Here is a 71749-nt window from a genome sequence, read left to right on the forward strand (position 1 = left end):
TACTCATCCGAGACACCCCCCGCCCCACCCCCCACCCAGCACAAGGCTGGCACACAGGAGGGGTGGACAAAGACCGGCTAGATCAAACTGAGCCACTGGCCACACCCAGCCCACAGTCCCTCCTGCTGCAGATGTCCCCATGCAGGTCCTCTCCCCTCACTGCCCTGCCTCTGTGCTCCTCCACAGCTCTGCTGGGACCCTGCCCCGGGCACAGTGACCTTCGGCTTTGGGCCTGGCTCTGCACTTACCCCAAGTGACACCTCCGTGCTTGGGCCTCGGGTTCCTCCCATGGCCTTCCATCAGAATGAGACCCAGAATGAGACAACAGAGTTGATTCGATGCTCATGAGGCCCAGTTCCTGGGCCTCCCAGCTCCCCACTCTCTACAAACACCTGTTTCTCCCCCACTGCCTGACTCTCCTCACTCTCCCCTGTCCCGCTCCCACAGCCCCCACCCAACTCCTTCCATCCTATCTGTGCATCACTGACACCTCTCCATGGGCCAGGTGAGCCATCTGGGGCCTGGAGGGGCTGACCCAGACTGGCAAAGTGTCCTTAACAGGGTGCTTTGGCATATTTGGTGAATAGGAGGCAATAGACCCGTGTATGTTGTGGCGGAAGGAAGAGGGTCTGCCCAGCTGCAGATGCTCCAACCCTGGAGAGACATGACAGATCTGTCCCGCTGAGGACAGGGGGAGTGTAACAGGTGGCCACACAGGTACTGGGTCATATCCTACTTAGGATACCTCCTCAGCTGTGTGACTTCCAGCAAGTCAGTCCACCTCTCTGAGCCTCATACTGGCCAGGCAGAAAATGAAGACTATGTGCGAACCTTCCTCAAAGAGGGTGGTGTGAAGATGAAATGGAATTAATGCTGACAGCGTGTTTAGCATGGCGCAGGGAACATGGGAAGCATGAAATGAATTACAGAAATTAGTAAATATGTGCATTTTCACAGCTGTGCCGAGCCCAAAGAACAGAATGCTCCTTAGGGTGTTTGGGGCCCCAGGAAAATATTTGATTAAAAATGTGTTATCAAATCCATGTGGAATCTAATGATTTATTGATGAGGGCTTAGAATAATGGGCAGAGACGAGGTACTTAATTGTTTGTTGGCCTATCAGCGCCCGAGAAGATTCTTCAGAGAGCCCCGGCACTGCCTCTCTCCGTTCAGGTCCAGGAAGCCTCGCTCTGTATTCTTTATTGACAAGAGCGCATTCCTGACTAATTTCATAGTTCCCACTGCAAGGAACAGGTGTTGATATGTGGAACTCACAATGCCGTGGCTTTCCAGACCCTGTGAGTCACTGAAGCTGTGTTCAGCTCTCTGGCTGTGCTGTTCCCCAGTGTCATTTCTATAACGCCGGTGGCACCCGTGGTCATGAAGCCGCATCAGCTGGGTGCGGTCCGTGAGCACACTGACTTCACCGACCCCCAGTCACTGTTGTGTGTCTACAAGTCCTGCTCTGGGACTGCGGGGAAACAGGACCAGTGACTCGTTTTCCCATCATGTTAAAATTGCCACTTGGTATGTTGTCGCACAAACCCACAGCATGACTTCCATCTGCATCTTCTCTTGAGCTCATTAGGCCGTAAGGACTGTACCCCTAGAATGTGAAGCCTCTCGCTCCACCACAGGCGAACCGGCAGCCCAGTGCGTCTGCCCAAAGAGCGTCCATCCCCTCTCTAGTCCGTCTTCAGAGGGCCACAGAGAGCATGGTGTGTCCACCTCCATCAGACATAAGAGGCTGTATCACAGGGGATACACCAAAGCCCCAGGGGATATATGCACCCCTCCCACCGCCCTCAGGTGTCATAGAGCTGGGGCCACACCATCATGGAAAAGAACCAGTCCATGGGCCCAAGATGGTGGCTCAAACCCAAAGCTCTGTGTTGGGCTGTGGGTAGCTCAGAGCCCCCGCATCTATCTTCTGTCTGGCATGAATGAGAGTTACCCCAAATCAGTACATTCTAGAGGCCCCAGCTCATGCATTCAGTGTAGAGAACAGCATGCCAGCCGGCAATAGCCATCTGCTCCTCAGACCACTCTCCTGGAACCATGGCCCGGCAGTGGGACCCTAGGATGATGATCCCCTGAGCACCTGAAACTTCTTCAGATGCTTTGCAGACCCCATGCAAAAAGTAGAGGATCTGAGAGCATCTGGAAGGGGAGAGACAGAGCCAGAGGCTCCTGCCAGTCTAGGTTAGAACACAGGTGCCCCGCATGAAGGCTCTGCCAGCCCTGAGGGTCTCAGATACTCAAGGAGACTTAAGAAAATGTCAAGGAGGGGTCTACGGGAAGCTGGAACTTATGCAGGCCCAAACCAGAGGTTTGGCAGGGGTGCTTGCCCAAGCAGAGCTCCAAGCCCCAGCTGGTCCCACGTACCCAAAAAAGGATTCAGAGAATTTCAAGGAAGACATCCCAAATGGGACCCCCTGAGGCATAGGGCCATGGAAGCTAGGCCTAGGCCTAAGGAAACTACTTCCCTCCAAAATTAATAATAACCAATGATTGAGATTTTAAATCTAAGGGTCATGAAATACCGAACCACATAAGAAGTTCTGGGCTTCATCCAGAGTTTGCCCTGGCTGCTGTGGGCCCGGCTGGGCTGAGGGGGGCAGATGGGTTTGGCTACGGAGGTGATGGCTCAGGTTCCCCAGGGATGCTGCTGTTTGCAGATTGGAACTCAACAGGCTGGGGCTTCTTCCCCAGCTTTGCCTTCCTGCCCCAAGGCAGGGGTGCCCAACCTGGTTGCACACTGGGGTGTCTTGGTGATGTTTCCAGACCCATGCCAGACTAGTTAAGTCTGAATCACTGGGGGCTTCTGCATTCAGGGGATGGATAAATGGAGGGAATGAGAACAGCAAGGTCTTTGGGCACATAAGGCTTGAATTCAAATCCTGATTCCTCTGCCTATATGCTGTGTGACTTTGAGCAAGTTCATTAACCTCTCTGAGATTCTGTTCCCTTCTGTGTAAACATGATACTAGGCCTCACAGGACTGTCATGAGTTCAGTGACCGAGACCATGGACTTCAGGCTGATATGTTCTGTACTTTACTGACTGTGTGAAAGTGGCTATTATGACCTCTCTTAAACCTTCATTTCTTGTTTTTAAATGGGCATAATAATATTCCCCACCACCACCACCCAAGGCTGTGGAGATAGAATAGGATCGTTTATTTTAAATACCTAACAAGTACCTGGCGCACTATACGGAATTAAAAAAAAAAAAAAAAAAGATTATTCTCCTGCCTATGGAAACTGCCTATAAGCAGCAGATGACCTCAGTCCTCCATCCAGCTTCTGGCTGTCTTCACTTCCCAGTTGCTTCCCTGCCTGCCTGCCCCGCCCCCCAGCCTGACAACACACACCTCATCAATCCTTCTCTCCCCTAACCGCTCCAGTCATATTAATCTTCCTTGTTCCTTCTTATCTCTGAGCGTTTGCTCCTGTCAGGTACAACGGAATGATCTCCCCTCTCCTCTCCACTGGACTGGGATGAGCTCCTCACTCACGCCTTTGTCAAATTAAAATGTTCTCCATGAGGAAAAAAAAAAAAAAAACAACGAAGGAAAAGGAGAAGCCAAAAGAATATATGTACATATTCATATCCAAGCAATAGGAAGAGCTCTTACAAATTAGCAAAATAGAACAATAACTCAATTAAAAAAAAAAAGAGGGGTGGAACCCATAGGCAGTTTTCAAAGAGGGAAGTACAAACCAGCAATAAATATGTGAAAAGAAGCTCGGACCCCCTCATCATTAAAAAATGCACACGAAACAAGGAGATGCCACTTTTCACCATTATCTTGGCAAAAGAACGATGATAATCCAGTCAGGCGAGGGGCTAGGGGGGAAGACACAGGCGGTACTGTCAGGCGAATGCAAGCTGGTGCAGCCCGTTTGCCCTGCAGTTTGACAACTTTACCGAGATTTCCAAGGCTTCTCCTCTCTGAGAGCGATACCGCTGCTCAGAGCTGCTTTACAGTTTAATTGCTCATGCCTCTCTATTCATTCAACAACTCTGTAGTCAGGTCTGTCTGTCCACAGGCATGGTCCTCAGCATTGGGATGCAGTGAGAGCAGAAGAGAACAGCTACACCTCAATTCCTCTCTTCCTGCTGCTGTAACTTCAACCAACATGGATTTAGCACCTTACAGTTCTGCTGGACAAAAGCCCCAGGGTCAAGGTGTCCGCAGGGATGCAATGGTCCTGGAGGCTCTTGGGGAGAACGCACTTCCTTGTCTTGCCCATCTTCTAGAGGCCCCTGCGTTCCTCTGCTCATGGCCCCTCACCCTTTCCCTGACTCTGACCTTCCTGCCTTGTTCTTACAAGGACACTGTGACTACAGTGTTAGGGCCCTCCTGGATAATGCAGATCGATCAGCGCATCTCCAGATCTTTCATGTAACTGCATCGGCAGGGTCCCTCTGGCCACCTAAGGTAGCCGACTCACAGATTCTGGGGATTGGGATGTGGACGTCTTTGGGGGTCCTTGGTCTGCCAACCACACAGCCTCATGGAGTTAATATTCTAGTGCTGAAACACAAAGATATCCATGGTAGCATTATTTGTAACAGCAGAGAACTTGAAAAGCCTAACTGATCATTAATAGCAGCCTCGTTAAATTGGTTATGATGCCTCCATTTAGTGGAATCCCAGGCTGCCGAAGATCTGAGCCAGCTGGAGCTGTTTGTAGTCACAGGGATCCATCTCGCAGACACTTTGCTGAGTGAAAAAGTGACTGCAGGGCAGGATGAAGAGTTAGCTGACAACTGTGTGGAAAGAAAAGTACATACACTTTGATATGCATAGAGTGTATTTGGAAAGATACACAAGAAACTGTTGAGCAGACCAGAATGGGATCGGGGGGTTTGAGTCTGGGTGAGACTCTTCATATATCTTGTGGTATTGCTTTCCTTTTTCGCCATTTGTAAAAATAAATTTTCAATTAAAAAAGGAAATCTAGCTAAGGAAGGGATAGAAATGAGACCATTCGTATCTCAGCGGGGATAGAAATGAGACCATCCATATCCAAGCGGGGGTGGGGGTGTGGCAACTCCCATCACTTTCCAAAAGATCTGTCCCCGGTTCTCTTCAGACATGCCTGCCCTCCAGGGCATCCTAGAGCTTCCGGGGATTGGTCGGCCAGATCTGAAGCCCCAGACCGATTTGAAGCACCTGTCCTGGGAGGGCTGGCTACAGGGCTCTGGCAGCTGGCAGAGCACAGAGGGGGGACCCAAAGGGATGTGAGGGTGGCCAGAGAATAGCCAGGTGTTTATTGTTCATTCATTCAACAAATATGAACAGGAAGCCACTGTGTGCAGGGCAGGCAGGGAGAGCTTGGAGTCATCCCTGGGGTATGAGGGGCACTTACAGGAGCCTCAGCTTTTAAAGTGGCCATCTCACTTCAGACCCATGAACTTTGGCCGGTACCCTGGTACTGGGAATTCTGAGTATCTGGGTACTCTGTCTTAGCTTGGCCTGCAGTTTTGCTCCAGGCAATGATGAAGTCGGATTTTATTATATTTTATTTATTTGTCAGAAAGAGAGAGCACAAACAGGAGGCTCATCAGGCAGAGGGAGAAACAGGCTCCCCACTGAGTAAGGAGCCCGATGCTGGACTCAATCCAAGGACCCCAGGATCATGACCTGAGCCAAAGGCAGACGCTTAACCAATTAAACCACCCAGGCATCCCCAGATGTGAATTTTAGAAAACCCTCTGGGCTGCAGGGAGACACAGAGACCATAAGGGGCAAGAGTTGAGGCAAGGGACAAGCTGGAGGCTGGTCAGGATTAAGGCAGTGGCTGCTTCCCAGACCCTCAGGGAAGGGTCTGAGGGAAGCGGGAAGGGTCTGACTTGGTGATAGACTGAAAAGACTGGGGGCGCTGAAGGGAGCCCCTCTGTTTCCTTCCTTAGAGACTGCAGAGAGAGCAGCATCTTCCTCGCCAGAAAGAGCAGGAAGGGGAAAACGGTTCCAATGCAAGTCTGCACCGAAGGCACTTGAGGGGCACACAGAGAATACTGACACTGCCAGGGTGGGCGAGTGGCTAGCAGCAGTGTTGACACTGGAGGGACAAAGAAGCAGCTGTGCACGGAGGGGAGGGACCCTGCTGGCTCAGGTGGCTGGTCACGTACAGACCCCTGATCCTGCTCACCTTATGTCCGTGGAAATAGCAAAGCCTTCTAAGATGTTTTCATTCAAGCTTTACAGAAGAATGAGAAAACACACACTTCTTTCTCTCTTCTTCTTCATCTGCTTTCAAGGTGGCTATGCGAGGAAGCAGATGGAGTTGGGGTAACCACCCCTGGCATCCCTTGGCATCGTTCCTACCAGGAAATATATGGACAGTGAAGCAAGAAGAAGATGAATGCCAGGTTTGAAGGAGCAGACAGGAAAGAAAGGATGCTGGGGAGGAAGGCTGAAGGGGGTCAGGGAGACAGTGGGGGGAGGCTCCAAAAAAGGTTAAGAAAATGAAGGGGAGACAATGTTTCAAAAACCAAATAATGCATTTTGAATTTAAAAAACATTTTGGGGGGGCAGGGAAGAAGAACGCAACGGTTAACACTCAGATACCACCTCTCTACGCAACGGTTAACACTCAGATACCTCCTCTCTCTCCCTCTCTCTCTCTCTCTCTCTCTGTCTCATCTATCTATCTAATCCATAGACACTTAAGGCAGTCCTACAAAGCTCAAGGCGTTGTGATAGATTCTTTAGGCAATGCTGTTAAAGTACCTATACTCTAGCTGGGTGAAAATTGAAACGAGCCATAAAATATTTAAGGAACAGCTTAACCCTGAAGCCACAAAGGCAATGATTGATAAATTTGACAACGCAAAAAAAAAATGAAAAGCTTTACTACCAAAACAAAAATTATTCAGTTCAAACTGTAAAGGTATTTGCAGTGCGAATGACAGACAGCCCGTTTCCCTAATGTGCATTGAAAGAACCATCGAAAGACCCCAGATGTCAACAGGAAGTTCTTAAAAATGAAAGTACAAAAGTATTTTCAACTCATAATTAAAAGAATGTAACTTAAAACAGCAAGGAGACTTCAATAATCACATCTCTGAGTGGCAAATATTAAAATGTTCATTACTATCAAGTGCCATCCAGGGCTTGGGGAAATCGGCACCCTCCTCCTTTCGGTGGTGGTCAGCTGGTAAACCTTTTCAGAAGCTTATTTAGGACCATGTCAGCATTTAAAACACATATCCCATTTGACTCAGCAATGGCCATCGCTAAATACTCAAGGTGTACCAGTAGCCATGCTCAGAACAATACAACCTTTGTTTAAAGATTACAAACTACCTGATAGCCATCAACTGGGGATGGAACAGATGAGTTAGGTCATATCTGTGGTGTAGAATAGCATGTAGTCATTAGGAAAGATGAGGTATAAGGGAAAGCAACTCAGTAGAAAACAGTGTGTCTAGAATTACGCCATTGTGCTGATAAAAATCATATATAGTATGCTGTATATGGATGATTCTAGATTTTTTTTGAAAGGTACATGTGAAACTAGTAACCATGTCTGTCTTAAAACAGAATTAAAGGAGCAAGTTTTTTTTTTTTAAAGATTTTATTTATTTATTTGACAGAGAGAGATCATAAGGAGGCAGAGAGGCAGGCAGGGAGAGAGGAAGGGAAGCAGGCTCCCTGCTGAGCAGAGAGCCTGATGCGGGACTCCATCTCAGGACCCCGAGATCATGACCTGAGCCGAAGGCAGCAGCTTAACCCACTGAGCCACCCAGGTGCCCCAAGGAGCAAGTTTTTGATGGAAATCATGAGTCTGGCTTTTGACCGAGGAAGACCGAGAGGGGCTCCGCGTAGACAGAAAGGCGCAGCTATTAACGATTTTATGTTTTCAAGTACTATTTGAACTTTTTATTATGTGCCTGCATTACTTTTGTGTTATAATAGATTCTAAATTAATTATAGTAAGGCAATAATTAAGTAGCTGGCCCAAAACCACACATGAGAAACATTGAATTGCTCAACCCACAAGGGCTAGACTCGGAGGTCTATCTGGTCACGTTGTTTCTCCGTTTTGTGAACTCCTTATGCCACTGCATATTGTTCGTGAATACCCATAGGGAAATCCCCTGCAAGGTGCCCATGTCCCTCCCCCACCCCTGCTAGCAGCCCCTGCCATCTTGCCGGAAGATAGAGCTGTGACTACAGTCTGTTCGGAGCAACCTGCATTTCAGGAGTTCCTCGAACATCAAAGTATTGTCTTGGCTAAGAACAAAATTAATCACGAATTTGCACAACTGGGGTGTGTGTGTGAGTGTGTGAGTGTATATGTCCCAGTGGCACAGCTTCGTGAGCAGAAGGAGCCCTGAACTGGGACAAGGACTCTTAGGCTCTAACCAGCACAGCAGTCATTCCAGCTGTGTCTCAGTGCTGACCTCACGGCCTCTCTGGATCTCCCTCACTTGCCTCTAACATGAAGGACTCCAGCTCAAATCATACCCTCCAAAGATCCTTGCAAGCTAGATATTTTGGTTTTTCTACAAGTCTTTCTAGACCCCAATGCCAGCCTTGGTGATATATTCTTCCATTTCCCTACTTTACCACAGAGTCTCTGTAGGGCTGAGCTAACAGGCGCCTGGAGTGGATGGACCCTGGGTTGGAGATTTTGGGTTCAGAGGCAGTCACATATCCTTGGATTTGAAACCCATTTCTTTGTCGCCTGTAATAAGCCAATGATCTTTTCTGAGCCTTGGTTTCTCCCTATACAGAATCCCTTCAAGGTTGTAATACAGCTGAAAGATGCTTCATCTCAGGGGCCTGGCACATAATAGGTGCCCAGGAAAAAGGGGAATGTTTATCATTGCACCAGAAAGCAGTGATAGGAATGCACAGAAGGCATAGACTTCCCTCAGCCTCCTTCAAGTCTTCTCAAACGTCCTTCCTGCAGGCACCTATGTTGCCACACTCTTGACTATATGAGTCCTTCTCTGTTGAAATTGTATGTTGATATCCCTAGCTCCCTCACTGGGCTGTGAACTTCTTGGGGTCTTGGATCATGACTTTGACCCCCTGATCCCCAGTACTTGGCATGGTGCCTGAGAATGGCTCTCTATACCTTTGTCAATGAGTGTCCCTACGTGTAAGCCTGTGAGCACTGCAGGCTTTGGACCGTAGTTTTGCCTCTGGCCCAAGCTTTTGTCTGGCTCACCTGTCCTAGCTCTGATTGATCTAACCCTGGGGTGGGGGTTGGGGGGTCCCATACAGATGGGGACAAGGAAGACTCTCTGGGCAAATGGATAGAAGCACCAGGAAAGAGGCTCATTTCTAATTCATTGCAGCTTCTTTTATCAGTGACAGCAGGGGCCACAGTCAGCATCACAGAATTGCTCTAATTGCCTCTGAGAACTCCCCACACTTCAAAGGTCCTGGGAGGGCCTCCTCAGCAGGCCCAGGCAGCCCTGATAACTCCCTTCTGTCCACGCCAATTAGATCCTCTGGGGAGTTCCCTAGGTCAGATTTAAGCTTTCCACAGCTGGCCCTGTTCCTGAATCCTCTATTTTGGTAAAAGCAGAGCTACCCTCCTGGGCACCCCAGCCTGGAATGAGTCTGGGGTCCACCCCCCAGTCTGGGCATCAATGTCCATCCTGTGCCCTGGCCCCTGCTCTAGACCTTGTCCTCTCTTAGCTAGGCTGCTCTGGCCTTGTCTGTTAAATGTGCAGCCCCTACAACCACATGTCCAGCTCTCACTTCCCAGGGCACCTGTTCCCAGGCCTTGGTCCTCTGGCCAATTTCAGTCACCCTCCCAGCTTAGTGGGACTTCTGCAGGAAGCCTTCCATGAATGTCATCATCCCCTTCAGGTTCACTGTCCCACTCTGGGTCCCTGGACCCCATATAAGATCATCTAGTTGTGTACTGATGGCTCTCTCTCTCCAGCTGGACTGAGCTTTTTGAGGGCCTAGCTGCTATGGGACATCTCCTTCTCCCTGCCCAGCACCTGCTACAGGGCCTGACACTTACAATGTGCCTAGGCACGGTTTGCTGGAATTGAGTTAAATCCAGCACACTCACAGAGAAAGAGCCTAAAGAGAGAGAGAGCTTCCTATAAAGGAAGGGGGTACTGCCAAATGTTGGGGGAATCTCCTGTTGCCGAAGAGCACGAGACAAAACCAGTGGCTACAGGCCCACTAAGACCATGGGTGAGCACCTACTTGCAATGACATTTGCTTCCATGCTCCCCTGCTTTCTTACACCAACTGGCCACCATCAAGCAGGTGGGGGCGCTTCTCAGGGGCTCTGGCTCTCTGGCTCTCTGGGACTCAGACCCCACTTCCCAGATAGCACAACCATGACATAGGTTGCATGAACCCCTCTTGGCTCTCTCTGTCCTTGCTGGCCGGTCCTCGGATGAAACCCCTAGTGGGGGAGTCCCGCAGGCACACACTTTCGGACATGGCGGGGGGGTTGGCAATGGCCCAGTATCACCCTTCCTTGTCCAGACAAGAAACGGAGCACTGGAGGAGAACATAGCTGGAGGTCACAATCAATCCAGAAGCTAACTGAGTAGAGACTAGACCTCAGGTCGCCTGACTGTTTGGTGCTTTTTCTGCTATAGAACCATCCGTTTTACTCCAAATTCTTCAGAAGTCCCCCATCACACCTGCTGGAATGCCCACTTCCTCCTGCTCACATTCTTTACCCTGGGGTGCAGTGTGGTAAGGGGGTGGCGAGTATAGGAGAAAGACATGGATTTCTGGATCTGCTTGTGTGCAGACCAAAAGCTCCACTGCAAACTAGCTTGCTGTGTGGCCCTGGGCAGATAACCCTAATCTCTCTGATCTTCAGTTGTCTTCTCAGTAAAATGCAAGTTAGAGACTCTGGTGGGATTGTTCCGAGGAATCAATGCGTGTAAAGAACTTCATACGATGCCAGCTCAAAGCCCGTGCTTGCTGAATGGAAATTTCCCCACATCCTAAGGGGCTGATGCTTAGGTTCTGACCTTAGGTTGACACCCTTTTGAAAGGATTCTGTCCAACGCCAGCTGTAGACTGTTTATTCCTGGGGATGAGGAAGAAGGAAGGAGGAAGGAGTTGAGTGGAGGACCCCGGCTGGGCACAGATAAAAGGCGTGTATTTCTCTGGAGGCAGGAGGGCCCAGACCAGGTGGCACAGCCAGCCAGGGAAACTTGGCGGGACCCGTGGCCTCTGGAGTTCAGGACACTGGCAGAGCGAGACAGAGACTGAGACAGGCGCCTGGCAGGCTGTGCACGGACTGCAGCGCCCCCGCGTGCCGGCAACGAGAAGGCAACCTCCCCAACCACAACCCGTCTGCAGACATGGGGCCCCAGGTCTCCTGCCCTGAAGGGAAAGCAGGGTGCAGCCAGCAGGCCCTGGGCCAGAGGCAGCCAGGTTCTATTTGAGGGAAGTGTGAGACCTGAAACCCACCCCTTTTCAGACTGTTCCTCAATACCAGTCCTGCCACCACCGGCACTGGTCAGTCACCGCCCAGCATCTACCAAATTCTCGCCTGAGACCAGAGCACATTCAGCCCCTGCAGAGCTCCTACTCTGTTCTTCCCAGTCCAAACAGAAAGGGCGCGAGGGCCAGAGAAGAACTTTCATCGGCTTATCAAAGCACTGGAGTATGAAGATCCAGATTTTTAAAAATGCCATTTTAATGTGTCTCTTAACAAACTTGCAAATTTCTTGTGTTCCCTTTTGTGTCATTTTGAGTGCAATTACTGGAGAGACACCATACATCTGTTTCACGAGTGTTCATTAAGGTTTTACTGTGTAGATTTGGGGAGTGGGACTGAAGGAAAGAATACCAGTTGGACCCCATGCCGGACTGGGGTTCAGAGCCAAGAACCACCCCCAGCCCCGCCCCCCACTCCTGGGCCAGCCCAGCCCATCACTCTCTACTGAGAATATATTCACTTGTGCCTTCCCCTGCCCCGCCTCCGTGGACCCTCACCCCAGCGGACAGGAACTAGGCCTTTAATCTTTGTGGGGGTGACTCCCTCATAGAAGGCACAGGTGAAGGTCTGGCAAATCACAGGGAAAATGCAAATGTGAGATGGTGAGGTTGGGACCAGGGTGGTGGGGAGTGGAAAGGCAAGCAGAGGTACAGCTCAATATTAAGTACAGAGGGGCCCTCATCAAAAACAGCCCCAAACTCTTCCAGTAGGACATGAAAGTTTTGGCAGTGATCAATATAGGAGAGCCCCCCGCCAGAATGTGCTGGTTTCTCAGGAAACAGCACTTGACTGGGAGGTTGAGCGGCAGCCTGAGGTCGGGCCCAGCGGGCAGAAGTGGAGGCACGGCGTAAGACTCCACAAAGGCATCCTCGGCAAGAGTAGGTGGAGGACCATTTATCTGTGTCATCAGTCATACCTGGGGTCAAATCTGCCTGCTGCCCTTCTACTGGCTGGGTGACCTTGAACACATTCCTCCACCAGTCGCTGGTTTCAGGAATCTTTACCTTGCAGGGGTTTTTTTGTTTTTGTTTTTTTTTTTAACTGAAGTATGGTGGATGCACAATGTCCCATTAATTTCAGATGTACTGTGTAATGATCGGACGGGTCTCTAATGCTGTGCTATGTTGCCAAGTGTAGCTACCATCTGTCACCAGGCAAGTCCAGCACAGTACTCTGGACTGTATTCCCTGTGTTGTTCCCTTCATCTCCATGACTTCATCATCCTGTGAGTGGAAGCCTGTGCCTCCTACCACCCTGCATCCATTTAGCCCATCCCTTCCCCACCCTGACAACCATCAGCTAGCTTCGTGGATTTACGGTCTGCCTCCTGCAGGTTGTTTTAGAAGACCAAATGAGAGAAAGGGTGCCTGGCACAGGGTAAGCCCTCCGTGGATGGTGGCTTGACTACCCTAAACATTTCTAAGTAGAGGCACCAAGGCCCTCCTTCCCTCCCCGGCCCAGAGTCAAATCCTTCTCCCTTGGATCCCCCAGCACCCTTTCCTTCCCCTGTCACTCAGGTACTGATGTTGGTTCCTGCCCTTGGAGAACACAGAAGTAATCAAATGAGAACTCCACCGATCCTTCATCTTCCTACCACCAAATGCACCGGCTTCCACATACTCCTATTTTCGCCTTTCTTCCTGCTGCCATCCAGGAGCTCTCCTCCTCCCACCAATTGCTCAGAACCCCTCTGACCTCTAGCCCTCATAAGGACTTAGCTGCTGATATTATGCCCTCTCTCCTGACTTACTAATTTCTCCCTCCCTACAGGGCCATTCCCATGAACATACAAACAGGGCTGACTGTTATAAAACATGAAGCCCTCCCCTGTTCCCCCCATCTCCCTCCGGCTACGGACCCATTTCTCTTCACAGTCCATGCAGCACAGACGTTTTCTGGGCCTCATGCCTCTTGTCCTCCTGGGGGTCTGTGCTCCAAGACACAAAGGGATACACGGTAGCACACAGGGGGACCAGAACTGAAAGTCTAAGCCCAGGATGGGGAAGATTCTGGATTCTTTGTTGATGCATATTGTGCTTTGGTGTTTCCTTTAAACAACAATTTCTTTTCTGCTTATAAATATATACTCATGATGGACAACTCCAACTCATGGAAAAATATTAAAAAAAAAAAAAGACCAATGATAAAATAAATTAAAAATATAAAATGTAATCAATCATAATCCTGCCAAAGAGAGACATTTTGGTGTGTTTCTTGCCAATTTTTCCCCTAAGCATATCAATTTAAAAAACCATATATTACATATATACATCTTACATACATACACACACGATATATATGTGCTATGCTGAAAAATGGGAGTCCACCAGGACAATCACAGTTCTGCTCACAGAACAGAGAGGCAACGAATAGTTCTAAACTCTGCTGGGTGCCATCTTGCCGGCTGGATCCAGGTGTGTGGGGCTCAGAGGAAAGGAAGTGGGAGGAAAGGCAGAGGGGAAGAAAGGGTGAATGGCCATAGCCATTCTGACCAACACTAAGGATTTCTTTTAATTGCCAATATGACATGCAAATAAAAGATCTCTCTCTTTTTTTTTTTTTTTTTTTTTAGCATTTCTTTTATTGAAGGTAAGAATGAACTTTAAAAAATGTTTATTGACCTATGGTCTCTCTTTGACCATCTCTTTGATGGTTTATATTCCTGGTTTATATTCCTGGACTCACTCCCCTCTGATACTCTACCAAAAGGGGAACTGAAGAACGTTTAAATGAACAAATTCCTTGAGTTCTGATCCTCTCCTCAACCCCAAGGACTTAGAACATCCCTATCAGAGGGGTGTCATTTGCATGATTTTAATACAGATTCCTGTGTTGCAACAATGCACATTTTCTGAATGCTTCTTGAGTCCAGCATGGTGCAAAGGAAAAAATATTCAGAGCCAGAAGACCTGGAGATGAGTTTTAATGACCAAAAAGATTCATTTTCTTCAGCTAGATTCAGTTTTTCCATCTATAAAATGGAGATGATAAGGAAACATTCCAACTCAGTGTTGTTGTGAAAAATAAATAAGATCAGGGTAACCACCGCAATAATAGACCTCACCTCAGAAGATATTGGATTTTGTGCTGATTTTGCCTCCCTTACATGGATGGGTTATCTATCTATCATCTATCTATCTATCAGGAGTGAGTGAAAGGAAGGCTTTCTCTGGAGTGGGTGCTGTCAGACAACGTTTCTTAAACAAAGTACAATGTGAACTGGGCCAGAAAGGGTGGAAAGGATCCTGATGTGGTGGGTGGAGGAAGGGAAGATGTTCTGGGTGTGGAGACATGGTTAGAGAGGAAGCTTAGAGTCAAGCTGTCCTAGTCAGTGCTGCTGTTATTCAGTTCCCAGTATGTGCCAAGAGCTCTGCAGTTACTCCACACAAAGCCATGTATTATTTCTATTTTTAAGCATCATCATCATCATCATTTCCCCCTTTACAGGTGGGGAAACAGAAACTCAGAGAAGTTATGTGACTTCCCCTAAGCCACACAATTGATCATTGGTGCTGGAATTTGAATCTGATCCCAAATCCCATAGTTTCCCTCCCCAAAATCATCTCCAGCAGGCACGGAGGGGCTCCCAGCCCTCCAGCTTCAAGGGAGTACCTCCCCTTGACCTGCGGGACCACGAAGGCTCCAGCCTTAAGGTGGTGGTTACTTATCCACCTCGCTTCCGGGTCAAGGCTGTGCACTTCCGGAGCAGCCCGGCCAGGGACCCAATGGAGCAGAGGGAGAGTCTAGGGGCCTGGCTATTCCCACCCAACATGAGACACAGCCTCTGGGGGCAGTCTTCGCTCCATATCTCCCTGTGGAATCCCATAGGCAGGTGGGGCTGGGCTCTCCTGCCCCATCCAGCTCCTCCTACCTTTTGTCTTTCACATGCCTGATCCCTGTGAGCCTCTCCCGCAGCCAGCTCCTGGACATCCCATCCTCATGTGTCCTGCCCCCCGAGCCAGGTGCGGCTGGCAGATCCTTCTGAAAGCCTGCTTGCTGGAACACAGGGCCCAGCAGGGCAGTGTCCAGGCAAGGGGTGGACTGTGGAGATCGTAGTAACCGACCCTGAGCATTCGCCAGGTAGCAGGCACCATGTTAAATGCTTTCTTTTTACTTATGATGTCTTTCTCCTCCTTCTTTTTTTTAAAAGATTTTATTTCTCTGACAGAGAGACACAGGGAGAGAGGGAACAGAGCAGGGGGAGTGCAAGAGGGAGAAGCAGCTGGGAGCCTGATGTGGGGCTGGATCCCAGGACTCTGGGATCATGACCTGAGCAGAAGGCAGACGCTGACGCTTAAGGACTGAGCCACCCAGGCGCCCCTTTACTTATGATTTCAGTTAAACCTCACAAGAACTCTGAGAGAGAGCAATTGTTACTATATTTTATAGACAAGGAACCCAGAGAGTTCGAACACCTCGACTGTCCAGGTAGAAGCCTGTTATGGGGCAATGTGGTTCCAGAAACCGTGCTTGTAGCTGTGTCTCTCCCCTTGGTTGCCAGGAAGCTCTCCGGGCTTGCCCTGCTGGGCAGGAAGTGACAGGGGGTGTCTTGGAGCACCCACCATCTCTGTCTTGCTCAGCACAGCTTGTCCCGTCTGGTGTCATCCTGTGGGCCTCAGCCAGGGGAACTGGAAGCAGAGGAAGGAGAATGACTTCCCTGAACAGCATGTCTGGCAGAGGTTAGGAGGTCAGGCCGAACATCCGAGGGCGCCCACCCCACCCCAGTCTGCTCTCTGGCCCTTGCAGATGCTGTCATGCTAATTTTACCCAGTTCCTCATTGGCGCCCACAATCAGCTATCCGTCAGCCACAGAACCAGTGTGTTCATAGAACTATGTGCTGTGCCCCACACCCCACTTCCACCCATGGTTCTGGAAGGCCAAGCTTAGCTTGGCCTGAGAGCTTATGAGAGGAGCTGCCTGGCAAAGGTGCAGGGGACAGCAACTCTCCATCGTCTCTTAATCTTACCAGTGTCAGACAGAGACCTGGCTTCGAACCCCTCTCTGCCCCTTCCGGGGCTGTGTATCTTTAGTCAAATTAATTCCATTAGGTGGTTATTGCTAATAACCGCCACACCCCAGACTTAGTGGCTTTAAGCTACAACAAACTGTGGTTGTTCAAGAGATCATAGGTTGGTTGAACAGTTAGTTCCTTGGATGTGGGCCAGGCTTGACCAGCCTCGGCTGAACTCCCTACTGGGACTGCAGCCAGCTAGAGGCTGGATGGATGGCGAATGACCTCACCTGGGGTAACTGGACCCTGCTTCACATGCCCACTTATCCCCCAGTGGGCTAGCATGGACCAGTGTTCCTAATGTGCTGGGGATGCCCAGAGAGTGAACCAGGGACAGACTTGGCTTCTGATGATGAGCGGCGAAGTCACGTTGCGAATACCCCAGAGAGAAGGGTGGTGGATTGGAGCCATAAACCGCATCACTTAACCTCGCTGCAACTCTGTTGACTCATTTCTAGGATGGGAATAATATCACATATCATGTGATGCTCTAGCGTTCCCAGTCTTTTTAGGGGGTGGTCGCGAAGGGGCAGCCACAAGAGGGCACTCAAGAGAGGTGCAGGAAAACAAAGCTTATTAAACTCAGGGGTCTTAGGGAGACGGAATCACTGCAGGCTGGGAGGGGGGACCATGTGGGAAAAGCCCCAAGGGACCAGGTCCAGCCATGCATGTGGGGAACTGAGAGACAATGAGGAACCTGTGGGTCAGGGCAGTTACTGTGGGGCGGGGTGGGTACACAGGCAAACAGCCTGAGGGGCTGTCCTTGGGGCTCTTTGGTGTTTGACCAGCACTGGGTCACAGTCACGGGAGGTAAGAAGGGGAGCTGGTGGCAGGGACCCATCTTATCATCCTGGTACACTTGGTTCTCCAGATTGGGTGCTCACGACGTGTTTGTGGGGATGTTGAGGCAGCAGGAAGAGATGAACTTTTGAAATTTATAATACACCTAGTACGCCAGGGGCTCCATGAGTTTATTTTGAAAGCTAACTTTATAAATTACAGAAGACCAAGTAGTAGATTCACCATTCCTTTGCACCTTAGAAACTGTTTGGTTGTGGTGGTGGTGGGGTGTCCTTAGCCACAATAATTAGAGTATGAGGCACCAGGATCTGCCCTCCAACTGCTGGAGACTATGAAGCCATCCTAGTGCAGCAAAGTGGAGTGCTCTGTCCAGCATTCCTTCCTCCCTTCCTTCGTTTATTCAGGGAATCAATCAGAAAACAGACAGCAAGAGCCTGTCATGTAATGTGTGGGAGATACTGGTCGTAACATAGGAAATGAAGCATCGAGGCTCCCAGAGGGATGTGTGGGGTTGATTGTCAAGGGCTCTCCCCTGCAAGCCAGGTGAAGAGTGTGGCGCCCTGCCTTGGGGAATGGGGAACCACTGAAGGCTTTAGGCAGGGATCCCTATGGTGGTTTCTTTGTCATTTCAAAAGATGTCTCAGGTGGCTGCCTGGAGAACAAAGAGGTGGTTGGTGAAGTGCAGTGCAGGGAAGACTAATTAGAAGATGTTGGGAGAGAGAGAGAGCGCGTGCACATGAGATTGCACTCAGAAAGTATAGAACCCTGGGGGAAGCCTGGAAAGGGATGGGGGAGCTGAGTTGCTCAGAACATGAGCTGCTCTACCTTCTTGGTTTAATTCGGTCATTGATTAAATACAAGTTTACCAAGCCCCTAGATGGGGGTGAATAAAATAGACAACAGTCCTTTCATTAATGGAGCTCACATTCCAAGAAAACTCATTTTCATGCTTAAAGGCATGCAGCATGGTGTCAGCTACATGCCCACCTCCCCATTTGCTAGTGAAGGGCTCCAGGCCTGGAGCTCAAGCGGAAGGGACAGGGATGGTCATGCCTCATTCTGACTACTGGTACTCTTCACTTTCCACATCAAATTTAGGACCCCTTGAGTCCCACCTCTCCCTGGCTATAAGTTGAGATTCCACTGTCCTCTTTTGAGAACTCAGTGTGTCCTTTGAGTGGGCCCATCAATAAGGAACAGAAGGTATGAACTCATGAGTTCAGCCACAGCCAAATACATTACCAGGTCATGGTTTGAATTTTATTAGTGACCCCACCTCAGAACAACCCCTCAGAGAATGCTGGCCCTCCTGCAGGGGAGCTGAGTGTCCCTGTCTGCAGACACTTCCGGCCACAGCATGGTGGAGGGACTGTGGGGGGTCATCTGCATTCCACACCAGCATCCTCGTTGTGGTTGCAGTTGTGGGCCCCCCAGTTGTTCTTACTGCAATTCCAGAGGGTCATCTCTGTCCCCCGACAGGCAACGTTATCCAGCCATATCTCCCCACTGCCTGGATATAGGGAAAGCAGGGAGAAAGAGGGAAGCAGGATTAGTGCCAAACTTACATTTGGGGTAGACTGCCAATTTCCCTCACAGCCACTTGGGCCCCAGGTGCTGATGGCCGGTCTCCTCTCCTGCTATGAGTCTGCCTCCCTTCTGCTTTCTGCTCTTTAACAAAAGTCTCATCCAAAGATTAGATGAGATTGATTAAGATAGATTGAGATATATATCATCTATTTATAATTACTGATACTTAGTCTATGCAGTGTTTGAAATTTCCTCCTGGGGACTTCCCAGTGTTTGTTTCTTTCCTGCTTAGTCCTGCTGCTGTACCCACCTTCCTCAAATGCCCTTTGAACCAGGCCGTTCTCTGGCTCGAAAGCATTCACATGTTCCTCCAAATCCCTTCCTCCTGATATAATCGATTTCAGATCACCAGCTCAGAGAAAAACAGCAGGATGGTGGATGGTTCCGACTTACCGTGGTTTGATTTATGACTTTCCTACTTTATGATGGTGCAATCATACTTGGAATTTTGAATTGTGATCTTTTCCCAGGCTAGGGGGATGTGGGGTGAGGCGCTCTTCAGATGCTGGGCGGCAGAAGCTCCCAGTCAGCCAGGTGCTCGTGAGAGCAAACGGCGGACCCATGATACCGGGGCAACCATTCCGTATGCAGACTGCCATGCTGTTTGTAACCTTCGGTACAGTGTCCAATCAATGGCATGGTCTAGTGACTTCATCATAAGTAGGCTTTGTGTTACATGATTTTGCCTAACTATGTTCTAGTGTAGGTGTTCTGAGCATCCTTACGGCAGATGAGGCTAAGCTGTGACTTGGTAGGTGACCTGTTTTGTATTAGATGCATCTTTGACACAATGTTTTCAAATTACTTTGTGTTTATTGAAATGTAACCCCATTGTAAACCCAGGGTGATCTGTATTTGGTTACAGTAATTTACTTTTACACACAGTTTACAGTGTAGTGATCTATGTAAGTGTAATCTATATGAGGAAAATATATACTTTAAAGGAGTTTTACAAGCCAACCGGTACCTAGATTAAAAACCAGGTAGGCACTGTAGGGTGGAGTAAAGGCAGAGAGCTTTTGGGGCGGGAGAAGACAACCTAATCTTCCTGCCAGGTCAGCTCTTATGGCCAAAGAAATAGTCTTAGTCTGGGGATTTGGCTACTTTATTGAAAGTTTGAAGTTTTTGCTGAAAGAGATAGCCTGAGTCTCTAGCACCCCAGGACATCTTTCCAAAAGTGATTTAAGGAAGTCCCTGCCCTGATTTGTTTATTTTTCCCTTTGCACCTTTTCCTTGAAGATGATCAAGGCGTGTCCTGGCTTCCAGTTTCCAGAAGTTGAGATGAGCACCTGTGTTTGCCCACCCTGAAACTTTTCTGTTCTTCTAGGACTGGCGCCTGGCTGTCCTTCAGAGAGCCATGACTCACAGACACCCTTGGCCATGGAGCACTCTGGCTTTCTATGCTGCACAGACAGTGATCCAGCCGGGTGAGCCAGAGCCCCACCCAAGCCTTTGCTGTCCAGGTCCTCTTTGTCCTGGGGCAGCCAGCCTAGAAGGCACTGACCAGCAGGACTTTTCAGTTGCTTAAACCAATCTTTTTCTTTTAACCTAAATTCATGGAGTTCTTTGCAACCAAAGGGAAAGCCTCCAGGAGAGAGGCTCCTGGCCAAGGACCCACTCACCAGGTGACACGTTGGTAAGGGCTGTTCCGCTGGAGTAGCCCAGCATGCGGCAGAAGACGGTGGCATCGGAATTGTCCCAGTCATCATCACAGATTGTCCCCCAGATGCCGTTATAGAAAATTTCAGCCCGGCCTCTGTTCCTACTGCCGATAATCCTGACGGTCTGTAATGGTTCACCTGGGTGAAAGACACACGTGGGAGAGGGGAAGAGAGCAGCCTAGAGCTTTGTGTGGCTGCAGGCTCAGCCTTTTTCTGGTTGGCAGTTCTGTTATTCCGGGGCAGGGGAAATCCCCCTGCTGGACTGTCACCAGAGCCGGGAACTTCCTGCATGTGGCTCAGCATTCTCTGTCCACTTGCAGCCAGTCCTGCATACCCAGCTGGCTGCATCGCACCTTGTCTTGTGGGGAGAAGAAAAGGAGCAGTTGATGGGAAAACAGAAGGAGGGAAAGAAGGGAGAATGGGAGAAAGGGAAGGAGCGGGACTTGGAGAAGGAGGGAAGAAGAAAGAGAAGGAAGGGGGGAGGCAGGAAGGGAGAGGAGATGGGAGCTAAAAAAGCAGTTGCGCTGTGGCTCTAAATCATCATGGATGGGCTTCGCCAAAGGCTGAGTCTGTTAGCTTTTCCCCAAATGAGGCATTTCTCTGAGAACCAGGGTCTGTTCCCTACCACACGTACAGTTTTCAAGCACTGAGTTCCCGCAAAGGCACACATTAAAGAGAATAGAAATAATAATTACCTTTTTGGCCTTTTTCTCCCTGAGTTCCCTGTGCTCCAGAAGCTCCTGTTGCAAGGGAAAAAAAGAAAAGAAAAAGAAAGAACCCACACAATTTAAAGGAAACCAAGCCAGGATCCCTTCACCCTTCTTCACCGGTGGTGGGGAGGAGAGCGGGGGCAGGGAGGTCAGATTCTCTCCTCCAGCTTTGCCAGTGACCGGGCACCATGGGGACTGAGCACCACTGGTTGAAGAAGCCGAAACAGGCCTGACCTATGGTGGGAGGATTTAAACTAGATTCCTGAGGAGTACTGAACAGGTAGGAGACAGGGAGGGGCGGCCTCTCCTTTGTGGAAAGCTCTGGTGGCTAGGGCTCGGCGGGGCGTCGTGCAAACACACGTTCACTTGTCTGGCCCCCAGGATGCCCTGGCTGTGCCTCATTCACTCCTGTATCCTCAGGGCTGAGGGCAATCCCAGCGCAGAAACTGTCCAGGGAGCCAATAAACCTCTACACCTTTGGTTCTTAAAACTCCCAGGCTCTTTACAACAGGGCCTCTCCTTAGAGCCCATAAATCACAGACCGAGGCCTTACCTTTCACTCCCGGCTCTCCCTTTTGGCCTTTCAGTCCAGGTGCACCTGTGACGCCTCCCTGGCCCGGGTTTCCCTTTTGTCCCTTCATGCCCTCAGGGCCTGGAGAGGAGAGAGACGCTTCCATCAGATGTTCTGCCCTGCTTTCCGAGGGGGACCGAGGGCCTTCGTCTTTAGAGACTGGGTTGTCCTTGACAAGCGCACACCCCACCCCCGTGAATGGACTGTTTGCATGTTGAGCCTGCACCTTCAGTCCACCTGGGAGAGGTGGTGAGGGCGGGCAGGGTCTGGCTACTGCAGTGATCTCCCCCCACTGACTCTCACATGAATGCTGGGAGACCACACACGGGTCACAAGAGCTGACAGGATTCCAGAGGTTTTTAGTTTTCCTCAGACCACACAATTGTGTGGAAGTTCTGGCCATTCTGGGAGAACTTGCTAGAATGTTTCTAGGCCTCGAGATCTGCTTTAGTAAGTTTCAATGCGAACCAGATATCCAGCTCAGAGGAAGAAAGCCAGTTCAAGAAATGTGTCTGAGAAGTTTCACATTGGCCCTCATCAGGGCAGAACTGTGGAGAAGACTAGAAGTGCTCTGTGTGAAGACGTGTGCTCAGTGACGGACCACGGGCAGGGGCTTGGAAAGCCATGGTGACCATAACAGGCCAGTGGTAAGCAGCCGGAGGAGGACAAGAGGAGTTTCAGGGGACAAACTGAAGATGGAGAGGGACCAGCACAGGCATGGGGAAGCAGAGGCCTTGCAGCCTGGGACCTGGAGAATAAGGCAGCCCAGCTCCACAGAGGCCGCATGCCTTGAAGCCACCAGCTGACTCCAAGCTCTCCAGCCCCTCCCTACCCCTTCTCCACCCTCAGCTCGGTCCCCTCTCTATTACCTCAGGTCCCTGAGTTCTGTCCCTCTCCAGGTTTTCCAGGGGAAGAACCTGAGGCTTGAGAGACAGAGCCCTGGAATCTTAGCCTCAAACAGGCTTGGGCCCTGGCCGCTCTAGGGGAAGGTTAAAGCAGAATGTTCAAAGTCAACAAGACCTGCCCTCCGAGCACGAGCCTTTCCAGACATCATTCTGAGAAATTAAAATGAAGCCGGCCCTTTACCTGGAACTCCTGATTCTCCTTTTGTTCCTTTCTGTCCTTGAAGTCCTAAGATCGAAATACAAAAAAGGGGGGAGGAAGATAATAAAACTTAGATATTAGACACTTTTAATCTTAGACAACCTCTACCTTTTGTCTGATTAATGCAGATGGAAAGACACATTGGTTCTCCACGATTGTTTAAAGCCTCCTTAGCCGAGCATAAAAGGAGACAGACCGCAGATAAATGGGGACACGTATTGGGGTGAAGTAGAAAGGTAGTGGATGAAAGTCAGAGTTAGACAGACAGACAGACTCGGGATTTACTGGCTGGCCTTCTTGGTCTGATGATAGCCTGACTCAGAGTATAAATTCAACCCCATTCCTTCCTGCCTGCATTTTATTGGAAAAGAAGTGAGACATATTTTGAAAATAAAAGCACCTTTATTTCCAGAAGACTGTGGAGGAGACTCCTGGGGCTCAAGGAGTGGGTGGGGGGAGCCCTCATCCACAGCAGATGCTCCATAGAAATTATTGGTTCTTTTCATCATGGCCCTAAGGTAGCTAAGGATTCGTGTGGCCAGGTCAGAAGCCACAGGAATTCAGAGCCGCTGCTGCAGAAAAGCAGGACATGCTGGAAGGATCTGAGAGGGCAACTAGTTCAGCCCCTCATGGGAAGGATGGGACAGAACTGAGGTTTAGTGAGTTTCCTGTAAGACCTGGAGGAACCTCAGAGGCCAGACCTTGGCAGGCAGGCCCGAGCCCACCGTGAGCCATTTGCACCTGCTCTGGTCCCTCTTTTTAGAATGCCTCACCCATTCTGTTCACTGGAGAACTCAGATCAAGCCTGTAAGACCTGTTAAGATGTCAGATGTCACTTGACTACGAAAACTTCTCTGGCCTCTCCTATGGATGGCGTGATCCTCCCGAGGCAGCAGAAGGGCTGGAGCCAGACGGCCTGGGCTGGCATCTGTCTCTGTGACCTTGAGCAATGTACTTGCCCTCTCAGAGACTCATTTTCCTGCTCTGAGTCTCCTGGCTGCCTCGGGGGGTGGTCCTGAGACTGAAATGTCATCTGTGTCATGGGCTGAGCTTCGTGTCTGGCCTGCACTCAGTAGGTGCTGCCCCAGAGACCCCACGGACCCTGTTTGCACGTATCTGTCTCCCCTCCGGAGGAAGCACCTCAGACCCTGGCCCACAGGAGCTCCTGGCTCCTGGCCCAACAAGCCCCCTAACTGTTCACTGGTGACCTGAGCCAGAAGAGGCAGCACAAATTTCCTCTGCTCATCGGCATCTGAATGGTGTGTGTCAAGATTAGAGAGGAGAAGCCACATTCAGACATCTGTCTTTGGCTTTAGTAAATAGAAAAATACCTTGACCCTTGGCCCTCTGTCTGCAGCCTAGAGGGCGCAATATTGCAGAAACCTCTACCTGAAGAGTCCGTCCCTGGAACCAAGGTTCAGGGACGCCAGGCCCCATGACCTCCCTTTATGGTCCCCTCCCAAAGAAATGCCCATCCCCAGCTGTCCCCAAAGCACCACATGACAAGCACACCCTGTACAGACAGGAATCACAGGGACTCCCTTATTTGCTGACCTGTGCATGCTGCTAAGGGCTTTATACATATCCTCATTCTGCCTTTCAGTTACCCTGCAAGGTCATGCCCTTTTCCTTTATACAGAAGAGGAGAAAAGACACAGTCACAGATGCTAGGTGATTTATCCAAGGCCACACAGTGACGAAGTGGTGAAACTGGGTTGTAACGCAGGTGGGTCCCCCACTGAGTGCTGTAGCTCCCTATGCCCCATTAGCATAGCAGCTCACACCTTCCTGGAGTTTCCATTTGGCCTGTCCACCTGGTTCCCAGGTTCCATCCCGTCCCCTAAATGAGTAGCTGAGCTAGGGGTGCTTCAGAGTCACCTGCATGGGGCTGGCGAACCAAACCGGCTTGTCAGGCTCCACCCTGGAGCTGCTGATTCAGTGGATCTGAGAAGCTGCCTTTCTAGCAGGTTCCCAGCTGATGGTGATGCTGCTGGTCCGGGGACCACATTTTGAGTAACACTGCCTTAAACAAATCTCACTGGCTCTTTAAAGACCAGCTCCCAGCTCACCACCTTCGAGCAGCCTTCCTGTCTATGGGGAAAACAAATGTTGGTTTCTCCTCTAAACCACATCTAACTGGGTTTTTCTGGGTGTCACACATGTATCAAGCTGAGATGACCCAAAATATTTATTTGCAAGGTATTTACTTAGAGAAATAATTTTCTCCCAAGAAAATCATTTTGTTAGAAAGCACATGTCTCTGGATTGTTCCGTGTTCAGCTGGTGTTTTGCCTGAAATCTTAGAATGTTCCTGCTCTGAGGGGGAAATTTCCAGTTTCAAACACAGAGTGCTGTCAAGCTAGCAGGGACCTGGCTATTATTCTAGAATATTCTTCACATTCCACACAGAAGGAAATGGGCCCGGGGCAGGTCTTCCAGCTCTGATTTAATGTAGAAATTTCCAGTACATTAGGAAACTCCTTAAGTAGCATCTTGACATACAGGCTAAGTGCAGCCTGACAAAGTGAGGATGACTTTGACAACTGACAGACGGCGCTATGTGGCAGAAGTAAGATGGCGGGTTGGGGACCGATACTGGGATGGATGTAGACTTTTGCAGATATCTCTGAGAGATTTAGAAGAAAATGAGGACAGGTTTTATGAGTGGCAACTTAGAAATGTGAGTTGGTAGAATTTAATAAATTCTGGGACCAACTCAGTACTTTGATATGGGGACTGGAATGAACTGAGAAATTATATTCACAATATAGGGCTTAATTGCTATTATGAATTACTTTTTGTTGCTTACCTTCAAAATAAAATGTCTTCAAATACAGATAAGAAAATGGATTTCAGGCTATTTGCATTTTGGCTTTGCCTCCAGAGGAAAATAAAAGGACATAGAAAATTCAGATTCTTGTTATATTTTAGACACGAAGGCTGCTGAGATGCAGACCTTCTGATCAGACGGGTGTTTCAGAGCTTAAATGTCTTGGCTGCTTCTAATGCCATTTCATGGGCCCCTGGGTGGCTCAGTGGGTTAAGCCGCTGCCTTCAGCTCAGGTCATGATCTCAGGGTCCTGGGATCGAGTCCCGCATCGGGCTCTCTGCTCAGCAGGGAGTCTGTTTCCTCCTCTCTCTCTCTCTCTCTGCCTGCCTCTCTGCCTACTTGTAATCTCTGTCTGTCAAAAAAAAAAAAAAAAATCTAATGCCATTTCATGAGGTGTGATGCTAGAAAGCAAAATGCCCACATCATTTCCCAACAAACTTGAAAATGGCCAAGGGATTTTGAGCTAAAATGAATTTTTGTGGGATTTTTGGTTTTTTATTTTGCGATCGTTTTCCCCCAAGTGAAATAACTCCGTAATCCTTTGAAAGATCAAAGGTTAGAAATAACTCCATTTTGGGAGGTTGGTAAAATGCTGTTTTGTGAATGGTGAAGGAAAGGGCCTTGGGAGAAAGTTCTGCCGAGTGATCATGCCATCTGTGACATGTGTGGTTTGTCCTCCCGACAGAATGAAAAACGTTTCCTCGTCACCATCTTTAATCTAAGATGGCTGCTTTCTCTCAAGAAGTGCCAACACAGGGGCACATTCCACCTGAGTGGGTTGGAGTACGGTAAGCGACCATTCACGACGGCAGGAGGATTTGGTGACTGAGCCAAGATTCACCCATCTGCAGGGGAGTGGCAAGGGCAGGAGAGTCTGGCTTTCTTAGAATTGTTTACTCTGTGCTATTCTATGTAACATGGTCTGGAAAAGCACAACTTTGGGATCTGGCCCTGGGATTAAGATTCAGAGTATATTACCTGCGAGACCCCAAGGAGAGGATTCACCCTGGGGGAATGTTTGCTCCCTCCACTGTAAGGTAGCGGTAATGGAACTCAGGGACACAAGCAGATGAGCTAAGATCACAGGAGTAAATCCCAAGCACAGTGCCTGGCCCAGAAGTATCGTTAATTATAAACAGATTTCATTTTTTTAAATTAATGCACCATCATAGGAGCTGGCTGTTAGCCTAGGTCAAGCCAAGGCACTATAATTTCTCTGTTTTCATCCAGGGAGGCTTGATGTTCTCCTGAGAGATTAATGATTTTATTTACAAAATAGGAAATACATTGGGTTGAAAAACTGGCTTGATATAACCCACACGGGACAGACACCATACTATCTCCAATTTGGGGAATACCAGTGTCCTGACATTGAAAAGTAAGCATTATCTTCCACGATCACTACCCATCCTTCCTTTTCCCACTTGAGGAATCTAACCTCTCCAGGAGTTCCTTAACCTCTGACTTCGGGATGATAGGTAGACCGATAATGGACCTGTTGGAATAGGCCAGATAATGGACCTGTGGAAATTCCCTCTTGAGATGGAACCATTAGCTACTAGATCGAGACAAGCATTTGGATTTGCGTGGGAAACTGACACAATTTTATGAAAGTTGTAATCAACACGTGCTCCAAATTGAAGATGTAATCAGCATGTTTACTTGGGTAGCCGGAATTAAGGAATAGCCTTTAGAATTTGCCTGGTTGGTATTCACCACTGGGTCTGATTGATGGAGATCCCCCAAAAAGTGTTCAACAAACATGGGAACTTGATAATAGGGTTAAAGCCATCCCTAGTCTGTGAGCCAAAGGTCTCTGGGCTCTCAGGGAGGTGGGTTTTGGGGTAAATAATGAAGAGTCATAACAGGGCCTGAGAACATCATGTTCCCTTCTTGGAATTGAAGAAGAGCCTGCTGTAGCCTCAGCTTTAATCCTTCCTGACCTGGGATGGAGAGGGAAGGTGTCACTCATTAGAATGCCTAATGGGGGGGGGCACCTGGGTGGTTCAGTGGGTTAAGCCGCTGCCTTCAGCTCAGGTCATGATCTCAGGGTCCTGGGATCGAGTCCCACATCGGGCTCTCTGCTCAGCAGGGAGCCTGCTTCCCTCTCTCTCTCTCTCTCTCTGCCTGCCTCTCCGACTACTTGTGATTTCTGTCAAATAAATAAGTAAAATCTTAAAAAAAAAAAAAAAAAAAAGAATGCCTGATGGGGGGTAATGGTATTCTCAGGCTGCCTAGGAAGGAAAAGAGCATGACAGAGTGTAATGGATAAGGCCCCAGGCTTTGAGCCAGCCAGGCTACGATTCCAACCTTCACTGTGCCTCCTCCTGTGGCACTCCTCAAGTGTGGGCAAGTTGCACTAACGAAAGTGCTTATCCCACTGGGTTATCATGAAAATGCTTGTTATCGGAGCGACTCGTCCCGAGGTAAATCGTCCCAGGGTATAGCGTGCAGGGCAAAATCTCCTACCTCCAGAGAGTGGGAGACACAGGCTGGGAGCCTGGGAAGGGGGCGCAGTGTCCCTTGTGGGTAAAATCATGTTTTACCGCTGATACCCTTAAGAACTGCTAGTCTGGCAATCGGGGGAGGGTGGGGAAGGATTGGGACAGAGACTTGTTTATAACTGAGGGTTGAAAGCTGTCATCACTATGAAGCCAAGCAGAAAACTCAGGGGTAGGGCAGCCTCATGCCCAGAAGTCAGACCTCCTGGGATCTGGGAGCAAGGAAAGGGGAAATATTTAAGATCGGGAGGAGGCAGTTAACAAGGCAGGGAAAGCTGACCACCACACCAGAAGGTGAGACCTTTCTGGGGGGGGGCCTTCAGGTAGCATCGATATGGCCTCAGGCAGCAGATCCCTGGCCCTGGCTGACACAGTCGTGAAAAAGAAATCAGCTCAGAGGCTGGATGGGCTGGAAGGACAGTGGGTACTTTTTTCTTTTCCCGAAGATTTTATTTATTTAATTGATAGAAAGACACATAATGAGAGAGGGAACACAAGCAGGGGGAATGGGAGAGGGAGAAGCAGGCTTCCTGCCGAGGAGGAAGCCCGATGCGGGGCCTGATCCCAGGACCCTGGGATCATGACCTAAGCCAAAGGCAGATGCTTAATGACTGAGTCACCCAGGCACCCCAGGATAGCACGTACTACAAAAGCCTGTGCCATAACTCTCAATGATCTTCAGGAAAACCCCAATGGTTGAAGGCTCAGAGTCCAGGGCCAGCCAGGACGTGGCCCCTACCCACCCCTCTGGCCAGAGCTCCTGACCCTCTCTCACACCCCAACCCTAGATGCCAGGTACAGAAGCCTACAGAGCCCTCCCTCATTCTTTCATGACTTTGCTTGCTCTCTTCCTTCTCTCTAGATTTCCTTTCCCTTCCTCCCTATGGCCAGCCTCCACTCCTTCCACAAGACTCAGCTCAAGCTCTTACATCACTCATGTGCTGCTCTGCCTTTCATCACCCCTACCAGAGAAGTGACATGATGAAACTGAAGCATTTAGCTGAGTTAAGTCACATTTGTTTAAGGAATCAATCCATCTACTAGTCAACTACTTGATCAATGAGCCCTAAGAACACCTGCCCCTCATGTGGGTCTGCACATGGCTCTGCGTGAGGGCGTCAGGCTAACACAGCATGACCTGCGGCATGAGACACAGACCTGCGACACAGCATGAGAACGGCCTGCAACAGACTGTCCACAGACACCCGAAGCCACTGCCCAGCCTGCTCTCTTGACCTTGCACTGTTACAATGCCTCCAGGCTGCACTTGGCTTTCTAAGGGGCATTCAGCACTTCTCCATGCAAATGTTCATGACAGAATGCACCTGGCACAGTCTGGCAACAGTCTGTCTGCCTGTCTCAGGCACCAACCTGTGTGCGTGAGGTCAGGAAGCAGGTGTTACACATCATGGTGCACCAGTGCCCCCCAAAAGTGGCCCAGAGTTTTTAGACCATTGCCCAGACTGACTTAGTGACTAGACAAAATTGGTGTAGAGGTTTAATAAAGTAGGCCACATTGGTTGACTGGTTTATAACCTATACTAAGTTGGCACAATGGTTTATAATATAGACTAAGTTGACAGGAAGGTTTATATAGTGGTCACTGTGCGCTTGGTTACTATGGGTCACTCCTCCCAGCCTGAGGCCCTTTGGGAGAATGTGCAAGAAGGGGTTTCTTGATCTTGACCCCTCCCCACCGAAATCCAGAGCCCTGACCCTGGGGGCCCCGTTATAGGTTAGCTGGAGAGAATGGAAACTATGTCCAGGGCTAGAAGGCAGTCCAGGAGACTATATGGGTCAGCTGCCCTTCTCTTTAATGGAGGAGGTTCGGTCATGGCTTTGGGGCCTTTCAGGGGCCCTGGGCAGAGAGAGGACAGCCCTAGGGCTTTGAGCTCAAAGGGCCCCGAGAGAGGAAAGTGTCCTCTGGGGCCTGAGTGCAGAAGACCATCTCCCTCCTTCTGGTGGGCTCGCTGGGAGGGGGTCCTCCTCCCTGCCCACCCCGACACCCAGCACCCTGCGCACCCCCAACCACACCCTCTGTTACCTGGGTCTCCCTTGCTTCCTTTCATGCCGTTGGCTCCAGGACTCCCGGGTGTCCCTGGTGGCCCTGTACAACAGATGCCCAGGTGGCATGAGGGCTGAGCTCCGTGGGTCTTCAGACATCACTCCCTATACCCACCGCAGTGCCGAGGACCTCACCTGCTAGTCCAGGGGAGCCAGCAGTGCCAGGCTCCCCCTTGGGCCCTGGGGGTCCTGCCACGCCCGGAGAGCCGGGAGGACCCTTCACTCCAGGTTGTCCTGCAAGCGACAAGGGCAAGGTTGGGTGTGGTCGCCAGAGAGCCTCGTTGCCACTCCTCAACACACCTCTCTTCTCAGCAGTGACACATGTATGTCCTACCACCTTGTATGTTCCCTGGGCAGCTTTAATCAGCTCCCTTTAGAGGCTGCAAACAGGCCTAATCAGCAGGAGAAAAGTTAGAGCCTGAGCAATTTGTTCATCTCGGCCATCACTCTGCAGGGTCTGGGGTTAGGGCCCCGCCAATCAAGCCGGTTCCTTTCAGACAGAGCTGAGTTTTAAGAGACTCCGGGTGCTCTGGGTCAACACAACAATGAGATAAAGATAGTGGAGTCAAGTCCTGGACTTGGCTTTGCCCAGGGACAGTGGCAGCTCGAATGATACCTGGATTCCCAGAGTTCTTACCTTGATCTCCTTTTATTCCAGGAAATCCAGCTGCACCTGAAAGGACGAGGGACTTTTAGGGATTTTGTGCCCTTACAGCTCAGTCCACCAGGGGAAAAGGAATAGCTGTAGTCTGATGGACTGCCTCTTACCTGGGGTGCCTGGCTTCCCTGAGTCACCTTTAGTCCCCTGGGCTCCGGGGGGACCCATAACCCCTGTGTCTCCTTTCATGCCCATGTCCCCCTTGCTTCCTGAAAAATCAAGAAGTCGTGGTCAGGCACAGGGGGAGGGCAAACCAAGCCAGGAGATCTCACTGACATTTGTCCCACCCAAATTACAAATGCAAACTCTTTGAGCTCCTGCTACCTGGTGCCCACAAGTGGAAGACACGATAGCTGCCCTCTAGAAGCACACCACCTTGCACCTTGCCCCACAAGACATGAACTCGTGAAAAACGGCCAAGGTCAACTGGCCTGAGTGATGGGTGGGCCAGGGAAGCCAGGCTCTCAGGACCCTGGGCAGCACGCTGGTCCCCTTGGGGGGGACTACAGTCCAGGCTTAACCAGTGCTCATTTTCGTGTCTGCATTTTGGATAATTACTTTTCAAGCCTCCCAAACCGAAATCTGAATATTTCAGAAAGTTGATCCCAAATGCTGAGAATAGAGATTCAAAGGTATGGGTGGGGAGAAGAACATTGCGGCAGCTGGAATTCCTGCCAGGGCTTCAGTCACAGCCTCTCTTGGTGCCCGAAGTTTCAAATTTTCCACTTGTCATCTGCATTCAAGGCTCGTCCCAGCCTGTCCTCTCCTCGGTCGTCCACTGCTCCCTCCTCCTTTCTGCCACTGCTCGGTGCATATCAATCGAGGGAGGCTTCTGGCAGAGCAGGGCCTGGCAACCCCTTCCCAGTCCATGAGTTTGGTTTTGGAGCCAGCTGTACGCTCCTCCTAACCATGCCAGGCTGGGTCTGCTCAGCAGTAACCCAGCAGTGACCTGCTGTTCCGGGAGCCAGTCGAAGCCCTATCCAGAGCAGATCGCTCTGCCCTGGGACGGGCTCAGCACTGTGCAATTTGGTTAAAAGGCTCCATTCCCTTACTTTCTTGATAGGGAGGGGGAGGACTCAAAGGGATACCAGCCTTCTCTCCAGTGAATCAGGAAAGGAGACAGAAAGTCCTGAAGCAGAGGGAAAGAACCATGGGTCATGCAAAGCTTTCTGGATCAAAGCTGGGGGTGATCTTAGGGGTAAGGCTTAGGAAGTAGATTCTTTCTGGTTTAGATACTTGAAGGATGATTATTCCTTCATGGGAAACAGAACCAGAGAGAACTTGGTTACAGCTGAGGTCTCTTATAGTCTCAGGGGCAAGCCCCAAGGAAGGCAGTTCTTGGGCCTTGAGGGTGTCCTCTTTGGCAGAAGGCACAAATGGGATTTGTTAGAAGGAACTAGGAATTACTTCCCTGGAGGAATTGGTTGGTGCCCGATTGCTCTGGCCAGCCAGAACCATCACATGATAGAAATGGCTTGGCTGTACAAGGATTTTGGAGCGTGGTCTGGGCCGGGGTCTGTGTGTGGCTGTGTGCGGCTGGGCCCGCCATGTCTCCATCAAAGGGGACAGCCCTGGGACTCCCGGCATTCTTGGTGAAACGACCAGAGCCTGGCACCCACCCACGGAGGAACCCCGCTGTGTCTGATGTGTGAACCTTTCCATCACAGCTAAAGGTGAAGTGAGGCAAACAGAGTGTCCCCTGGATCTCCACTAGGGGCATTACCCATCCACTGTGACAAAGAACACCAAGCCTCAGTACCACCAAAGCAGGGCCCTCTTGGTTCGCGCGTCCCCTCTGCGGAATGGAGATAGGGGACCAGTGGATGAAAGAGATCTTGTGATCTTGGGAGACGAAATTTGGGAAGAGGAGGGTTAAAAACTACTGCAATTCCCCTCGCAGGCCTGGCCACAGCGTTTCCAGTCCCGAGTCCGCCTCCGAGTGCGGGCTTCGTGCCCTGCTGCGGAGTCGCCGTAGGCCTGTGGCCGTGGGCGATGTGAGATGGGAAACACGAGGGTGTAGGCTCTACGGGCAAAGCGCCGGCTTGTCACACCCCATCCTGGGGTGGGAGGGGAGGGCCAGCTTGAGAAAGCCGGGGGCCTCCTTCCCTGCTGCAGAGAGCACTGCAGAGGGCCGCCTTTGGAAGCATCCTCAGTGGTCAACGGTCTAACCAACTGCTTGGTGCAAAGGTTTGGCTCAGTCCTGAGCAGAAGAATTCTGCGACGCCGCACCTGTCGCTGCCCCTGCCCCTGCCCCGCCTCCGTGGCTGCCCCCGCTGAGAACCGCGCATGCGTGCCCGGTACATCCCTGGGGTGCCCTAAGTTCTAATGCCTTCCTACTTCCTTACTTCAGCACAATTGGCTCTCCTGAAACCCTTGATCATCGCTCCTCATTCTATTGATGGGCACCCAGAGGGAGTCTGTTTTCTCTTCCACAAGTGCCTTTCTAATGTTTGAGCATGGCTGACACATCCCGGTAAGGGCCCCCTTCCTGAAGACAAGCACCCCAGTCTCTTACAATGTAAATATCCTATTTGCAGGTATAGTGCCACACATCTAATGGCTTATACTCCTGTTGTAACTAATCCTTATTAGAAGTTGCTCTTATTATCCCCCTTTTACGGGTGAGTAAATTGAGGGTCAGAGAGGTTGAGTCATTTTCCCCAGATTAACCAGCTAGTGAGCTGTATTAGGACCCCAAAGTGTCTGGTCTTAGAACTGAAGTCCTTCCCTTTTCTACCTTAAAGGATCACAAAGGCTAACGGCTATCATTCATTCAGTGTTGAACCATATGGCAGAGGGTTTGAAAACATGATCTCTAGCCCCCCTAACTGTCCTACAAGATATGCATAATTTAATTATGATGATTTTAATGGCCATTCTTTTCTGAAATGAAGAGACTAAATCTCAGCTGGTTAAAAATGTGCCTAGCAAGGCATGTGAACAGGTGCAGAGAGAGCATGGTTTCGGCCCCAGCCCATTAACTGGGGCGCCAGTGTGCCGCAGCTGGTAGAGTGTCCACAACTTTTGGTTTCTGCTCAGGTCAGAATCTCAAGGTCGTGGGATCAAACTCCGCCTCCCGCTCTGTGTGCGCAGTATGGAGTCTGTTTGGGATTTTCTCTCTCTCCCTTTCCCTCTGCCCCTACCCCCGCCATGCTTGCTCGCTCTCTAAAATAAATAAATCTTCAAAAAAAAAATAATGATAACAAGCTCACTAGCTGTACAGCTCTCATTCTCCCTATGATGCAATACCCCTAGAACCCCCCCAAAGAGGCCTCAAGAGGCCAAGGGGCAAGGGACATGGAGGTGCTCGGTCATGGTCAGAGCCCCTGGGGCAGTGCTTCTCAAAGAGCCTGCTAGGCTGTCAGGGTCAAAATCATCCAGGCCTTCGAAACACAGACTCTTGGACTTGGAACAAGTGCCCTAAAAAGTTCTGAGGTAGCACCTCCTTCTGGAGTCAATCCCTTTCTCCTCCTTGCCAGCCAGTCTCCCCTCCTCCCTTGGGCCCTCCTCAAGTCCCACTGCTGTCCCTCACCTTCCTCTCCTCCGAGCTCCTAGCATGGCCTGTGTCCCCACTCATCCTTGGTTATGCCTGGCATGAGACTGTGTCTCCTTACTCCCCTCCCCCCGCTCTCAGCTTTCACATTCCTGGCCTCTGCTCACCTGGACAGAAGGGACCTCATGTGTGCTCCCATGAGACTGGTAGGCCGAGCCCAGCTTTGTCTGCTTTGTTCTCAGTGGGACAGAACAGACACACTTCCGCAGGATCGGGGCCCAGCCCTTAGCCACCCCCCACCCCCAACACACACAAGCACCAACACTCCCACTGGACCCTTACCTGGAAGACCCAGGTCTCCTTTGTCTCCCTTAGCTCCAGGTTCTCCTTTCGGGCCAACGAGACCCCCATCGCCTTTGCTGCCCTTCTCTCCCTGCTCTCCTGGGGTGGGCAGAGAATGGCCAATGAGGTGGGCTCCCACCATCCTCCTGGGAGGGACTCCTAGGCAACGGGGCAGGGGGCGTTCCAGGAGAAGAGGAAGTCTGGGGGAGGTGAGGTCATCTCTTGGGTGTGTCGATGAGGCACAATAAGACTCCAGAGCAGAGGACTGGGGGAGGGCAATGCCCCTCTGAGGCAGCGGGGGTAGGGGATGGCCATTGGGGGATAGCTGTGGGGAGAAGGTTGGGGGGTGCTGGCTCAGCCTCTCGACCAAGGCGTCGCTGCACCCAAGCAGAGGAAGCACACATTACCAGGGGCTCCTTGTTTCCCTGGAGCACCGTTGGGTCCTTGGAGGCCTGCGAAGAAGGAAAGAACTAGTCACAGGGCTCTCGGCTCCTCAGTCAGCTGATGTTCTAGAATGCCTCAGAAGAACAAGATAGATGCCCAGCTCGAGGTGAAGGGCTCTCTGTCTCATCCGCTCCCCCCAACTTTGCCACACACACACCAGTGACACCATTTCACTCTTCAGAACAAGAAGAAAAAGAGAGAGAGAGAGAATGGAAATAAGAGGCCAAGTTTCTTAGGCATAGAGGTATGAATGAGCCGACGCCCCTGCTTCCCAACCCTCAGCTTGTGCACACACCCACCCCTACCCACCTGCCTCTCCCTTGATTCCAGGCGGGCCTTGGAGTCCTGGAGGACCTGGAAAGGAAAAGGGATTCAGAACAAAGCTTTGACAAAGAGGAGGAAAAGGATTATAGGGCCAGTAGCCAGAGGCCAGCATCCATGGCTTGCCTTGGCCCATTGGCCCCCTTCTCAGCCAGTGGTCTTGGCAGAAGTGGGATGTGATGCCAAGCCTTCCCCAGGGCCCCTTTTGACCTGGGAGACTTGAAGCACAGGAGCAGAGACCCAGGAGCCAGCTCACAAGGTGGGGTGACAAAGCCACTCATCACACCACTATTTATCCAATGCACTGCCACTGAGCTCCAAGAACAAGCCAAACTGTGCGGAAGAAGGAAAGGAAGAGAAGGCAGAGCTCCTTCCTCCAAGAAGCTCAGGGCCTAACAGGTGAACCGCAGTGGTGCGGGTTCAAGGAACAGCACCGCCCCTTCAGCTGGGTGACGTGGTTCAAGTTACTTCTTCCTTTTGAGCCTCAGTTCCCTCATCAGTAAAATGGGCTTAATATACTAGCTCTGCAGGGCGGTCCTGGCGGCAGGCTCTGGACTCAGGCCACCTATTTTTACTGTCACTCACATACGGTTCTCTCCCTTTCCAAGGGCTGCTTTGCAGGTTCGAGACTCACAACAACCCAGGAGGGTGGGACAGAGTTCCTCGTCCTGTCTTAATCCGTTCCGGGGGCTATGAGCCTCAGGGCAGGAGGCCTATAAACAACAAAAATGCATTGCTCACAGTTCTAGAGGCTGGAAGTCCAAGATTCTGTTGCTAGTGTGGTCAGCTTCTTCTGCTTCTTGCTGTGTCCTCACTTGGTGGAGGGGGTTGGTGAGGGATCATTGGGGTGTCTTTTATAAGGGTACGAATCCTATTCAAGAGGGCCCTGCTCTTAGCACCAAATCACCTCCCAAAGGCCCCACCTCCTAATACAGTCAGCTCAGGGGTCAGGTTTTCAACACAGGCATTTGGAGGAGATACACTCAGACCATAGTGGGTCTCCACATCCCCACAGAGGAGAACAATTTTCTGATAGGCATGGCTTTGCCTGAGAGAGAGAGAGAGATTTGGAGAGAGGCTGGCAGGTTCCAGGTCTCTCAGGGGCAAAGCCTTTTACCCATGTCAGGACACCACGATGACAAAGCCCTTGACATGCTTTCTATTTCGGAGTAGGACCTCAGTCCAATTTGTGGAGTCCATAAGGCTGTATCCATCCTGTGTGCATGAGGGATGGAAGCAGCATGGGGGGCTAGAGTTCCTCTCAGACAAGCCCTAGGAAAGGGCAGTTGAAAATCAGTTCAGGGGTTGACGCAGGCCCCACTGACAGGGAGGAGACTTCTACTCCCTCCAGGGTCTGATTCTGCTCCTCAGCCTCGCCTGAGTTAGCTTGAGCAAGTCAACATCCCGGGGGCCCTGGGGCCTGTTTCCTCATCTGTGAAATGCGGGTAATAGCAGCAGCCACATGAGGTTAGTGTGAGGGGTCCACAAAACATAGGTGAATGTGCCTTGCATGTAGCTAGGACCACTGCCTTCACCCCACCTCCTGACCCCACCTCCTGACCCAGCTCCCAGCCTGTCTCCCACCTCCACTCCTCTCATTCTTGCACTCCAGCACTAGTTCTTATTTCTTTGCTTTTCTTTGCTCACCAAATCCCCCTTTCTACCTCATACCCCAGGGCCTTTGCATGTGTGGGGCTCTGCCTAGCATCTGTATTTCCCGGCACCTTCCACTTACACTCAAGTCAAGGCTGAAAGTTCTCTCTGGGAACCTTCTGTGGCCCCTGAGGGGGTTAAGTCCCCTCATACGCTCCTTACCTAGGGGGCTGCCCCAGTCTCTCAGAGCAAAAGCCAGGGCTGGAACCCAATAATGCTTCCCTGAGGGCAGGGATTCTGTCTTTTTCTGTCTGCATTCCCAGTGCCTGGGGAGGTGACAGCCTTGAGAGGCTGTTTGTAAATGTCTGTTGAGAAGTCTGGAACACAGCGGGGGAGGGGCAGAGAGGTGTGGGTGGGTTCCACATCACCGTTTCCCAAACTTGACTTAGGTGCAGGATCCCCTGCCCCTACCAGCACTGTTTTGGAAGCCTGGGCCAGAGGGCAGTTTCAAGGCAGGCTGCTTTGGGGCCAAAACCATCACCTCTGGGCCCTGCACCCAGCCATCCTCTGGGACCCACCTATTGGTCTCCAGAGGCTGGTGCAGGAAAACATGCCTTTCCGGGGGCCTGACCAGGCAAGGCAGGCCTTGGGGGAAGGAAGAGAGATGGTGGGCCTCCCCTGGGTGGCCCAGGGTGGTGGGGGAAGCTGGGAAGGGGTCAGGGTTGTGCCTGAACCCCAGCTGCTGGAATCAGTTCCCTGCCTCTGTTTTCTGGGCTTCAGAAGAGAGAGACAGAGACAGAGACAAAGAGGTAGTCAGAGACTACCGTGACTGGAGAGAGACAGAGAGACGAAGCTGGAGATTACAAATACACACACACACACACACACGCACACATACAGGTCTTCTTCAACTTACAGTGGGGCTACATCTCAATAAACAGAAGAGAAATTGAAAATATTTTAAGTGAAAAATGCATTTTGTACACCTAATCAACCACACATCACAGCTCAGCTTCGCCTCCCTTAAAGATGCTCAGAACACTGACATCAGCCCACAGCTATGCAAAATCATCTAATGCAAAGCCTGTTTTTTAATATGGAGTTGCCTCTGTCCTGTAACTTATTGACTCCTGTACTGACAGTGAGAGCAGTGTGGCTGTCTGGGGACAGAGCGGTTGTCAGCGGATCAGTTGTTTGCTCTTGGGAGTGCCTGGCTGAAGGGGAGCTGTCCCACTCAGGATCATAAGAGAGCATGCCCCACCCCCCACCATGTCCCTAGCCTGGGAGAAGATCGATATTCAAAATTTGAGGACGCCTGGGTGGCTCAGTGGGTTAAGCGTCTGCCTTCGGCTCAGGTCATGATCCCAGGGTCCTGGGATCAAGTTCCACACTGGCCTCCCCGCTCAGTGGAGCCTGCTTCTCCCTCTCCCTCTCCCTGCTGCTCTCCCTGCTTGTGCTCTCTCTCTCTCTGACCAATAAATAAATAAAATCCTTTAAAAAAAAAACAACTAAAAACAAATTCAAAATTTGAAGTACAGTATCTGCTGAATGAGATCACTTTCTCACCATTGTGAAGTCAAAAAGTCATAACTGGAGCCGCTCTGCATCAGGGGCCATGTGTACATTCACACAGAGAAAGAGCCAGAGAGACAGAGACAGAGGGACCAAAGGGAGGCTGCTCCCTGCCTGGAGGTGAGCTGAGCTCTGTGTCTGGTCCTGGAACACTGGGCCTGGGGCAGGGGCTAGAGCAGACTTTCAACGTCAGCTAGGTGGGTGATGGATACTAAAGGAGGGCACTTGCTGTGATGAGCTCTGGGTGTTGTAGGTAAGTGATGAATCACTGACTTCCACTCCTGAAACCAATATTGCTCTGTATGGTAACTGAAATTAGCAAGCACAAACAACATCAGACGAAACACTGGGTTGAGAAGAGGTGTCAGCCTCTCCTTGGAGGGAAGAAGCCAACATCCATCCGGCTGGAGCTCCCCAAGCATTAGCTCCTTTAACCTTCCCCACAAAATAACAAAGCAAATAACAACACAGAACAACAAGGACATGATTGAATACTCACTCTGAGCTGGGCACTGGACTACACATTTTTACATTCATCATTTTATCCTCACTTCAATCGCAGGAGGTCCTATCATTATCTCCATCTTACAGCGGGGGGACACAGAGCTCAAAAGTGTTAAGTGACTTGCTCAAGGCACCTGGTTCCAGAGAGAGCCAAGGTCTGTTCCCAGGAGAGCCAGTGATGCAAGGGACCCTCATGTCATCGTGCAAGGCTGCCTCGAAACTCTCCCTCGCCAGTGGCATGTCTGGGCCATCCATGAATAATTATGAAGCCAAAGAGTTCTATCCCAAGAACACCATGCGGAGTTCTTTTCAAGGTGACATTCCAACCACTCCGCTGATAGAACGTGGTAGGGGTGAGTGTGTGTACATGTATGTGCATGCGCGTAGCCAAAGCTGTGTGTGTTCAGGTAGAAAGAAAAAGCAGTGAAGGCACAGGTGTTTTCCTCAGAGAACACCTGTTGTCATCAGACATTTTTTTGCATATCTCTTCATGTGCATCTTATAGCCACCCTGGGAAGTGAGCAAAATTATCTCCATTAGTTTTTACACAGCTGAGTCACTGAGGTCGAGAAAAGTGACATCACTGGTCCAAAGTCACACAACCAGGAAGCAGTGGGGCTAGGATTAGAACTCAGTTCCCAGAGGCTGCCCCTCCCATTATGTGCTCTAGGAGGCATGAGCCATGCACCCCTGGAAAGGATCACAGACAGATGGGGGGACAAGCTCGGTGCTGGGTAAGAGGTATCTGGGAACAGTGCTTACTGGAGACCGAGGGGGAGCCCTGCGCCTGCAGCTGGAGTGCTGGGGGAGAGGGCACCTGAGGGGGATGCCCTTGGGCTGGCCTCGGAGGGCAGCTTAGATTTGGTGGGGTGAGGAGGATGGGGAAGCCATTTCCCACTTCAGGTGAGGAAAGGGTAAAGGCCCAGAAGCCAGGAGTCCCAGCATGGTCAGAGAACAGAGAGCCGACCCAATGGAGGACCAGTGAGTTTATGGGGAACTTTGGGGGCCTGTGGAAGGTAAGCTGGGGTAGGGGTCCAGAAAGGCATAAGCCCAGGAGCCCCTGGGGGAAGGCCTTGGTGAGCGGGTGGAGTCAGAGGGGAAATGAACATACCTGGAGCGCCTCGTTCCCCTTTGACCCGGAACAGCTCTGCAAGGGGAGGAGAGAGGGCTGTAGGCTGGGCTGGGAGAGCATAGACCCAGGGCACCCAGCTCTAAGTTGGGGGACTCTGCCCTCCAGCTGAGCAGCAAGGGTTTCAAGTGGTTGGGGGATTTGGCCAACAGGGGCCAAACACCTGGGTATTTTCCAGAACTGAGCTTTGGAAAAAGCCAGATGTTTCATTGCAGCTAGTGGTCTGCTCCAGGGAGCCTGAGATCCCCGGGAGCTGCGGAAATGGGGAAAGAAGGTTGAGACTTCCAGAGTTATCCTATATCGTCAGAAGACTTGGGAGCCCAACCCCTTCAAGAAGAGCCTCAGGTTAAAAGTGGGGCCCCTCGGGCTGATCACAACCAGCTCCGCCATATCTCAAGGGAGGGGGTGAAGGTCCCTGCGTCTGAGTATCTGAACGTCTGAGCCAGGGCGCTGCCCATCGGTCACAGCTGTCCCCTGTCCCTGCATCCTGACTTGGCCTTCATCTGTGCTCACTGGGAAAACCACAGCCTCTGGGGAATTCCCCCACCGGGACCCTGTGCCCATTGAGTACATGTTCCCATGGGCACAGAACAGCAGTCATGGGATCACCCTTTAAACACTAGCTCACTCCAGACATCGGGGCCGGAGCACCTCGCAATAGTGAGGTCACACGTAGGAGCTACTTTGGCCCAAATCAGTCCTCCCTGTTCTGGCACAGCCGGTCTTGGGTCCCGAGAAAACTGAGGGGAGGGGGATCCCCAGAATCTCCACCTTGGGTTCCATTTTCTCCTGCCCAGGGCCCTATCTTCCAAGCTGCCACACTTCCCCAGCAAGCCCGCCACCCTGTCCTTCTGAGGTCCCTATGTGGCTCGGACCTCTTGTTGCCTGCTGTTAATCTCTCTCTAGACATGGGGCCAGTATTAGTCAATTGCATAAGAGTGATCCTGGGACTTGCCCCAGGCTCTGTGTTTTACCATCCTCCCAAACATTCTAGATCCACCTCATGGCTACTCTATATGGCTTTCACTCCTTTCCTTGCGCCCCAGGATTCTGGAATGCTCTCCTTGCCAGGGAAGGGGATTTGGACCCAAGGATCCACTTGCCATGAACCCGCAGCCCCTCCTTTCCATCCCCTGAGGAGTCCTGTTGCAGAGGGGAAGGGGCCGAACCTGGGCTCCGAGTGAAGTTGTCCACCTTCCGTAGCAGTTGTTCTTGCCTGGTGCGGACCTGGGTGATCTGGGTCTGTAGGGCCTGCAACCCCAGCGTGCCCCCAGGGAGGTACGGGAGGGGCATTGACTGGAACATTGACTGGTCCTCGGCGGCCAGTGTCCCATTGAAGTGAGTCTCCAGCACCCGGAGCCGCTCCTGCAGATTCAAAACTGGACACCCCATCCCCACCCCAGAGCCTTCTTTTAGGGAGACCTCATTAAATCTCCAGGCATCTGAGCACATCCCTGACGTTCTTGTGTTATATATGCATGACTTCTGAGGGTCCTGGATACCGAATGTGCATTTCATGTTCTGTAAGGACCTAGTGTGAGCACAGAGTCTTTCTATATCCTGCATGTGGGCACTACACACTGAGGCATGACATTACCTGTTCATAGAATATTCTTGAATGGCCTAGGGATGTACCCACAGCATCATGATCAATCTTCAGCCTTCCTGCAGGCTCTGGGCATGAATGTATGACAACCAACATGCTGGTCTGATGTGATCACACATGGCCTGAATATATGTGTGACGGATGTTTACAGCAGCTGGGCACACAATGTTCTTGGGTGACCTCAGTGTCTGCAGATGGGAATGTTTCGTGACCTTAACATTTGGACCAGGCTGCATTTTGCAAGTAAAACCATGTTAATATGAACATTTTGATCAATAACATCCCTTCCTGCTAGACACGGGGAAGTCTTGATGAAAGACACATGCAGCGGACCCATGTGAAATTAAAGTATTGTTCACTTCTCTGACATGCACAAGCTCGCATGGGCTCTCTCTCTCTCTCTCTTTCAATCTGTCTCCATGTCTCTCTCTCTCTATCATACACATACTCTGCTGTCCACTTCCCCCCACCAACCCCCAACCATGTGACTACCTGGCTACCCATGGAATAAGAACCACCTCTCAGCAGGTGGGCAGCAGTGACTCCAGGGCTCTCCATTCAACCTGAGACCTGTATCACCCCAGGAGGCACCAGACAGGACCAGACCTCTTTACCTTTCACCACCAACAGCCCAGTACCCACGGTGAGCAGAATCAGGTAGATGGCCACCATGACCATGAAGTAGTTCACCCCCCTTCTCTTCCTGGGGTTTGAATCTGAAACACAACACCGGCAGAAGGAGGCTGCTATAGGAGGCAGAGACCGGGAGGTCCCAACGTGTGTGGGAATCCCCTCTCTGTGTGAGCAGATGGCTCCCCGGGAGGTCGAGGATAAAGACACAAAGTCCCACTACCCTGAAATCTTCCCCCTGGTCCTCTCTTCCTCCCACAAACTGAGAAGAGCCACGGTTGGTCCCTCGCTAGTGGGGCTGGGCAAACACCCGCACCCCCTACCATTACGTGGCAAGTACAGTCCTGAAACCAGGTACACTCTCGGTGCCCCAGCACAGCGCCTGACGACAGAGGGCTCTCAAGAGATGTTTATCAAGTGAATGAATGAATGAACGGACTTAAGTTTCACGACTTTGGGAGGAGAACGATTGTCTCCAGTTTATCAACTCCAAGCGAGGTTTGGAGAAGTTGAAATACCTATTAGGTGATGAGACCCTGATCTAAAACTCAGATTCGGGCTTTTGTTTTCTTTTTTCCTTAGATCATTAATTATACATTAATAATACTAATTAATTAATTGTTTCCTTTTTTCCTTATATCATTAATTATACAAATGAAACATACTTAGTGTAATTTATCAGACAACACAGCATTACAAGGGTTAATAATCTTTTAATCGGGGGCTTTGGAGGACCTCAATTCCCTGGCATCCTAACCTGCTGACACAAGTTTTGCTGGCTTTCTGGGGTGTGGCCTTGTTCTCAGCCTGCTTGCTCATGGAAACTGACAAACCCATACGTACACTGCTGGACAGACTATTTTTTTCTTTTGCTTTTACACAAATGGTATCATATGACATATAATACGGCGCATTTTTTTCTGCAATGCATGATTTCCCATGGACATTCCTCTTGTTTGTTTGTTTTGTTTTGTAGAGAAAGATTTAACTCTTCTTTTAATAGCTGCCTAATAGTCCTTCAAGACAAGAGCCACAATTCATGCAGGCATTTCCCCATGGGCAAGCTGTTTCCGGTGTGGGGCATTGCAAAAGAGATCACTACATAGGGGCGCCTGGATGGCTCCGTGGGTTAAAGCCTCTGCCTTCGGCTCAGGTCATGATCTCAGGGTCGAATCCCGCATTGGGCTCTCTGCTCAGCAGGGAGCCTGCGTCCCCCTCTCTCTTTGCCTGCCTCTCTGCCTACTTGTGATCTCTCTCTCTCTGTGTCAAATAAATAAATAAAATCTTAAAAAATAATTAAAAAGAGGCCACCATGTTTCCAACACCAATCCTCTCCAACACCAGCTGTCTTCCCATTTCAGGGCATCCAAAGGCAGGGAGCCAGACAGTAGAAGGTCCTGTGTTTCCCAGCACTCTTACTGACAGAGCACCTCCTCTGTGTCGGGTGTTGTCTGATACTGTCTATAACGCTTCTGACAATCCTGGCAGGTAGGTGTGAACATACTCTTCTACAGACTTGGGGTCCAGAAAAGTTAGGGCAACACAACAGGCATGTGCCCCTGGGCCCATCTAACCCCAAAGACTGAGTTCGCCTTACTCGGCTATACGAACCATTGCCCTCGGAAAAATGCAGTTGAAATGAGATCCAAGGGCAAGTGTGAAGGTCAAAGAGGTCATCTGTGGACATCCCAGGGGAGGGAGTCGGGGCTCATGAACACATTTTTTGCTTTGTGGTAGGTGATGTTGGGTTTTCAGTTGACTCTTATCATAGATCCATATGAACCTCCAGTCTGTGGAACCTTCATCGTTTTGCTGATACTGCTTCCAGCCACGTGCAGAACAGAAACCCCTGCTTTAGCATCGCCCGATGCATGGTGGTCTCGAGATGGCTTTGGCAGCAGCGAGGGGAATGACTTCTTGGTTGGGTGGTTTTTTAGTTAGTGGCACTTGGGTATGCTCAGTGTCACACCATGCCTCCCAATTTGGAGCCCACACAGCAACCCAAGTAAACTCTCTAATACACAACCTGGCCAAGTCACTTCCTTGCCTTCAGTGGTTCCCGTGGCTGTTAGCTGTCCTTGGGACAGACAGGAAGACTTGCTGCCTGCCAATTTGTGGTGTGGACTTCCACACCACACCTCACGTGGACCCTGACCCTCAGGCAGGCCAGACCACTCATCGTTACACCCATCTCACTCGAGGCCGTGTATCTTCTCTGACTACATAACCCTCCTGCCTCCCCACTGCATGACTGAGCAGTGCTGAGCTTCTCCAGGATACAGTCTCTGACTCCGCTGGGTCAGGTGGGATGCTGCTCTGCTGCCCCCCATCACTCTGTGTTTCCACTTGATACGGCGTCAATCATCCTGCCCTGTGTCTCTTTGCATCTCAGTTTCCCTCCTCCACCCCCAGTATTCCAGAGGCTTCTAGAGTGGACTTCCAGCGCCAACACGGTATCTACCACACAACGTGGGCTGGGAAGATGACAAATGAAAGGATGAATGAGTGGCTGCAGGGGTTTGGGTCCTGAACACATGCAGAGGGCAACAGTGCCAGCTTGGAAGGGTTGGAAAAGCATCGGGAAGGTGATGTCAGATCTTAGGCAAGCATACAATTGTGGCGAGGATGGGTAATGAACAAGGGAAGCTTGTATTTCACAGAAGATGGACAGAGGAAGAGGAATACGATCTCATAGGCAGCACTAAACATGAAGTGATGGGAATAGATAGATAATGTTATCTTTCCAGAGGCACAAGTGTTACAGCAGTTGGAGGTGGCAGTGAGGGCCAGCATGGAAAATATAGATATTTTCAAACCAGATGGTAACAAAAATGGAAGGCATCTGAGTGAAGACAGTGAGAGGACAAACAAACATGGTAGTACAGATGGGAATCGTTCAGAGGTGTGCACTAAAGCCCAGAATACTTTATTAAGTCAGAGCTCTCATATAACGTAGAGGCAAGGTATCTTAGAAACTGGGACTTTTGGATCTGTGGGCAAATGACAAATGCTTTTGTCATCTACAATGATTTCTAAAAGTGTAGAAAAACTGCAAAGGAATGTCTACTCTCCAAAGTGGATTTCACCAACGAGGAAGGGTCATCCAAGATGAGAGAATGAATAAAGCTTCCAGTAAACAAGAATGAGCATCCCTGGAGTAAACTAGGGTTTGTCCAGGTGATGATTTTAGGAAAGCAGTTTTCAAAAATATGACAGCTCTATTGTCTGAGACACAGTGAAAATGTGGCTCCAGAGGGAAATACAATTTCGATTCCGTAAATGATCTCAATGAAGAAAACAGTCTATATACAAACTCTAGGGTCTCCAGGCCTGCCATCTCCCAACCCCTTGCCCACTGGCAGAAGGTGGTTTTGTGCAGGCAGAAGTCCCCTCTCCTTGCCCCTGCCACTGGGCAAAGTGGTTGCTGCCCTGTTGGCTCGATGTCTCCCACCCCTGACCCAGGATCACTGGGCAGTCTGGAAAACTACCTTCTGTCCTGGCAGGCAGCACCAGCAGGGAGCAAGGAAGAACACCAGTAGTATCGGTTAACAAAGCAGACCAGGATAGAATAGTCAGCCCTCTGAAAACTAAGTTGTTATTGGAACCACAGCCCACAAAAGTGGGCCAGAATTTATGTGATAAACTTAAACAGTATGATTTAAAATAGAAAATCTGAACAGGATCTAGAGTGTCCTAACAGACCATACACAATGTCCACAATACAATGGAAAAGTACTCATCCTACCAAGGACAGAGAAAATTACAACTTGAGTGATGAAATACAATGAACAGGGCACCTGGGTGGCTCAGTCAATTAAGAGGCTGGCTCTTAATTTTGGTTCAGGTCATGATATCAGTGTCCTTGGATTCAACCCTGCATCAGGCTCTGTGCTCAGCAGGGAGTCTGCTTAAGGATTCTCTCTCCCTCTCCCTCTGCCGTTCCCTGCATTCCCTGTCTCTCTCAAATAAATACATAAACCTTAAAAAAAAAAAGAGAGAGAGAGAAAGCAAAAAGAAAATCAACAAGTGTCAGTATGGAGATGGCACATGTATCAGAATTATTCAATAAGGATTTTAAAGCAGGCATAACAAAAATGCTTGAGTGAACAATTACAAATACTCTTGAAACAAAAAAATTTTTTTAATCTACCAAGAAATAGAGAATATAAAGAAGACCCAAAGGGAAATCATAGGACTTAAAAGTTCCATTTAAAAAAAAAAAAAAACTCACTAAATGGGCTCAGTAATGGAATAAAAGAGGGAGAGAATCAATGAAATAAAGGATAGAACAATAGAAATGACCCTGTCTGAAAAACAGAGAAAATCAACTAACAAAAAAAAAAAAAAAAAAAAGAACAGAGACTCAGAGATCTATGTATCAATAACAAACCACATAATATTCATATCCTTAAAGTCCCAGAAAGATGTGAAGCTGAAAAAAAAATTTAAAGAAAGAATGGTGGCTGAAAACTTCTCAAATTTGGTGAAAGTCACCAACCTGCAAATTTAAGAACTTGAGCAAACCTCAAACATGATAAATTCAAGCAATCAATAACAAGACACATATGAGTTAAAAATCTGAAGGAAAAAACCCTACATACCAAGAAAATTAAAAATCAAAAGAAAAAGAAAAAATCTTGAAAGCAGCCAAGAGAAAAATAACCCATTACCTATAGAGATACTACTTTGAATTGCAGCAGATTTCTCATCTGAAACTGGAATTGACATGACATTTTTCATGTGCTCAAGGAAATGAATTATCAACTGTATCTAGTGAAAATACCCCTTAAGAATGAATGGGAAGTAAAGAGATTCTCAGATGAAGGAAAACTAAGCGAAAGTTTTTGCTAGTAGGTCTACCTTGGAAGAATGGCTGAAGAGGGGCACCCGGCTGGCTCAGGCAAAGATATGAAACTCTTGATCTCAGGGTCATGAGTTCAAAGCTCAGTCAGTTAAGCATCTGCTTTCAGCTCAGGTCTTGTTCCCAGGGTCCTGGGATTGAGTGCTGCATCAGGCTCCCTGCTTCTCCCTCTCCCTCTGCCTGCAGCTCCTCTTGTTTGTGCTCTCCCCCCCTCCACCATCAAATAAATAAATAAAACCTTTAAAAAAATAAAATATCAAAAAAAAAAAAGGATAGCTAAAGGAAGTTATTCAAACAGAAGGGAAAAGATAATAGCAGAAGGCATGACACTTCCAAAGGGAAAGAAGAACAAGAATGAAAAATGGATAAATATGGAGATATGTTTAGACCATCCCTCTCATATTTTTTTTAAAATCAGATTTTAAAAAATATTTTATTTATTTATTTGAGTGTGTGTGTGTGTGAGAGAGGGAGAGAGAGACAGAGAGAGAAACAGCAGTGGGGGGGGGGCAGAAGGAGAAGCAGACTCCCCACAAACAGGGAGCTCTACAGGGAGCTCCATCCCAGGATGCTGACATCATGACCTGAGCCAAAGGCAGACACGTTTAACTGACTGAGCCACCCTGGTGACCCTAAAATCACATTTGATGGTTGAAACAAAAATAATTAAGTGATGCCTAGTGCATGTAGAAGAAATGTTTAAGACAATTACATTTCAAAAATGGAAAGGTTCAAAAGACATAAGTGGAAATTAGTTTTCAAGACTTGACTCAAAGTGGTAGAATATTGATGTTGATAGACTGTAATAAATTATACATGTGTATTGTAATGCCCAGGAAAAAAGTAAGAAAACTATTTCAAATGAAGAACTAAACAAACAAACAAACAAACAAAAATCTATAAATAAATCAAAATCGAATTTTAAAACAAGCTCAAGTAAACCATAGGAAAGTAAGAACAGAAAAGCTGGTAATGGGAAACAGAGGGACAAAGAGAAAATGCATAATAATGTGGCAGATTTAAGCCCTAACACATCAATAATTACTTTAATGTAAATGGTTTAAATACACCAATTAGAAGGCAGAGAGTGTGGCAAAAGTAGATTAAAAAGCATGACTCCACTCTCCGCTGTATCCAAGAAATCAACAACAGAGTTTCTATTTATATGCAGCAAACACTGATGTAACTGAAAGGAGAAATCAATATATCCACAATTGTATTGGGACCTTTAACACCCTACTCTCAGAAATCAGCAAAGCTATAGAATAAATGAACAACACCATAAACCAAAAGGATCTAATGAATAATTATAGACAACTCTATGCAACAACAGTGGAATAAACATTCTTTCCATGCACTTAGGATAGTCACCAAGACAGACCATATCATGGGTCATGAAACAAACCCCAACAAAATGGAAATGAATTGAAGTTGCATAGAGTATGTTTCCGGACAATGGGATCAAAATAGAAAATAATAACAGACAGACAGCAGGAAAACCTCTAAACACTTGGAATTTTTTCTCAAAAATTAAATAATACATGGGCTATAAAGTCTCAAAGAAAATTTTTTAAAAATAGGACTGATTGTAAGTGAGAATAGAACATACCAATTATTGGATTCAGCTAAAGTAGTATTGGGAGGAAAATTTATAACAGCCCTAGAGGCTCACATTACAAATCAGAAATGATCTCAAGCCGATAAACTAGGTTCCTAGCTCAAGGAACTGGAAGAGAAGAGCAAAATAAACCCTTAGTAACAAGAAAAAATAAATAAAAATTAAAAAAAAATAGAGGTCAAAGCAGAAATCAATGAGATTTAAAATAGGAAAACAAAAGAGAAGCTCAGTAGAGGAAAATGCTGATTCTTTGAATAAAATTGATAAAGTTCTGGCAAAACTGATGAAGAGAAAAAGAAAAAAAGACACAAATCACCAATATCGGGAACGAAACGGGTGCTATTTCCACAGATCCTGCAACCCTTCCAAGAAAATAAGATTTTATCACTGACTTCATGCTCACAACTTAGATGAAATGAAGCGACTTCTCCAAAATTACAAACTACCAAGACTCAACCAATATTAAACAATATGAATACCTACATCTATTAAATAAACTGAATGTATACTTAAAACCTCCTATAAAAGAAATATCCAGGCCCAGATAATTTTAATGGAGTCTTTTATCAAGCCTTTAGGAGAAGTAACGCTGTTTTATCCACTTTCTTATGGATTATAGAAGAGTAGAGAACACTTTCTAACTCATTTTAGGAGGTCAGGATTACCTTGAAATGAAAACCAAAGACAGTGCAAAAGAAAAAAACTGAAGACCAGTGTCTTTCATGGAATTTGACACAAAAATCCTTAACAAAATATTGGTAAACCTTATCAAGCAATGTATAAAAAGAATCTATATACCATTACTAAGTGGAATTTCTAGGTATACAAGCTGGTTCAATACCCAGAAATTGATCAATATGATCAACCATATCAATGAGCTAAGGAAGAAAAAAATCACATAACCATATAACTGATGCAGAAAAAACACTTGACAAAATCGAATTCACAATAAAGCTCTCATAATTAAAATTCATAATTCTAACTCTCATAAAAAATAATAAATTCATAATAAAAACTCTCAGCACACTAGAAATAAAAGAGAATTTCCTTAACTTAGAAAAAAAGGAGCATTGGGGGTGCCTGGGTGGTCAGTCAGTTGAGTGCCCAACTCTTTTAATTTTGACTAGGGTCCTGGGATCAAGCCCCGTGTTGGGCACCATGCTCAGTGTGGAGTCTTCTTGTCCCTCCTTCCTTCACTCCTCTTACTACTTGCTCACTCTCTTACTCTTGAATAAATAAATGAATAAAAAATTTTTTTAAAAGGAGCATCTAAGAAATATCTAAAGCTAACATTATCCATAATGGTGACACAGAATCATTTTGTCTGAAGATTGGGAACGAGGCAAGGATGTCTCTTTTCACTCTCTCATTCAGCCCCATGTTATATACTACTGACAAATAAGTGGAAATCACTATTAACACATAATGGCATTCACAGTCACTCCAAAGGAAATGAAATATTTCAGGATAAAGGTAACAAAATGTATATAGGATCTGTATGCTGAAAGTTATAAAATACTGATTAAAAACTGTCAGTTCTCCAAAACTGGTCTGGAGGTATAACACAGCTCTGCCAAAATCCCAGCAAGGTTTTCTGTAGATATTGATAAGCTCATGCTAAAATTTACCTGGAAAAGGACAAGCCACAGAATGGCTAAAGTCATCCTGAAAAAGATGAATAGAATGTGACGAATAATGACTTGTTGAAGCTCACAATAGAGCCACAGTGATCAAGACAGTGTGGGATGGGAGGAGGGATAGACATACAGAGTTATGTAACAGAATAAAGGACACAGAAATAGTCCTTTCACAGCTATAACCACCTGGGTTTTTTTTTTTTTTTTTTGACAGTTACAGAAGTAATTTAATGGAGGAAACATAGCGTTTTCAGCAAATGGTGTTAGAGCAACTGGACACCCATAAGCAAAATAATAAATAAATAAACAAACAAATCTTGACATGAGTGAAATTCAGGTCAAGATTTGTTTGTTTATTTATATATGTAGATATAAATATATATATATTACAAATACATATACATATCATATACCTATTATATACACATATACAATACAAATATATACATTACATGTATTACATTCATATAATACATGCTACAAACATATATAATACATTGTATATACAATTATATACATATATTACATGTATATATTACCTATGTATTACATATGTATATTACATATATACATTACATATATTTTATACATATATACAAGTATATGTATATAATACATATAGGAACCATGGACTTAATTATAAAGTGAGAAATTATTTAAAAATTTTAGAATTAAACATAAGAGAAAAATTGGGAGACCTAGGGCCAGGTGAAGAGTTCTTAGATATGACACCAAAATCACAATCCATAAAAGGGAAAATTGCTAGGTAGAGCCTCCACAGGGTTAAATGCTTTTGCTTTGAAAAAGACTCTGCTAAGAGGATGAAAAGACCCATTACAGACTGGGAGAGAATATTTGCAAGCCACCCATCCAGCAGAGGACTTGTATTTGGAATAAAGTGCTCTCAAAACAAAATAGGAAAACAAACGATCCCATTAAACATTGACAAAAGACACAAAGAGGCATTTCATATACAAATGGGGAAAAAAAAAACCAACATGTGAGAAGATAGCCAACATTGTTAGCCCTTAGGAAAATGCAAATCAAAATTACAATAAGATCTCACAATCGTACACATATCAGAATGGCTAAAATAAAAATAGTAATGATACCAACTGCTCCCAGGAAGTCAGAGAAACTGAATATATGGTATATCGCTGGTAGGAACGTAACTGACACAGCCATACTGGAAAAAATAGATCGGGGCTTCTTCTAAAACCAAACATATACTTAGAATCCAGCAATTGCCATTTTGGGGGCAATTATCCTAGAGAAATGAAAACTTAGGCTCATACAAAAAAAACTTCTACATCAACAATCACAGTGGCTTTATTTGTAATGGCCCCAAACAGGCAACAACCCAAATGTCTTTCTGAGGGTGCCTGGTTAAACAAACTGTGAAACATTCATATCGTGGGATAATACTCACGAAAAATACTCATTAATAAAAATCAGTAGTGATACAACAACTTGGGAGGATTTCAAGGGAATCATGCTATGTGAAAACAAGCCAAGCTTTACAAAGTTACATACTTTCTCCATTTAGATAACAGTCTTTACACAACAAAATTATAGAAATGGGGAACTGGTTGGCGATTGTCAAGGGACAGTGATTGCTGGTGGGGGAGTGAGGGAACATGTGTGGCTAGAAAGGCAGTCTGAGGGATTGGCGCGGTGAAGGAACAGTTTGGTATTCTGATATTGGGGGGATGACACAGATATATGCATATGGTAAAATTGTAGACAACTGTATTCCCACACACAAACGAGTGCCTATAAAACGAATGAAATGGAAATAAGCTCCATAAAGTGTAGCAATATCCATTTCCTGGCTGTGATAGCGAACTGTAGCTACGTAAGATGTTCTCACTGGGAGAAACTGGGTGGGGGTCACAGAGACGTCCCTACTTCTTTTTTTTTTTTTGCAAGTTTCTGGAAATCTATAATTATTTCGTAACAAAAGGATAGGGGAAAAAATAATACTAGGGTAAAGCAGGACATCTAAAAGGTGCTGAGAAATAGTGACATGACAAAAAACAAAGTCAGAACAAGGACCTGAAGTGACACTGAGCACGTCAACAAGGGTGACTGTGAATTGATTCCAGGGTCAAGGTCTATTGGGAGAATGTTTAAAATTATCTTTTGAGCAGGAAGGAGAGACAGTTAGACCCAGAGCTGGGAACCAGGGCTTAATGTTAACTTCAAACAAGCAACAACTTCTCTATCTGTCTTTTGGGGAGTTCTCCCTGTCAAGAGGCAGGTTCTTCAGATCAAAATTGGTGGGAAGACATATCCAGAAGTGAGATGTGAAGCCTGAAATAGTTGAGGGCTCAGGGGGAGGGGTCCAGACAGATGAAGGGTATTGCCATTGGGGACAAATGGAGATCCTCTCACTCAAGCCCAAATGCCCCACTGGAGGGGTAAGGTGTTGCAGATACTGGTCCATGAGGAAAGAGTTAGAGTTTAGATGGACCTTCAGGGCAGTGAAAGGAGCAGTATGTCGAACCTCTTCAGAAAATGAAAGCAATCTTTAGCAGAAATAAGAGAAAGGAGGGAGGGTGGTAGAAAGAAAGGAAGATGCTTGAAGCCATTTAGTGCTGAAGCAAGTAGTTTTACTTATTTCAGTTAAGCCCTGAGGGGGTACTATGTTACAGAGCCTCACAGTGAGTACTGTCCATAATGGAATTCATCTAGAAAGTTCCATATGTTCCAAGATCTTTGTGTAAGAAGACTGGAAGTTGTTGTGATACATACAACAACTTGGGAGGATTTCAAGGGAATCATGTTATGTGAAAACAAGCCAAGCTTTACAAAGTTACATACTTTCTCCATTTAGATAACAGTCTTTACACAAGAAAATTATAGAAATGGGGAATTGGTTGGCGATTGTCAGGGGACAGTGATTGCTGGTGGGGGAGTGAGGGGACATGTGTGGCTAGAAAGGCTAGAATGTATTTAGCAAAATGTTCCTTCCAGGGTACCTGGGTGGTTCAGTCAGTTAAGTGTCTGCCTTTGGCTCATGTCATGATCTCAGGGTCCTGGGATTAATCCCCATGTCAGGCTCCCTGCTCAGCCTGGAGTCTGCTTCTCCCTCTCCCTTTGCCCTTCCCCCCCCCCCCCAGCTGGTTCCTCTCTTTCTCTCTCTCAAATAAATAAATGAAATCTTTAAAAAAAGAAAGAAAGAAAGAATATTCTTCCTAACCAAGCTGTTTTGTTTTTTGGTTAGTGTTTTAGTTAATGATATCCATAATCCAAGTCAGAAATCTGGAATTCCCCCTTAAGCCTGGCCTCCCCCTCACTTGCCTTATTCCACCATTATAGTCCTATTGGCTTGACTTCTAATATCTTTCCAGAACATTCTTTCTTTTCCATCCTTATAACCACTGCCTCTTGCTGCCACATATCTCTCTGTCTAGCTCATTCCACATCTACGACAGTGAGTAATCTCAAATGCAAAGCAATGCCTCTTAGCCCAACATCCAACTTCCAAAGCTCCCCATTGTCTTCAGGACAAAGTCTAAATTAATTGGTCCTAGTGACAGTCCCCACTGAACTTCCTCTACTCAATGCTGGTTAACCCCACTGCATGGAACTATTTGTACTTCTCTAAAGATTCCCTAGGAATATATAATAAACCGGTGGTCTTCTATTCCTGCCGCAGCCAGCATCTTATTTCACTAATTCTCTTTATCCTTTAAACTTTAGAAGAGGTCTCACTTCTGACCTCCAGGTCAGACCAGGTTGCATCTGCCCATAGATCTATCTGTCCTGTGCTTACATAGAGGTAGTTTACAGGTTCCAGGGTACCTGCCAATCTCCTGCCACCGCTAGCATGACTGAGGACTCCCCGTGTATTCTTGTGTTTCCTCGGTGCCAAGAGCAATACCCAGCAGGAGCTGAATATGTTTGATCAACTGACTTTGCTTGCACATTTTCAGTAACTTAAAAAGTCACCTATCCAGAAGGCTGCATTCCCCAAAGTTCTCAAAAGCTAACAATTATTATATATTTTTTAAAGATTTTGTTTATTTATTTATCAGAGAGAGAGAGAGTACAAGCAGGGGGAGCGGCAGGCAGAGGGAGAAGCAGGCTCCTTTGAGCAGGAAACCCAACATATGACTCAATCCCAAGACCCTGGTATCAGACCCCAGCTGAAGACAGACACTCAACTAACTGAGCCACCCTGGTGCCCCTAAATAGCCAACAATTATTTTAAGTCACACATTCTCTGTTACTACACCGTAAATCCCTAAGGGCAGAATACTCAACCTTGTATCTTTGTACTGCCTTAAATTCCAGCCAGTGACCCACTCAAATACTGGGTGAGAGGGACTGTTCAGGCTGATGGACAGAACTGCAATTGATCTGAACATATGATTTCCAGAAAAGACTGGAAGTGGGAATGACTCGTCAACTTGGAAGGCAATTCCTAGAGGATATTCTGGCATGGGAAATCAGAGATCCCCCGTGGAAAATACTCCTCGGTGACTTTAAGTTCTAGAAGATTTAAAAAATGCATCACCTGAAGAAGGATGAGGGAGAAAAATAAAGATGACAGAGTTGCCTGAATTTTTAAAACCTGAATTGAATCTAAGACAAACTGATTATGAAGCTTTGAACATATCCTAGCTAGCACAAAATGAAGAAAGCACTCCCTGATCAACACAGCAGATACAATGGAAGTCACCTTAAAGAATTTTAAAGGAATTATATTAAATAAGTATGTAGCACTTGGCTTTCATTTTGTGGAACTTTTTCATCCCTCTTGGCCTGCTTTGCCATTTTGTCGTACAACCTGTCTGTCAAAATAAGACACTAATAGAAGGGGGCACCTGGGTGGCTCAGTGGGTTAAAGCCGCTGCCTTCAGCTCAGGTCATGATCCCAGGGTCCTGGGATCGAGGCCCACATCGGGCTCTCTGCTCTGCGGGGAGCCTGCTTCCTCCTCTCTCTTCCTGCCTGCCTCTCTGCCTACTTGTGATCTCTGTCAAATAAATAAATAAAATCTTAAAAAAAAAAAAGACACTAATAGAAGGGAAGGGCGTGTGATAAGTATTAGCATTAATCAAAGGGCACATATTTTTTAAAAAGATTTATTTATTTATTTGACAGACAGAGATCACAAGTAGACAGAGAGGCAGGCAAAGGCTGGGGAGCAGGCTCCCTGCTGAGCCAAGAGCCCGATGCAGGGCTCGATTCCAGGACCCTGAGATCATGAGCAGAGCCGAAGGCAGAGGCTTAAGCCAGTGAGCCACCCAGGTGGCCCAAAGGGCACATAATGTAATACAATTTATTGTGAAGCTAAAAAACCCCAACTATACGCTAAAGATATAGTGTCTCTTCCTAACATTACATGAGCTCCATATTGAAGCATTCCAGAAATGTATTAGTGAGAGTCTATGATACAAACCAAGGCTTCCTATCACCTTGTCTATTCTTATGTTGCCAATAAAAAAAGTACATCACCAGGCAATGTCATTACTGGGAAGCAGTACTTTACCATTGATTTCAAAGGCCTCCATTGCAGGGATCATGGTTTGGTTGATGGCTGTTCTTTCTCTAGTGCTCGCCAGGAACTCTTCCTCCTTGAGAATTTCCTTCTTTTCCATCGTGAAGCTTTATAGATGGCCCAAAGTTCTGGAGCCAACAGAAATGCTGTCCACAAGAGGAACCACTTGGGAAAAGATTGTTCTCATTTAACTACTGCAGCTCACTGGAGACCACACAGCACTTCCCTTTGGCTCGGACTTCTGATTTTGCAAAATGTTTCCTGACACAATCAGAATTGGGCATGTTGCAAAAATGGGCTATTTGCATGTGGAACTCTTGTGCGTTGCAGCTGCTTGTTAAGGGCAGTGACTTATGCTTTGGGGCATAAGTCAATACTCCTTGGAAACACCCCTCACTCCCAGACCCCTGAGAAGAGGGAGTTGGGTGACCCCAGGGGATATGTTTCTCTCCCTCCCCTCTGCCCATCCAAGGGCCTCCATCATGCTAGACCCAGGGCAGTATCCCAGGACCTCTGCAGTTCACACTGAAATCTCCCTCCTGTGACCTACTTTGGCCTTAGAGTTCATCTTTTCTCCTCAAAGGGTGGACCTTAGACAGCAGCATTCGCATCACCTGGGATCCTGTTAGAAATGCAGAGTCTCGGGTCCCATCTCAGTGAGTCCAAATCTATAGCTGAAGTAGCTTTCCAGGTGATGAATGTAGGGGATGGAGAAACACTGCTCTAGACCACACATTGTAACATCTGCTTACACTTCCGTGTGTATCTTCCCATGTTACATCTATTGGGGGTGGCACATGTGTGCTCTCTCTGGCCCCAGTGAGACCTGAGGTCCTTGAGGGGACAAACCCCCACCCTAGCTCCTTTTTGTCAGGCATTCCCTGCCAGAAGGGACACATAGCGTGGGAGTGGACGCACAGACCCTACAAGCTCAGAGGCTTGGGTTCAAATTCTACCTGCTCCCCACAGCCACTGTACTACCGTAGAAACATCACGTGAGCTCTGGGGGCCTCGATTTCCTCATTTGTCAAATAAGGGAGACCAGGGTTATTATCTGTTGCATGGGCCGAATGAATTAAATCACATCCAGTGGTGGTTAAGATGGCGCCTGGCGGGCTGAGGGCACTGAGGTCCTGTGGTTGCTAGAGATGCCATGAGCCTCCTGATTTGCAGGGAGATGAAGGCAACAGCTTTTGCCTTAAAGGAGCTCACAGTGTGGTATGTAGGCTGGATGTGGATACAGCTGAATTCTAGAAACTTGCTGTCATGTGAGAGGCTGGAAGTGACCTGGAGGCAGTGGGGCCAGGGGTGGGAATACTCCGAGAAAGCTGCTGGTCAGCTCTAAGTTCAAGGGAGGACAGAGAGTGAGGGGGTGGGTTTGCTTGGAGAGAAACATGGGGCTGTGGGACTTTCGAGCCAGGAAAGGCAAGGGCAGCCTCCCAGGTGGGGTTTCGGGGTACAGGAGCCGCAAGACTTTGGGGCTGTTGGAACCTGAGAGGTGAGGAGGAGAGGTGGTCAGGGAAGAGGCTGGGTCCCACTCATTCACTTTGTTTGGCCTGTAGTGTGGCAGAAAACAGAAAGGGCAAGAGAATCAGGAAGAAGAGTGATTGGCGGTGCCCCCAAGGCAGAGGTCCCCATGGCACCCACGGTTTCAACATGCAGGAAGTCCCTGCTGTGGGCTGAGGTCCTAGGAACAGAAACCAGCACAGAAAAGGTTAAAGGAATTGGAGGTGAGGAAATGGAAACAGCTGGCCATTCTTGTCCGAAGTGTGGGCCATTGGGGGTAATAGAAACTTCAGGGGGCTTCCCCTGTGGGAGGGGAATCTCCCCGCAGCGTCTCCTCTCCCTGCCTGGCAACAAGCAGTCCTCATCCAGGACAGTGGGGACAGGGCTCATTGGAAGTGCACTGGGCTAGTGACAGAGGGCAGCTGGCCTTGGATGAAACTTTTAGTGGACATCACATATGGTGGCTTTGGCTCTAGTTATCAGCCCAGACAGACCTGGGGCACAAATCCAACTCTTTCAGGAACTTGCTGGGTGACTGTGGTGTGTTACTTCACTTCTCTGGGCCTCAGCACAAAGTAATAGCTTCTAGAACCATTAGCGGTATGGAGGATTTAGTAGGTAATCAAGCACTGTGATGGGCACTTATACACATTACTCACCACTCACAACAACCTATAATAGCCTCATATCTTGTGGTTAGAAAGTGATGCCGTCAGAATTTGAATCCAGGACACTCTGCCTCAACAGCCTGGTTTAAGCCTAGTTTGATCCAAAGGCTGTAATGCAGAGGTTCACACTGGAGGAGTTTTTTGAAAACACACGTACCATTTCTCCATCCCTGGCCTGAGATTCTGGTTTTCATAAAAACCCTAAGGTTAGTTAAAACGTGCAACCTGGCTGAGGACCTCTGCACAGAAAAATGAAGCAGTCACATGTAGCGCAGAGACCCATGGGAGCCCTCAAGACTCCCTTCTGGAATGATCCATGAGGTTGAAATATACACAATTACTGATATTTATCCCTTCTTGACATGCAGTAAACGGTACTTCATAGGATGCAGGCTAATCCATCCAGCCTGCAGGGCTGGGACTAGATTAAGGCAATTAAGGCACTAGATTGGGGTGCAAAAGATTCAGTATCAAGGTAGGTAGCATTTTAATGGAGCATTTTAAAAATCAAAGTTAATGCCAAAAGCTCATGATGAACAAAATTTTAAAAAGATGGGATCTCACAGTGCACTTGGAATGACCCGTCACTTGCTCTCCCTCATCTCTGCTCTGCTCTTTACTCTGTGTTTCAGAGTCTCCATTTGCAAAATGGAATACCATTAGTTGACTTGGCCCATAGGGTGGGCATGAGGGTCAAACAAAATAAAATCATAAGCATGTTTATAAATGAAAGGGCTACCAGTAGAATGGCATTTTCCATCAAGCCAGCATGTAACATGAAACCCCTGCATTGTCAATGTCACCCTTAAAAATCCCTTAAATCTCCCATAAAGTATAAGACACACAATTTGGGGGAATATCGTACAGTCTCTTCCTAAGTGTCTTCCACTCAGACACTGTTATCTCCGGGGAATAAGGATCTAGCAGTTTCTTCTCTTGAGCACCAGATGAAATGGTTGACTTGCCTTTGGGACCATGCTGTTCAAGAAATGCAGGGTTTTGCTTTATTTTTCTAGCAAAGTGTGTATCATTGGGTTGGAGAGTTTAAATGTGTGTTTAGAGTGGCTCTGATGTAGTTACATCACATTCCATTGTTCTCCAGAGTGACAACCAAGTGGCTCACAGTGCTCTTTTAGACAGGGGGATTGGGGCTGGAGTCCCAAGCAGAGGCAACCCCGAGCCTCATGGTCTCGGCAGAGCTGGGCTTTCTATGAATCAGTTGACCCCAAACAAGTCTAATCAATGGGCCACCTGGAAGATCAGGAATTCTTGAGCAACCCCATTCTAGCTGAATGCTAGGGCAACTGTGGTAACACATGATTTATAAATCACCAGCACAAACCCAAGTGTTCAAAACAATCAGAAACCACAGCAAGTAGGCAAGCCAATGGAGCTTAATAACAACAAATCTTCAATGAAGCAGGAAAAAAGAAGTCTCTTCAATAAATGGTGCTGGGAAAATTGGACAGCTATGTATAGAAGAATGAAACTTGACCCATTCTCTTACACCATACACAAAGCTGAAGTCTAAATGGATGAAGGACCTCAACGTGAGGCAGGATTCTATAAAAATCCTAGAGGAGAACATAGGCAGTAACCACTTCAACATCGGCCACAGCAACTTCTTTCAAAGGGAGGGGAAACAAAACCAAAAATAAACTTTTGGGACTTCAGGATAAAAAGCTTCTGCACAGCAAAGGAAACAGTTAACAAAACTAAGAGGCAACCCACGGAATGGGAGAAGATATTTGCAAATGACACTGCAGATAAAGGGGTGGTATCTAAGAACTATAAAGAACTTCTCAAACTCAACACCCAAAAACAAATAATCAAGTCAAAACATGGGTAGAAGACATGAACAGACACTTCTCCAAAGAAGACATACAGATGGCTAAGAGACACATGAAAAAATATTCAACACTATTCGCCTTCAGGGAGATACAAATCAAAACCACATGGAGATACCACCTTACATCAATTAGAATGGCAAAAATTGGCAAGACAAGAAACAACAAATGTGGGAGAGGATGTGGGGAAAGGGGAACCCTCTTACAGTCTTGGTGGGAATGCAAGTTGATGCAGCCACTTTGGAAAACAGTGTGGAGATTCCTTAAGAAATTAAAAAGTAGAGCTACCCTGTGACCCTGCAATTGCACTACTGGGTATTTACCCCCAAAGATACAGAGGTAGTGAAAGAAGGGCCACATGCCCTCCAACGTTCATAGCAGCAATGTCCACAATAGCCAAACCATGGAAGGAGCTGAGATGCCCTTCAACAGATGAATGGATAAAGAAGATATGATCCATATTTAACATGTAATATTACTCAGCCAACAGATAGGATGAAGATCCATCATTTGCACTGACGTGGTCGGGACTGGAGGCGATTATGCTGAGTAAAATAAGGCAAGCAGAGAAAGTCAATTATCATATGGTTTCACTTACTTGTGGAACATAAGGAATAGCATGGAGGACATTAGGAGAAGGAAGGGAAAAGTGAAGAGGGAAATCAGAGGGGGAGATGAACCATGAGAGACTTAAGAACTCTGAGAAACAAACTGAGGGTTTCAGAGGGGAGGGAAGTAGGGGATGGGTAAGGGGTAAGGGGTATTGAGGAGGGTACGTATTTCAATTGAGCAAACAAGCAATGACTCATGGAACACTACATTAAAAAAATTAACAAAATAAAAAATAAAATAATATTAAAATTTTTTTTTAAAAAATTACTTGCTGATCAATGTTAAAAATAAGAAAGCCCTGGGGCGCCTGGATGGCTCAATGGGTTGAGCCTCTGCCTTCGGCTCAGGTCATGATCTCTGGGTCCTGGGATTGAGCCCTGCATCAGTGTTCTGCTCAGTAGGGAGCTTGCTTCCCCCTCTCTCTGCCTACTTGTGATCTCTCTCTCTCTGTGTCAAATAAATATGTAAAATCTTAAAAAAAAAAAAAAGAAGAAGAAGAAAGCCTTACCAACACCAATGACCGTCAATGTGTAAATAGATAAATAAATGGCAGTACAACCATTCAGTGGGGTACTAATCAGCCATAGGACAAACACAAGCAAATTTCCTAGGGCACCTCAGCGTCCTTTATCAAAACTACCTCTTTCCTATTGTCATTCAGTCCACTGCAGTCATAAGTGGGAACCTGTAGTAAATCTAGGGTGGGGGGCAAGCAAACAGATCTAAGCCAATGGTGTGGTCCCTTACTGGTATTTTGTGAGCTCCCAATAGCTTTCCAGTGATTTCCTTCTCAGCTTAAATCCATTAGATTTTCACCTTGGTTGCTTGCCATGGGTATTTCAGACCAGTACAGGTAATAAAAGTTGGCATCGCCAAAGCAGACCTTCAGGAGGCGCAAGTGCGAAGATTTTTGGAGAGTAATCAAGTCCAAGGACCTTACTGCTGGGCAAATAAGAACCTCTGTGATTGTGCCAGAGTCTCCCCTCGAATCTCTTACTACCCTCTCCACCACCCACCCATCTTTCTCAGGTCATCTTGAATTACTAGTTTACCAAGACTGCGCCTTCAACTTAAAAGGACGTTCCCACTCCCAAATCCCTTCTGCTGAATGATGACCAGTCATCCTAAGGACACCTTTTCTAGGAATCCTACTGCCCAGTAGAACTGACCCTTCACACTCCCAACCCACTTTTTTTTTTAGTTTTTTTTTTTAATTTATTTTCAGCGTAACAGTATTCATTGTTTTTGCACCACACCCAGTGCTCCATGCAATCCGTGCCCTCCCCAATACCCACCACCTGGTTCCCCCAACCTCCCACCCCCCACCCCTTCAAAACCCTCAGATTGTTTTTCAGAGTCCATAGTCTCTCATGGTTCACTTCCCCTTCCAATTTCCCTCAACTCCCTTCTTCTCTCTAACTCCCCTTGTCCTCCATGCTATTTGTTATGCTCCACAAATAAGTGAAACCATATGATAATTGACTCTCTGCTTGACTTATTTCACTCAGCATAATCTCTTCCAGTCCTGTCCATGTTGCTACAAAAGTTGGGTATTCATCCTTTCTGATGGAAGCATAATACTCCATAGTGTATATGGACCACATCTTCCTTATCCATTTGTCCGTTGAAGGGCATCTTGGTTCCACTTTTTCAATGTATATTCTGCACAGAGATTCCTCAAGAGACCTATGGCTCTGCTGCTGGTTGTTTCCAATGGTCTCCTTCTTCCCTCGAGTTCCCCAAGAGCAGGAACCACACATCACACTGCTTGAACCTCAGTTCAACCTCAGCTTGAACCTCAAGCAGGAATAAAGAAGTGAAAGGATGATCAAGAAGTATCCAGATGCTGAAGGGCAACCCCCACGCAGCCTTTGTGGGAGAAGGGCAGAAAAGAGCAGGCCAGAGTCTCTTTTCTTTTCTCATGGACTCTATTAGATCAGATTTCAAAGAACGGTGATCGAGAAAGGAAGGGAACTGAGATTATCTTGGCTTATCTGGCAAAAACTGTAAGAAATTTTATGGCCAATCCCACCTGAGATTTACGCTTCAGGGTCCTTAATCTCAGCCCCTAGATGTTAACTACTGACCCAGGGTATTTACCTTCTCCAGCATGGGGCGCCTTAATGAGGATCCTACACTATCAATGGGCTAAATTTCTGCAGAAGGGAGGGTTGGGGGGAGTGGAGGGCTTTGGCTGAGGCCATCCCTCCCCTCTGCCTTGTCCTTGCGGGAAAACGAAGTGGACACATAAGGGCATTTTAAGCCAAATTTTGCCCCTCCCTTCTTTTAACCATTTTTCAGTGGGAAGATTTGCAGTAAGCAACATAATGCTAACTCTTTCATCATTTGGTCTGACTCTGCCCTTTCGCCTAGAAGAAGCTGCCATCTGGCTACTTGCAAGCCTAAGTGCTCTACTAGGTGCGGTGAAGCCATCTAAAACGCAAATGCAAGGAGTTCCACTGTTGGTCTACAAAATTCCCAGGCCATTCTTATTTCTCTCGTGTCATTTCTGATTTTACCGAAAGGAGTTAACTCGTGGTGATTGTACAAACTGGATATAAATAGAAAGGGAAGCAAAGTCCTGAGGCAGAGGTTTCAAGGTCTGGGTGGAGAGGAGCTGAACTGATTGCATTTCCGTAGATTTACTTCCAGAATGGTCGATTTCTTAGAATCACTTCCCCAGGATGTACCCGTCATGCTTACACTCGAGTTCCCACTCCAGGCTGGGCACAGCTAGGCGTTTACATAGGCTCATTCTTCACAACAATCCTTTTTAAGTGCAAATGTTATTTTTCTTTTTCTGCCGATGAAGAAACTGACGCCCAGGGCCAAGAAAAAGTGTGTACCGGAGGTCACAGAACCAGGTCTATCTGACTCCCAAGACGGAAGTGGCCACTACACATCCCCTGAATCCTGGACTCCCTGGGCACTGATGGGGGACAGAGGTATTTAAATGAGGCATACTTTAGAGGACTTTCGTCTGAGGCAGTGAAGCTGATGTTGTTCGCTGCAAACAATACAAAGAATCGAAAGCAGGTGAGCCCACAGAAAGATAGGGCAGGATGCCCTTAGTCCTGCCTGTTCCTGTGAAAGAGGCTGTATCCTCAGCTGAAACTTACCCTAAGGACACTCTCACAGAATGTCATAGCAAAGAACCAAAGTCATCTGAATGGTCTTTAGTAGGGGACACTGAGAATACTATGCAGCTGTCAACAAGAACAGGATAGATCTGATTGTGCGGATTAGTATAAAAGTTGTTATTAAGGAGAAAAAAAGAGGGGCAGAACAAATGAACAGTTTGATTCCAGGGATACAAATTAAAAAGCATACGCATAGGTACCCAACACGATAGGTCACGTATAAAAGATTTTAGAAGGAGAATAGTGCACAGAGACCTTTCAACAGTGGCTATCTTTGTGATAAGGGGCCAGAAGTGGGAGGGCTATGATTTTTAAATCATTGTTAACCATCATTTCACAATAAAAATTTTTAATATATATGTTATGTTTATATCATCCTTGTACTGTCCTACATTTTTCGTGTCTCTTAATGTACTTGAGCTACATGATAATATTGCAACAAAATCGGTATCATCAGGTCCGCTTTGTACATAGGGAAATCTAGTTGAGAGAAGTTAAGTAACATGCCCAAAGCCTCCTTGCTGTTAACTGATAGAGCAGGGGTTTGAGCTCAGACCCTCAAGCTCTGGAGTTTAGGCTTATAATCACTGCACTACACCCCTTTCCAGAATAGTGTAATACAGGCACATATATTACAAAGGAAATATTGATAAAAGGCTAATATCTAAGAAGGACCGTCCGCTGACCTACATGACCTCTTCAGGGGCAAAACTTACAATTTTTCTTTTCTTTCCTTTTCTTTCTTTCTTTCTTTTTCTTTCTTTCTTTCTTTTTTTTTTTTTTTAAGATTTTATTTGTTTATTTATGACAGACACAGAGAGAGAGAGTCAGAGGCAGAAGGAGAAGCAGGGATCGAGCAAGACTCAGTCCCAGGACCCTGGGATCATGACCTGAGCCGAAGACAGCCGCTTAATCAACTGAGCCCCCGAGGTGCCCAAAACTTTCAAATTTTTCCAGCTATTTCTTCTGATTATCTCCCTATTTTTATATGCTGCTATTTTTCATTTACCAATTCTAGAATAATCTATTGACTTCATGTTATGGAAGATAAAGACTTAGCTCTCTTCTATTGCTACTCCTTACTTCCCCCAATCCTGCTTTCCTCAGATTTAAGCAAATCTATAGTCAGCGCTTAAATCTCCATGACCACGTACATATGTTCATGGGTTAGGCAAGTAATCAGCTATACCTGTATTTGTGTGTGTGTGTGTGTGTGTTTCTTAACAGTTGGCTTACTTTTTTCATTGGTTAAGTTTCCTATGAATCCATTCTTTAATTTTCCACATGTTCTTTCAGATTTGTTTAAAAACGATAATTATTAGTTCTCAAGCAATCAAATATATTTGCTATTCTATGAATTCTATTTTTCTGAGAGAACTCTCTCCTGAAGTTCTTAATCAAATAATTTTCACTACTGTTTGAATTTTTTTTATCATGGGCTTCTACTGCATTAAAAATGCTAAGTGAGGGTTTAAACTAATTTTATTGAGGTGTAATATATAAAGTGTGTAATTTGAGACATTTGGAATACGTATTCATTTGTGAAACGATAACCAGAATCAAGATGTCCATTAGCCCAGAATGTCTGGTTGGGCCCCTTTGGCAGACATCCTGCCTGTCTTCACAGACCACATCCCCAAGCAACCACTCATCTACCTTCTATCACTAGATTAGTTTGTATTTTCTAGAGTTTCTATAAACGGAATCATAGAGCATGTCCTTTATTTGTTTGACTTCTTTCATTTAGCATAACTTCTTTGAAACTCATTCACGTTATTGCATGTATCAGTAATTTATTCTTTTTTTTTTTTACTTTGTAGTTTTCCATTGTACAGATATACAACAATTCGTTTATCTGTTTATCTTTTAATCATTATTTAAATTGTCTTCAGCTTGGGGCTATTACAAATAAAGCTGTTATAAACATTTGTAAGCAAGTTTTGGTATGAACACAATTTTCTTTTCTCTGGATAAATATGTAGGAGTGGAGTGCCTGGATCATAAGGTAGGTGCATATTTAACTTTTTTTAAAAAACACCAGACTAGGGGTGCCTGAGTGGCTCAGTGGATTAAAGCCTCTGCCTTCAGCTCCGGTCATGATCCCAGGGTCCTGGGATTGAGCCCCGCATCTGGGTCTCTGCTCAGCAGGGAGCCTGCCTCCCCCCTCTCTGCCTGCCTCTCTGCCTACTTATGATCTCTCTCTCTCTGTGTCAAATAAATAAATAAAATCTTCTAAAAAAAGATACACCTGAGTATTTTGTAAAATAATCATACTACTTTATATTCCCATCAGCAATCTAAGAATTTCAGTTTCTCCTTGCCCTTGCCAACTGTGATGGTGGGTTTGATGTGTCCGCTTGAAGGGGGTTAAGAGTTGCCCAGACAGCTGGTGGAACATTATTAGTTCTGGGCGTGTCTGTGAGGGTGTTTCCAGAGGACAGTAGTATTTGACTCCAGACCTAGTAAAGATCTGCCCTCTCCTCACCAAAGTGGACAGGCATCGTTGAATCCACTGAGGGTGGAGAGGTACAAAAAGTTGAAGGAAGGGCAGATTCCCTATCTTTTATTCTTGAGCTGGGACATGCATCTTCTTGAGCCCTTGGACACTGGAGTTCCTAGTTCTCAGACCTTTGGACTTGGACTGAATTAGACCACAGACTTCCCACCTTCTCTAGCTACAGATGGCAGATTGTGGACCTTTTCAGCTTCCGAAAGTGCATAAGCCAATTCCTACAATAAATATCTTCACATATTTCACCCTAACACACCAACATACTTGTTATGGTCACTCATTAATTTTAGCCATTTTAATAGGTATATAAGAATATTTAATTATAGTTTAAATTTGCATTTCCTGGGGCACCTGGGTGGCTCAGATGGTTAAGCATTTGCCTTTAGCTCAGGTCATGATCTCTGGGTCCTGGGATCAAGCCTCATGTTGGACTCCTGGCTCAGCAGGAAGTCTGCTTCTCCCTCTCCCTCAGCCTCTCCCCTACCCGCCCCTCTCTGTTTCAAATGAATAAACAACATCTTTTAAAATAAATAAATAAAAATAAAGAAATTTGCATTTCTCCAATGATCAATAATATTGAGTAGCTTCTTAAGTTCTTATTTGCTATCCAGAGATCTTCTCTTGTAAAGAGTCCCTTTAGAGGTGCCTGGGTAGCTCAGTCCATTAAGTGTCTGCCCTTGGCTCAGATCATGATCCTGGAATCTCCACCCCACAACAGGCTCTTTGCTCAGCCAGGAGTTTGCTTCTCCCTCTGCCCCTCCCCCCCACTCACACTCTCAGGAGCACACACCCTCTTTCTCAAATAAATAAATAAAATCTTAAAAAAAAAAGTCTGCTCAAACTTTCGTACCATTTTAAATAGAGTGGTTTGTTATCTTTTTTTGTTGTGTTTTGAGAGTTCTTTATATTTTACTACCACAAGTTCTTTTTTTTTTTTTTTTTAAGATTTTATTTATTTATTTGACAGCACAAGTAGGCGGAGAGGCAGGCAGAGAGAGAGAGGAGGAAGCAGGCTCCCTTCTGAGCAGAGAGCCCAATGTGGGGCTTAAGCCCAGGACCCTGGGATTGAAATGCCAATTGAATATTACCCCCACCTTAAAAGACCACCAGAGACGTGAGTCCAAGCCAATCAGCAAGGGTAGTTTATTGCAGGTTCGAACCTGGACCTCTGCGCCGCTCGTTGCCGATAACGCCGAGAGGTCCAGAGCTGGGTTGGTGCAGGGTTTTTATAGACAGGTACAAACAAGTTTAGAAGAAATTTAACTTTATTTACTTTTCCTTCTACCTCCGCCTCCTTCGGTGTTTTATGGAGGGGAGGGTGACATTAGGGCTATTGATAAGGTAACTTCTTTGTTGTAATCTCAAGGACATTTGCAAACCAAGGGAGACTCCTACCTTGCAGGACTGTGATGTCTGCAAGTTAACTATTTATCATTTTATGGCAGTCAGGGGTGCCTGAGGAATGCTACACATATGGAGGGGAGCGGGTGAAGGGGGTGGGTGCAAGGCGCCAGCTTTTGCTTTGTCCTCAGCCAGCCTCCTGCTCCTTCAGGATCATGACCTGAGCCAAAGGCAGAGGCTTTAACCCACTGAGCCACCCAGGTTCCCCATTACTACCACAAGTTCTTTATCAGATACCTGGTTTGCAAAGATTTTTCTCCCAGACTTGGCTTGTTTTTCATTCTATTAAGAGTTAAAAAAGGAAAACTATAAAAGAAAAGCCACATGATTATCACAGATGAAAAAAAGAAAAGAAAAGAAAAGAAAAAAGTAGTTAAAACAATCCAAAATCAGTTACTAATAACCACCCCTACCTACCAAATTGGAATATAAAGGAACTTCTTTAACCTGATGGAAAGAATATAAAATCCCTAAATTAAATATCATATTTAAAGACAAAAGACTGAATGCTTTCCTCCTAACATCAGGAACAGGGCAAATGTGTCTGTCTTCACTGCTTCTATCCAACTCTATACTGGAGGGTCTAGTCATTTAACAAGGCAAGACAAAAAGTTCAAAGGAATCTCAGTTCTCAGGAGTGGAAAAAGTAATACTGTTTTTATTCACAAACATGATCATGTGTATAGAAAACCCAATAGTATCTACATAAATGTTATTAGAACTAAAAAATGAATTTAAGAAGGTGCAGATTACAAGATATGCAATTAAATTTCTGTATGCTGGAAATAATCAGTAACTACAATTTTTTAAATTATACAATAGGTAATAGCATCAAATCTTACAGATGTATAAGACCTATAGATTAAAACCTATTATTATTGTTGAGAGAAATTAAATAAGACCTAAGTAAGTAGAGAGATGTAAGATGGTCATGCATCAGAAAATATATCTTAAGATAATATATATATTAAGATATTATATCTTCTTAAATTTGAATAAATTTCTTACATTCTTAAGTTTGATCAACAGATTCAGTGCAACCTCAATCAAAATCGATAGGCTGACATCAGAAAGGATGAATATCTATCATTTACATCAACATGGATGGAACTGGAGGGCATTATGCTAAGTGAAATAAGTCAATCAAAGAAAGACAATTATCATATGTTTCACTCATATGAGGAATGTAAGGAGTAGTGCAGAGAACCACAGAGGAAGGGAGGGAAAACTGAAGAGAAGAAATCAGAGAGGGAGACAAACCATGACAGACTCTTGACTCTGGGAAACAAACTGAGGGCTGCTGGAGGGAAGCCAAAAATACTTGAGAAGAAAAACAGAGTTGGAGGATTTACACGATCTGTCTTTAGTTCATCTTAATCTTAAAGTTACAACAGGGGTACCTGTGTGGCTCAGTCAGTTAAGCACCTGCCTTCAGCTCAAGTCATGACCTCAGGGTCCTGGGATCAAGCACAACATGGGGCTTCCTACTCAGTGGGGAACCTGCGTCTCCCTCTGCTTCTCCCCCTGCTTGTGCTCTCTCTGTTCCTCTCTCTCTCAAATGAATAAATAAAAATCTTTTTAAAAAGCTACAGCAATCAAGACAGTGCTAGGTTTGCAATTTAACAAAATACTTGTTCAAATCTTTTGCTTATTTTATTATTGAGTTTTGAGAGTTCTTTTATATTCTGGATGCAAGTACTTTATCAGATACTTGATGTTCAATTTTTCTTTCTAGTCCTACAACTTAATCTTCTCATTTTCTTGAGAGTGTCTTTTGAGGAGCACAAATTTTAGTTTTGACGAAAGCCAATTTATACATTTTTTTTCTTTTATAGACAGTGCTTGTCTAAGAAATTTTTGCTAAACTGAAGGTTACAAAAATTTTCTCCTATGTTTTCTTCTCAAAGTTTTATAGCTTTAAGATCTTGAATTAAAGTCTGCAATTCATTTGGAGAAACTGAGAAGCCCACGGCCCTTTCAAGTGATCCTGACCACACAGCCAAGACAACCTTTAAGCTCAATGAGCTTGAGTGATTCTTGATGGTCACCTGTAGGCTACAATGTGTTCAGTTGCAAGTCTCAGAATAACACCTTAGATCGGCTTAAACAATTTTTTTAAATATATTTTTTAAAGATTTTGTTTATTTATTTGACAGAGAGAGATCACAAGTAGGCAGAGAGGCAGGCAGAGAGAGAGGAAGGGAAGCAGGCTCCCTGCTGAGCAGAGAGCCCGACGCGAGACTCGATCCCAGGACCCTGAGATCATGACCCGAGCTGAAGGCAGTGGCTTAACCCACTGAGCCACCCAGGCGCCCCTTGGCTTAAACAATTTAAGCCAATGGCTCATCAATTGCAAGTTTGAAGTTTAAAGCTACAGTTTTTGTTTAGTTCAGCAGCTCAGTGATGCCACCAAGGTCAGTTTCTCTGCTATCAGCTGCTTCCTGATTTGAGTCCTTCTTGGCTCACAGGAAGGTTGCCTACATCTCCGCAGAGCTCAGCGAGAAAGGGGAACTGCTGTCTGGATGCCCCCATCACATCCCAAATCGGGCCACATATGTAACTCAGTGTGAAGCGGTAGCCAGCAGTGAAGATGGATTACCATGATTATTCTAGATGTGAGCCATGTGCCTCACCACCGGAGGCAAGGGACAACCACTTCCCTAGTACCATGTAGACCATGAGGGTAAGGTGGGGATGGTGAAGTATTAATTGAGGTAACTTTCAGAAGAAGAGGGAATGGATGTTGAAAAAACAGCTTCAGTGCCCGTTACAGATGGACTTAGGGGCAGGGGACAAGGCAGTTTGGGTGATGCCCTGTATCTGAAAAAATTAAAATTTTCCATAGAAATTACTATTATTTGCAGATTTGTGTTTATATGCCTGGGAAACTCAAAACAGTCAAACAAAATAATAAATACATTAAGAAAATCTGGTAAGGTGGCTGATGGCAAAATTAACACGCAACTATGGCTTTCCTTATATAAACTACTATCAATTAGAAAATATAACAAACATAAGAAAATATATCATATATATGGCAAACGAAGGGATGAGAAGCCTAGGAATTAATTTTTTTTTTTTTAAATGTGAAGGCTCAATGTGAGAAACACTTTCAAATTCTATCGATGTACATCTTTGGGAGACTTGAATAAATGTCTTGGATAAGAAGATTCAATGTTATAGCAATGCCACTTGTCCCTAAATGAATCTATAAATCTAATGGAAGCTCCATAAACATACTAACAGGATTTTTCTTAAGCATGAGAAATTAAGACAAGTTCTTTCTAAAGTTTACATGGAAAATAAATAGGCAAGAAAAAGGAAAATTAAAAGTTACAAGGGAGGACTCATCTTTATCACAAAGTATCATAAAGGTACAATAATTGAGTTTGCCCTTGTCTCCCTATGACTAAGCAAAAGCCGTGGAAGAGAAGAGAAAGTCCACAATATTGACCTTGAAATTCAGGGTACACAAAGGTGTATATTTCATATCAGAAAAAAGGTAGGCTTTTTGATAAGTTATGCTGAGGCAACCAGTTAGCAGTTCCTTACCAAAAATCAAATACTGATAAATCAAAGATGTAAGTATAAAAAATGTTTAAAAAACTGGCAATCCCAGGGTCACCTGGGTGGCTCAGTGGGTTAAAGCCTCTGCCTTCAGCTCCAGGTCGTGATCCCATGGTCCTGGGATTGAGCCCTGCATCGGGCTCACCTGCTCGGCAGAGAGCCTGCTTCCTCCTCTCTCTCTGCTTGCCTCTCTGCCTACTTGTGAGCTCTCTCTCTGTCAAATAAATAAATAAAATCTTAAAAAACAACAACAACAACAACAAAAACTGACAATCCCAGAAGAA

The 71749-nt window shown here is 47.0% G+C and overlaps 1 protein-coding gene across 1 annotated transcript; it reads right to left on the reverse strand.

Moving 5' to 3' along the window:
• Positions 1-18503: 18503 nt before the first annotated feature.
• On the reverse strand, positions 18504-56434 carry MARCO (macrophage receptor with collagenous structure). Its single transcript, XM_059166663.1, has 16 exons — positions 56204-56434; positions 42574-42675; positions 41523-41732; positions 40336-40371; positions 35544-35588; positions 35198-35242; positions 34791-34889; positions 31066-31164; positions 30935-30970; positions 30433-30531; positions 30278-30340; positions 22885-22929; positions 21781-21879; positions 21213-21257; positions 20479-20655; positions 18504-18779 (listed from the first exon to the last, which is right to left on the reverse strand). The coding sequence occupies exons 1-16, from the start codon at positions 56310-56312 to the stop codon at positions 18649-18651; spliced, it is 1440 nt and encodes a 479-aa protein (XP_059022646.1). The 5' UTR covers positions 56313-56434; the 3' UTR covers positions 18504-18648.
• Positions 56435-71749: the final 15315 nt, after the last annotated feature.

Source organism: Mustela lutreola, chromosome 3, assembly GCF_030435805.1.
Source record: "Mustela lutreola isolate mMusLut2 chromosome 3, mMusLut2.pri, whole genome shotgun sequence".
NCBI classification, from domain to species: domain Eukaryota; kingdom Metazoa; phylum Chordata; class Mammalia; order Carnivora; family Mustelidae; genus Mustela; species Mustela lutreola.

Coding starts and splice junctions, on each gene's coding strand:
- MARCO (XM_059166663.1), bottom strand. CDS start 56,312: ATGGAAAAGAAGGAAATTCTCAAGGAGGAAGAGTTCCTGGCGAGCACT. Junction 40,372..41,522: donor CAACTTCACTCGGAGCCCAG/GTTCGGCCCCTT, acceptor CTCCCCTTGCAG/AGCTGTTCCGGGTCAAAGGG. Junction 35,589..40,335: donor AGGGGAACGAGGCGCTCCAG/GTATGTTCATTT, acceptor TTTCCTTTCCAG/GTCCTCCAGGACTCCAAGGC.